The sequence below is a fragment of the Pseudophryne corroboree genome, chromosome 9 (assembly GCF_028390025.1).
Source record: "Pseudophryne corroboree isolate aPseCor3 chromosome 9, aPseCor3.hap2, whole genome shotgun sequence".
NCBI classification, from domain to species: Eukaryota; Metazoa; Chordata; class Amphibia; order Anura; family Myobatrachidae; genus Pseudophryne; species Pseudophryne corroboree.
The window spans coordinates 450453299-450525387 of record NC_086452.1 but is presented as its reverse complement, the minus strand read 5'-3'; the positions used below and the strand labels follow the sequence as shown (position 1 = coordinate 450525387).

The 72089-nt window shown below is 47.7% G+C and overlaps 1 protein-coding gene across 1 annotated transcript; it reads right to left on the bottom strand.

The window, feature by feature from the left end:
• Window positions 1-42945: 42945 nt before the first annotated feature.
• KLF15 (KLF transcription factor 15) lies at window positions 42946-64560 on the bottom strand. The gene is made up of 3 exons (XM_063941196.1): window positions 64395-64560; window positions 51018-52139; window positions 42946-46796 (listed from the first exon to the last, which is right to left on the bottom strand). The coding sequence occupies exons 2-3, from the start codon at window positions 52073-52075 to the stop codon at window positions 46628-46630; spliced, it is 1227 nt and encodes a 408-aa protein (XP_063797266.1). The 5' UTR covers window positions 52076-52139; window positions 64395-64560; the 3' UTR covers window positions 42946-46627.
• Window positions 64561-72089: the final 7529 nt, after the last annotated feature.

The following is a 72089-nucleotide window of genomic DNA, read 5'->3' as shown; positions in this document are numbered from 1 at the left end:
ATAGAGACCCCCCGGGCAGCCGCCCAAGAAGGTCCTACAGAGCGTGTGGAGTGTGCTGAAATGGAAGATGGAGGTTCCCGAGAAGCCGCCAAATAAGCTTGTCTGATGGTCAGTCGAATCCATCGAGACAAGGTTTGCTTAGAGGCCAGCCAACCACGGCGGGCAGCGTCGTACAGAACAAATAAGGAATCAGACTTCCGAATAGCTGAAGTCCTATCCACATAGATCGTGAGCGCTCTTACAACGTCCAATGATCTCGCATCCGGAGAGTCCCCCGAGAGGGCCCGGATGACAAGCGGCTGATTGATGTGAAAATCAGACACCACTTTAGGTAGAAAGGACATACGAGTACGAAGCTCGGCCCTATCCGCATGAAACACCAGGTAAGGAGACCTGCAAGAGAGAGCCCCCAGTTCCGACACCCGTCTAGCTGAAGCCAGCGCCAGGAGAAGAACCACCTTCCAGGTGAGATATTTTATCTCTACTGATTCCAGGGGCTCAAACAATGAAGACTGCAGAAAAGACAGGACAAGACTGAGGTCCCATGGCGCTGTCGGAGGACGGAAGGGAGGCTGTATTCGAAGAACCCCTTGAAAGAAGGTCTGAACCTCAGGCAGCAAGGCTAACCTTTTCTGGAAGTAAACCGAAAGAGCAGAGACCTGCACTTTTAGTGAGCCCAGTCTTAGGCCTGCTGAAAAACCCGCCTGCAAAAAACGGAGAAGACGGGCTAAGCTATACACGGAAGGAGAAAATTCTCGACGTTCACACCATGCTACATAAGCCTTCCAAATGCGGTAGTAGTGAGAAGATGTAACTGACTTTCTAGCCCGAAGCATAGTAGGTATAACTGTACGAGGAATCCCCTTCCTTGTCAAGATGGCTTTCTCAACAGCCACGCCGTCAAACGTAGCCTGCGTAAGTCTGGATAAAGAAAAGGACCCTGTTGTAGAAGGTCGTCTCGTAGTGGTAGGGTCCAAGGCTCGGCCACCGACAACAGATGTAGAGTGGAGTACCAAACCCTGCGTGGCCAATCCGGAGCCACTAGGAGAACCAGAGCGTCTTCCCTCTTGATGCGTTGCAGAACCTTCGGCAACAGCGGGAAAGGAGGAAAGAGGTAGACGAACCGGAAATTCCAAGGAGCCGTGAGGGCATCCACGGCCGCCGCCGAGTCCCTTGTCCGAGAGTAATAAAGAGGCAACTGATGGTTCAGGCGGGATGCCATGAGGTCGATCTGTGGTTTTCCCCACCGACGTACCAGTTGCCAAAACACCTGGGGATGTAGCGACCACTCTCCCGGGTGCATGTCCTGTCGGCTTAGATAGTCGGCTTCCCAATTGTCCACTCCCGGAATGAATATTGCCGAGAAGGACAGAGCATACTTCACCGCCCAGAGAAGGATTTTGGTGACTTCCCTCATCGCTGCGCGGCTGCGAGTGCCGCCCTGACGTTTGATGTACACTACCGCCGTGGCGTTGTCGGACTGAACTCTGACCGCTCGACCTCGCAGGAGGTGATGTGCCTGCAGCAGGGCGTTGTACACCGCCCTTAGTTCGAGAATGTTTATGGGGAGAGCGGATTCGTGGATTGACCAGCGCCCCTGAAACTGATGTCCCAGGGTCACTGCCCCCCAGCCTCGCAGACTGGCGTCCGTGGTGAGGAGAGTCCAATCCCATATGCCGAACCGTCTTCCTTCCAACAGATGGGTCGACTGGAGCCACCAGAGCAGCGATGACCGTGCCTTTGGAGATAGCGTCACCCGCTGATGAAGGAACAGATGAGATCCTGACCACTGATTTAGAAGACACAGCTGAAACGGTCGAGAGTGGAAGCGACCGTACGGAAGAGCTTCGAACGCTGCTACCATCTTTCCCAGCAGGCTAATGCACAGATATACTGACACCCGACGGTGCTGAAGGACCAATCTTACCAGTGTCTGCAGAGACAGTATCTTGTCCCGCGGAAGGAAAACCCTCTGATGGACTGTGTCGAGAATCATTCCCGGAAACAACAGCCATTGTGAGGGGCATAAGTGAGACTTCGGAAAATTCAGGACCCACCCGTGTCGGATCAGAAGGTCCTGTGTCATCCGGATATTCTGAAGTAACCCTTCTGCTGAGCTTGCTTTTATTAGCAGATCGTCCAGATAGGGAACAATTGTCACACCCTGCTTCCGAAGTAGGGCCATCATGACCGCCATGACCTTTGTGAACACTCTGGGAGCAGAAGAGAGACCGAAAGGAAGGGCCTGGAACTGTAAATGAGCGTCCTGTATTGCGAACCGGAGAAAAGCCTGATGAGGAGGCCAAATGGGAACATGTAAGTATGCGTCCTTGATGTCTAAGGATGCCAGAAACTCGTCTTTTTCCAACCCCGCAATAACAGACTGGAGGGACTCCATCTTGAACTTGAATACCTTCAAATACGGATTGAGATCTTTCAAGTTCAGGCTTGGTCTGACTGAGCCGTCCGGCTTCGGTACTAGAAACAGGCTTGAGTAATAGCCCTGTTTCCGATGATGCGAGGGAACAGGGATCACAACCCTTGCAGACAGAAGCTTCTGGACCGCGGCTTGTAAGGCAACTCCCCGGTTGTCGGAAACTGGCAAACCCGTGGTAAAGAACCGCTGGGGTGGTTGTTCCTGAAAAACGAGCTTGTAACCGCAAGTGATGAGATCCCGGATCCAAGCATCTGGGCAGGACTGTATCCAGACCTCCTTGAAATCCCACAAACGAGCTCCCACCCTGTGATCTCCCAGGTGGGAGGGAGGCCCGTCATGCGGTGGCAGTGGTAGAAGACTTAACGTCTGACTGGGCTGAGGCTGCGGAACCTCTACCCCTGCCGCCGCCTCTACCTCTATGGCCACGGAAGGTAGAAGCTCCACCCCTGGCCTGTCCTCGAAACCTGGAAGGGGCACGAAAGGATCGAAAAGAGGGACCCCTATATGGTCTGCGAGTGGCTGGAGCAGCAGAAGGAAGATAAGCCGACCTACCCCCCGTGGCCGTAGAGATCCAGGCATCCAGATCCTTACCAAACAGAAACTCACCCGTAAAGGGCAACGCCTCTGCCGCCCTTTTGGATTCCGTATCCGCATGCCAATGCCGGAGCCATAGCGATCTGCGGGCCGCAATTGTTAAAGCGGAAATTCTAGCTCCGAGAACACCTATGTCCTTGGACGCTTCGCAAAGATAAAGGGCTGATTCACAGATGTGTTCTGCCAACTCTATCAATTGATCCGCCGGTAATTCGTCACGAATTCCAGAGGACAATTGTTCCGCCCAAGCTTCGATCGCCTTGTTGACCCAACAACCTACCTGCGCCGGGCGATGTAAAACCCCTGCCGCAGAGTAAATATTCTTTAAGGTAGACTCCAACTTCCTATCTGACGCCTCCTTAAGTGAAGTTGCCCCCGGAACAGGCAGGACCGTCTTTTTGGACAGATGAGACACCGAAGGATCCACGATCGGAGAGGTCTCATAGCGCGTTCTGCTACCTGCGGGAAAAGGATAGGAAGACAACATTTTTCTTGATACCTGAAATTTCGCGTCTGGATGCTTCCAGGCTGTTGTTATAAGCGCATCCAGCTCCTCCGAAACTGGAAAAGTCACCGGCAGGTATTGGTCGGTGCCAAACCTTGAAGGGCGTAAGGTGTCTTCCGTCTCCTCCACCTGTAAGACTGAGCGAATAGCAGTAATAAGAGCCTCTATACCCTGAGCTACTGGTTCAGAGTCCTCATATACCTGATCGTCAGTATCCTGGATATCCACATCCTGTATATCCTGTACATCTAACCCCGCCTCATCTAATTGAGGCATATCATCATCAAAGTCCTGTAACACAGAGGCTAGCAATCTCTTTTTTGCAGCCTGTTGGGGGGGGCTAAAGGACGGGGCTTGGGAAGGGATTACAGCCCTGGAAAGCCCTTCCACTGACTTTGCCAATGAGACTGCCCATGCAGGTTCTGGCGCCGGTACCAGGACAAGCTGTCGGAACCGGGCCGCCTCTCTATCTTCCCGAGAGGCTTTAAGTTCCCCAGTCAGCAGGGACATCACCTCTGTGAGTTGTGTCGTCCATGTCGGGGCGCTCTGGGGTTCTGAGGAGGGCTGAGCCGATGGCTGTGACTCCTCACCTAAAACCTGACCCTGCTTTTGTGTTGCCTTGGAGCCTTTGGTGGCCATGGCAGCACCTAAACTTGATACCCTTCCCCCACAGGAAAACAGCTATAGGCAGAATGGGAGGGAGGGGAGTGAATCAGGGAAAAGAATGTAGCCACAGCAGCCCGATCTGTCCTGCACGATACTGTGTGCAGTGACAGGCTGCAATAAGCAAATAGTGTACCTGCAGTGCCCCCGAGTGCCCCCCTTCCCCACTGTAACTGCTTGTTGTGTGGTCGCGTGGCCTCCGTCCCGCGCTGTGGCAGACAGGAAAATGACGGGTCCCCAGCGCGCTCTACTTCCAGGCACGCAGAGCGGGACTAAGCCCCGCCCCCCTCCTCGACGGCGCCAAATTCAAAGTTGCCGTGTCTTATGCCGGATCCCTGTATCGGCTCTGTGAGCCGCGCTGGCGGGGATCCGAGCAGGGAGGAGGGCGGGCGGCTGGCGGGCGAGCGAGCGGGAGCGCGGCACCGCTGTTACTTTTACTTTTTTTTTAAAATAAATATTAAATAAAAATGATTAATAATAATTAATAATCCGAGGGGAGGGAGGGGGGGGGGAATTGGGGGGGTTGTTTGGGTGCTGGAGGGGTGTTCTGTCACTGTCCCCCTGTCAGTCAGTCACCAATAATAAAATTAATTCTTCAGAACCCCCCTGTCACCCCTTCATCCCAACAGTCTGGGTGGGGTGGATATACACACCTTTCAGTGGTGGAGGGTGGCCCCGACACACGCCGCACGCAGCGGTGTCCGGCCGCAGATACTCACCGCTGCCGTGCTGCTGGAATCTTCTGCTGGATGGAGTGGTCCCGACACGCGCCGCACGCAGCGGTGTCCGCCAACTCAGGAGAGCTCAGTGTCTCCCTCAGCCGGGGCCCATCCCGAGCCGCACGCAGCTGCGATGGGACCCCGCCGGCAGCTCCCACGGTGCAGACTGGCAGTGGCAGAGCTGCCAGTCTGTGCGTGTGTGTAAAGAAAAAGAAAATAATAAAGAAAAAAGAAAAAAATTTCTTCAGCTAAACCCAAGTGAACCAGCTCACATCGGGCACTAAACTAAGACTGGCTTGGAGGGGAGATAGTAGGGGAGGAGCTAGCCACAGGGTTAGAATTTTTTAAAGTGCCAGCTCCCAATTACTGCCTACTATTCCCCATTGTAACTACGCTCCAGTGGCCCCTAGTGGATGAAGGAGAAATCTTGTAGGTAGGAGTGGGAGGAGGTAATTAGTTGACAGGAGAGACGGCGTGCATTAGCAGAGTGAAGAGGACGGGTGGGAATGTAAAGGGAGATAAGATCAGAGATGTAGATGGGATAAGAGTGGGTGAGGGCTTTGTAGGTGAGTGTGAGAAGCTCGAATTGGATTCTGAATGGGAAGGGAAGCCAGTGAAGGTCCTGCAAGAGAAGGGATGTGGATGTAGTACGTTTGCTGAGGAAGATGAGACAGGCAGCAGCATTGAGGATAGATTGAAGTGGAGAGAGGCATTTTTGAAAGAGGCCAAATAGGAGGAGATTGCAGTAGTCCAGTCTGGAGATGACCAGTGAGTGAATGAGGGCATCCTGGGTGAGAAAGGATCTGATCCTGGAGATGTTTTTGAGGTGGAAATGGCAGGTTTTTGAGAGGTGCTGAATGTGTGGTTTGAAGGAGAGGGATAAGTCAAGGATTACTCCAAGACAGCGCACTTGGGGGCTAGAGGAGATAGTAGTGCCATCAATGGATAATGAGATTTTAGGAGGTGAGGTTAATCGGGAGGGAGGGAAGATGATCAGCTCAGTCTTAAGGCCCGTACACACTGGTTGATATATCGGCCGTTCTACTGAACGGCCGATATATCGCGGGACCGTCGGCCAGTGTGTACGGCCGATACGTCTGTGAACTCCGTCGTTCACAGACGTATCGCGTCGGCTGCGCAGCACAGCCGACGGCCAATATATCTACCGATATATTGGCGCGTCACTGTGTGTGTACGGGGCGGTCGGCCGACCGCCCGTACACATGCTGCGGCGGCCGGCGGTGATTGACAGGTGAACTGGGCGGGCCTGTGTACACGCCCGCCCAGTTCATGACGTCAGTCCCCGACGGATCGAGCAGTGTGTATGCTTAACACACTGCTCGATCCGTCCATAGATATATCTGCAGATCAATTGATCTGCAGATATATCTGTTAGTGTGTACCCACCTTTAGACATGTTAAGTTTAAGAAAGCGCTGGGACATCCAGGAGGAGATAGCAGAGAGACAGTTGGAGATACGAGTGAGGAGAGCAGCGGAGAGGTCAGTGGTGGAAAGGTAGATTTGAGTGTCATCAGCATAGAGATGATATTGTAAGTCAAAAGAGCTAATGAGCTCACCTAGGGCCTAATTCTGAGTTGATCGCAGCAGGAATTTTGTTAGCAGTTGGGCAAAACCATGTGCAGTGCAGGTGGGGCAGATGTAACATGTGCAGAGAGAGATACATTAGGGTGGGGTGTATTCAAACTGAAATCTAAATTGCAGTGTAAAAATAAAGCAGCCAGTATTTACCCTGCACAGAAACAATATAACCCACCCAAATCTAACTCTCTCTGCACATGTTATATCTGCCCCCCCCCCCCTGCTGTGCACATGGTTTTGCCCATTAGCTAACAAACTTGCAAGGTAGCACATCCCATTATAATAAGCTAGGGTGTGCAGTCCAGGCCCCGTTTCCATATAGTCTATATTATGTGTGTGTTTACACACCTGAGGGATAGGCAGAGCCGGCCCTAGCCAATATGATGCCCTAGGCAAGATTTTGGCTGGTGCCCCCTAGCACCACCGCTGGTTCCACCTCTGACCTTGCACCTCTTTCCCAGCACCATCGCCCCTCACCCATAACAGTCCTTATTTTGGTGTTTGTACCCCCTATATTTTAAATAGGAGCAGTTCGCACATTTGGCGCACAGCCCAAAAAGGGTGTGTTTTTGCTGACAAGGGGCATGGCCACACAATAGTAACCCCAATTCAAATTACGCCACACAGTGCTGCAACTTTATTCACATTTGATCATGCAATAGTGTCCATAATTCATATTACATCCCACAGTAGTATCACTTTACCTTATAAACATTACTCCTCACAGTAGAGCTTCTTATTCACATAACATCACACTGAATTGCTCCTTATTTACATTACACCACACCCTATTGCTCTTTATTCACATTAGACGACACAGTAGTGCCCTTTCTATACGCAACGACACATAATAGAGCACCTTATACACATAATGCCACACATTAGTAATGCATTTATACACATAATTCCACACAGTAATGCCCCTTACACGAGACACATCATTAATGTCCTTATAAACATAATGCGTCTTACACATTATGACAACCTTTATTAATGTCCTTTTACACATAATATCCCTTACACATATGCCGCACATTATTAATGCCCTTATACACATAATGACACACATAGTGCCCCTTACACATATGTTGCACATTATTAATGCATTTTTACATGACACACATAATGCTCCATACACATATTCCGAACATTACTGCACAACCAACCCACTCACATGCACACAGCACTCACACTGCCACTAACACTGTGACCTCTGCCTCTGCTTGGATACAGATTTGTCCTCATAAATCTTGCATCAATGCTAACGTCGGGCACTTTTTTTTTATCAAAATGCATCTTATTTGCATTGCTATGTGGCTAGGATGCACAAGCAGCTTCTGCTGATTAAAATGATATGCAACATGCCTATATACTGTGTGAGACTGTTGCTGTATCTGCATATGAAATGCTACACACAGAATATAGGCATGCCGCATATCATTTTAATCAGCAGAAGCTGCTGATGCCCCTAGGCATATCAAATGCCCTAGGCAATTGCCTAGTTTGCCTATGCCTATGGCCGGCTCTGGGGATTGGGACAGCCCTCATCTCTGGATTAGCACCCCACCCACTGCCTCTCAGGCTTTTAAACAGGGAACCAGCACATTCTGACTGCACAAAATACATAGGTATGATCCTTTTAATTATATACAAAGTCAGTTTGGGGGTGAGCTTTTGGGGCGTGGAGCTCCCTATATTGCTCTGGCTGGGCCACCTTGGGGCACCACCACCTTACATTTACTTTTAACACTTATATCACATTGTGTTTGTTTTATATTTATGTAGCTTTTTTCACATATTTTTTACACTTCTAACACTGCTCAGCTAAACTTCACATTCTAACACTTTACTGCTGTCCTCTTCTTTTCTTTTACATTCAGCAGCCTCTTTCATTTGCTTAACACTGATCTTTCACTCCTATCATTTTTTTCTGTGTGATGCCCTGGGGTGGTTTGGCTGGGGCGGTCTGGGGGTGCTCTGCGTCCCGGAGGTGAACCCCTATAGTGTTAGGGACCTGTCCAATGAGGTCACCGTCAAGCAGGTGGGCAGGCTCATATACTGGCCAATATATGCCAAGAACCTCAAATATTATATTATGGTTATAATAATTTTAATGGTGTATGGTGCACATGCACCCTTTGTTCCTATGTTGTAGTATTATAGATTTGAGTGTCATCAGCATAGAGATGATATTGTAAGTCAAAAGAGCTAATGAGCTCACCTACGGCCTAATTCTGAGTTGATCGCAGCAGGAATTTTGTTAGCAGTTGGGCAAAACCATGTGCAGTGCAGGTGGGGCAGATGTAACATGTGCAGAGAGAGTTAGATTTGGGTGGGGTGTATTCAAACTGAAATCTTAATTGCAGTGTAAAAATAAAGCAGCCAGTATTTACCCTGCACAGAAACAATATAACCCACCCAAATCTAACTCTCTCTGCACATGTTATATCTGCCACCCCCCTGCTGTGCACATGGGAGAAGAGAGATGGGTCAGTAGTTGAAGACATTGGTTGGATCAAGGGTAGGTTTTTTAAGAATAGGGGAGACAAGTGCATGCTTGAAGGCAGAGGGGACAGTGCCTGATGAGAGTGAGAGATTGAGTGCAAACGTTTTTAACGCAGAGCGCCTGCAAACATTTTTTGTGTCGTTTCAGAGTAGCTCAAAACCTACTCAGCGCTTGCGATCACTTCATACTATTCAGTTCCGGATTTGACGTCACACACCCGCCCAGCGTTTTCCCTGGCACGCCTGCGTTTTTCCACACACTCCCTGAAAACGGTCAGTTGCCACCCAGAAACGCCCACTTCATGTCAATCACTCTGCGGCAACCAGTGCGACTGAAATGCATCGCTAGACCCTGTGCAAAACTGCATCGTTCGTTGTGCCCGTACGTCGCGCGTGCGCATTGCGCCGCATACGCATGCGCAGAACTGCCGTTTTTTAGCCTGATCGCTGCGCTGCGAACAAATGCAGCTAGCGATCAACTCGGAATGACCACCATAGGGCCTAATTCAGCAGTAGACGCATTTGCAAAGCTGCATGCAGGCAGCTTTGCAAATGCGTCCACTGAAAATGCAAATGTGAACGTCACAGCCTGGGATCCACATCGATGGTCATGATGTTCCCTGCAAACAGCCAAATGGGTTAGCCTCAGCTTACGCAGGCTGGCCGTTGCAGGGGGCCTTGCGAGGCCAAGAAATCTGCGTCTTTAGACGATGATCAGGAAACTGTGCAGGGGATCGCAGTAGTGAGCCTTCCTCAAAAAGCCCCATAGTACATTAAGGGGCAGATTAATTAAAGCTTGGAGAGAGATAAAATACTAACCAAGAAGCTCCTAAATCATTTTTCAAACACAACCTGTGAAATTACAGTTAGGAATTGACTGGCTGGTACTTTATCTCTCTCCAGTTTATCTCTCTTTCCCAGTATTTCTAAAAGCAAGGAAAGAATGGATCCCAAGGGACAAAATACTCAATTTCTAGAAAGGAGGGAAAAGATCTCTGTGCAGGAGCAGGGCCGCCTCCAGACCTACTAGCACCCTGAGCGAAAAATGCCAAAAGTGCCCCCTACCCCTCTAATGCGCTCCTGGGAAAGTGGGCGTGGCTTCGCAACTTTATATTATCAAACTCTATATATTTATTTTCACACACCCCTCTACACACACAATTAGCAGCCTTACGCATATTGCCAACACTAGTGTTCCTTACATATAATGTCCCCAGTATAGTGTCAGATACACAAAATGTTCCCGTAACATTCTACACTTACACCCCCAACAGTGCAGTGCCAGATGCACATATAACCCCCGCAGTGCAATGCTAGATACACATTATATGCCCACAGCAGTGCCATACCAGATACATACCAGATACCAGTCCCCCTTTTTACACATTATGGCAGACTGTGTCCCCGAGAGAGAGAGAGAGAGAGAGAGATACTTACCATCTCCCCGCTGACAGGCTCCTCGTGCAGCTCCCTTGGTGCAGGCAGGTGAGAAGGAGGAGGAGGGAGGGGGACTGGAGCCGCAGCAGCGCTATTTCATTGGTAGTAAGCGCCGCTGCAGCAGTCCCCTCTTCTTCCGTATTGGCTGCCTGGCGCTGCTGTGCATGCTGGGATGGAGGATCTGGTGATCTGTAGCAATACCGGATATCCAGTGCCCGTCGGACTGCCAGTTGCCTGTTCACAGGTTCTAAGCAGAGTCGGATAATTCCCTGAAAATGGCAGCAGCAGATGCAGCAGAAAGTGTGGAAAATGCAACATTAAACCTTCCAGCAATTACAGTATACCGCAGAGAATCACCCATGACCTGATAAACTGGCGAGATGTGCGCCCCGCGGCAGGCTGCTCCAGATATCATTGTCCAAAGCGTTTAATACAATGTTTCATCTCATATAATTGTATATCTGACCTGATGAATGATTTATACTGTAGTTATGATATTTTATATCCATTAAAACAGAACTATCATTAAACATGCTTAAAATTAAATATTTTTGTGTTTATATTCAATGAGCCTTTGCCGGGAGACCTGTCCCACGTGATAAAATCGTGGCACATTCGCCATTTTAAATGGATGAATCGGCGCAAGGCGCCATATACTGCAAATGTTTAGGTAATAATTTGTTTTGACGTGTTATATTTAGTGCTTTATACATGGTTGTAGAATTGCATGTTTAAGTGTATTTTTATGTAAGATGTGTTTAAGTGTATTTTTATGTAAGATGTGTTTAAGTGTATTTTAAAGGTAAAAATGCATTTACTATATATGACTGGATAAGGAATCACTATCTTCTGTGTCTAGGAAAAGGAATGTTAATTGTCCCGGTGAATGACCTGGTAGGACCTGGTGGTGGCAGGAAATTACCAGCCCATTGCGCAGTGGGTGGAGTCACTAATAGGCAGTTACTGATGGTAAGAGGGAATCCCCTGTTGGCCCAGGTTCCATGCAATCAAACAAGTCTGTGATCGCTTGGCACAGGCAGCGGTCACAGAGCCTAAGGTGTAAAGTATATATTTAAGTTTGCACAATGTGATATAGAATGGCACACTGATGTCGGCTTTTTGTGGTCGGCGTGTGTTGACACAACTGCGGACTATGCAATGTTGGTCGTATGCAAACATACATCCGATCTCCAGGCATATCTTTTGCGGTTAATATATGGAGGTGCAAAGGCACAGTGATGATAATGGCGACTAGAAGCAAACCAGACGTACATTTACGTACGCCGGAATCTCAACGTGTGTGCATAAAGGCGAATATATGCATCTTTCTACGTATGATTTCAGGGACCTGATTCATTTCCAGGCCCTGTGTCTTTAAACCAAGAACAACCGTAATAAACTAGGAATTGCACGCTGTAAAGTTTCTAACAATTACAAGAATTTTCTTTCCGCTATCCAGATCTTTATTGTCAGACCGGATAGTCATAAGAATTTATAACTCATGTAACAGAGATATCAATCAATGCTTATTATACAACGGGAATGATTCATTATTCTCAGAGTAGTGGAATGGTGGGTGCAGGGGAGTTTTAACAGAGCCTGTGTGCAGACCTTGAGTGGGCCACCTCCTCTCCACAGCGCAGAAGGCTCCGGTATTGTGCAAAGTCTACTGCGCATGTGCAGGTCTCTGGAAACATGGCGCATGCCATGTTCCGGAGACTGATTTCACTACTGCGCATTCTCGTCGGCCATTTTGACTGCGATTTTTGGCGCCCCTTGGACCCCACACATTGCACCCATGATAGAATCATCAATGGGTAGATGTCTGCTGTTGTGGCCCCTGCTTCTGGGAGCCACATTTTTGTTATGGCTTATTCCCAGACTTCGGATGGCTTCAGGATTTTGAATTTCCAAATTTTGAATTTCAGTGCTGCTGACACTCTCCTGTCAAGAGCAGCTGATTGGTTAGCTGTATCAGCCAACCAATCAGTGTTCTTGATGCAAAAGGCAGTGGCGTAACTACTGGGGGTGCAGCTGCTATGGGCAGGGCCGTAACTACGTGTGTGCCAAGGGGGCTTGGCACACAGCGCAGTTGCCCTGGGGGCGCACGGCCAGCGGCATGTAATGAGTCAAATTGACTCATTACATGCCGCCTCTGAACTGCGCCGTGCGCCGCGCTGGAGGAGAGAAGTTAGGAGCGCCGGGCAGCGGAGGAGGAGGGAGGGGGAGCAGAGAGCCGCAGCAGCGCTATTTGATTGGTAGTAAGCGCTGCTGCAGCATCCCCCTCTCCTTCTGTATTGGCTGCCTGGCGCTGCTGTGGATGCATCCCAGCATCCACAGCAGCGCCGGGCAGCCAATACAGAAGGAGAGGGGGATGCTGCAGCAGCGCTTACTACCAATCAAATAGCGCTGCTGCGGCTCTCTGCTCCTCCTCCTTCTCAACTGACTTCACACTGCACCGAGAGGGAGATGCACGAGGAGCCTGTCAGCGGGGAGAAGGTAAGTATGTCTCTCTCTCTCTCTCTCTCTCTCTCTCCTGCAATGTGTAAAAAGGGGTCCCATCTGCTGCAATGTGTAAAAAGGGGTCCCATCTGCTGCAATGTGTAAAAAGGGGTCCCATCTGCTGCAATGTGTAAAAAGGGGTCCCATCTGCAGCAATGTGTAAAAAGGGGTCCCATCTGCTGCAATGTGTAAAAAGGGGTCCCATCTGCCGCAATGTGTAAAAAGGGGTCCCATCTGCCGCAATGTGTAAAAAGGGGTCCCATCTGCTGCAATGTGTAAAAAGGGGTCCCATCTGCCGCAATGTGTAAAAAGGGGTCCCGTCTGCCGCAATGTGTAAAAAGGGGGACTGGCTGCCGCAATGCGTAAAAAGGGGTCCCGGCTGCCGCAATGCGTAAAAAGGGGTCCCATCTGCCGCAATGTGTAAAAAGGGGTCCCATCTGCCGCAATGTGTAAAAAGGGGTCCCATCTGCCGCAATGTGTAAAAAGGGGTCCCATCTGCCGCAATGTGTAAAAAGGGGTCCCGTCTGCCGCAATGTGTAAAAAGTGGTCCTGGCTGCCGCAATGTGTAAAAAGGGGGACTGGCTGCCGTAATGTGTAAAAAGGGGTCCTGGCTGCCGCAATGTGTAAAAAGGGGGACTGGCTGCCGCAATGTGTAAAAAGGGGGACTGGCTGCCGCAATGTGTAAAAAGGGGGATGCTGTCTGCTGTAATGTATAAAAGGGGCTCTACCTGGTGTAGTGGCACTACTGTGCAGCGTAATTTGAATAATGGAGACTACTGTGCACCGTAGTATGAATTGCTATTATTTTGTTGCCACGCCCCTTCCCGTGAAGCCACGCCCCTATATATTTTTTGCGCGCCTACGGCGCGCACTGCGCCTATCTTGTACGGGGGGGCGCCAATGTCAGTTCTTGCACACAGCGCTAAAATGCCTAGTTACGGCACTGGCTATGGGGCCCGAGCTGCCTTTCAAAGTTCTAGTTACGCCCCTGCCAAAAAGTGTCAAGAGGGTCCCACATTCTCCAGCAATGTTGTGTGAGGAGACGTATTCATTATAGAACCACCTAAGACTAAATTACACCCAAACAGCAGGAGTCCAGCATTCCGATCCCCCCACCCCGCCATGTTCTGCTAGATGGTCGACGGCTAGTTTCCAATTGACTACTAAGAATGAGTCCCTCTTTAAATAGACATTATAGTAAAAGTTAACGTATTTTGAACGGACTGGGGATATTTCCTGATGGGTAATAAAATCTAGTTAATAAATAGGACACGTTCAGATCAACGGCTATTAAAAGGACAAATTGCTATGTATATACCTGAAACAGCCGCTGAAGGAGTCACAGATTTAGAGTAAACCTACATAGACCCAACTCTGAACTTGTTGTGCGAATATGTGAGAGGCAGAGACACAGGAAGACCTCATTTGCTCAGTCCCAGAACAGGTACACCAACACCAAAATAGAAAAACAAGGTATAAACAAGAAAAAAAGAAAACTGAATGGAATTCACAAAACAAGTTGTTTCTCGGCGTGTGATTGGAGGAGAAGAGCTGGATAAATAACTAAAGGAGAAAGTAATCATTAACCGCGGAGCTCTGACGCCAGTAAGATCCTGGGCAGATTCACCTGTTTGTTTGTATGAACCATGACTAGACTGAAATACGCTGGAAAACAGCACAACTCAATAACATGTGTACCTGTGGCTCAGCCGCTAGGACACAGGCCTCTACAAATGATCCAGGTCACAAGCATGTGAGCTTCACCGCTAACACATATAGGTCACAGGACACTTCCCCCGTGCCAGGGACCACATCAAAGCTCAAAATGGCAGTTTCACTGTTCAAAATAATTCTGGGATCAGCTACATAAATGACTAAATCCAGAGGTGTGCGGTCGGGGCTGCTGACTAGGAAGCAAGGCTGAGGGATCGCCATGCTCGCTGACTGTACAGCACCCGTATACAGCATGTGAGGTGCAGCAGCGGCTCCTACCTGGGTGGAGGAGGAGGGCTGCCACTGGCCATGAAGCCGGGACTCCGCCGCCTTGTCCCCATTTCCTGGTCCCCGCCACCGCCCGGGCCCCAGCACCTGTACTATATAGTTCACAGACACCAGGAGTAGCGGCGACGGTACTGCGCATGCGCAAAACCCTGGTTTCTATGGACTAGATCGGCTGCAGTCCATAGAAGCTGGCTAGGGCTGCCTGAAAGGCAGAGAGTGGCTTCCTACAGGAAGCCAGGTCTCTGCTAATCACAGCCCGGTCTGGCAGTCCCGGAGGAAGGAAACACCTCCCAATGGGATTGCCTGTAGTATTTGTGATTGGCAGGTAGGACTTCCAATAGGAAGTCACTGCCAGTCACAGTGAAGCCAGTGCAGTCTCACGGACTGCATCTGGCTCACTGACGTGAGCTGGGTTCTGGATTTTACCTGGGGGGGCTGCAGTCCTGCAGCCCACAGGTCAAAACCCCGACTGGTAGGGTGTATTGGGAGGCACCCTGCTACATAAAAAGTGACAGGACGTGTTATTAGAACAGATTCGGCGCATATCTTCCTGCTATCTCTAAGTGTGTTGTGCGTAGGAAAATGCAAGGGGGGGGGGGTTCTGGTTGCCCAGAAATCCCCTCATGTTGGCCAGCAGCTCAAACTATAACAAAAATAGCATATAATACAATTACTAGAGCTGCTGCCACAACATGCAGTTTAAGGGACAGAGCAGAGCTGTTGCACATGCCCAGTGATAGCAGCTTATTCTACAAATGTTGCTGTGTGTGCGGATCAATGCACTGGACCAGAGAGTAGCTAGCAGGAAGAAGAGACAGGAGCCGTACCATGAGGTGGGAGAATGTGTGCTTAAAAAGTGCAGTTCTGTCTCTACTGGTTCTATCATGTTTGTGTATTTATTTATTCCGGAATGTTTAACCTTATTCTGACCACTTATTTTATTTAGATTAGTTAAATATGTTTGATACGATCTATTCTATAGACCATCTATAGTGTTAATTATTAATACTGTATTCCACTATCTAGTGTTTAAAAAGACCAATGTGCACATATGTTTCAAGGCCGGTACTAGTTTCTTCTACTGCTCCCTCAGACTCTCGCACTTGCTCCAATGTTCTGCAGAGCGGGAGATTGTAGATTGCATTTGGAACCCCTTCTCTAGAAATCTTGCGTTTGCCCCTGTTGTGGGATGTACTGATGTCATGTGCACAGGGGGAGTGATGTGCCAACACAGGATGCCGCTGAGCTCTGTTATGGCACTACACTTCTGTTAAAAGGGAAGACGATGGATGTGTAACCCAGGCGCATATACTACTGTTCTCTCCTGGTGTAACCCAGGCACATATACTACTGTTCTCTCCTGGTGTAACCCAGGCACATATACTACTGTTCTCTCCTAGTGTAACCCTGGCACATACTACTGCTCACTCCTGGTGTAACCCAGGCACATATACTACTGTTATCTACTGTGTGTGCGCCCGCTGTGTGTATTCCGTACACTCAGCGCAGCGTGTGTACACCAAGTGCATACCACGTGCGGGACTCTGTACGCAAATAGCGTATAAAGTGCGTAGCACATGCACATGGTCTAGCGGCCATAGCAGCTCCACGGTAATAGTGTATAGCTTTATGTTTAAAGATAATAATTGACATTATCAATTGGGGAGCTCGTCCGGTTCTCCTCATATCCTCCTAGCAGGACAAGGCAGACTTTTATCTATCAGCAACGGGCGGGAAGGTAGTATCCCCTGTTAGTTGTTTTGTGGTCGGGGATACATTAGTGCTGATTAGATAAGCGTCTGCTCCGCTTGGTTTGAAGGGATGCTGGTGGGATCCGGAAGGTAAGAACGTAAAGCTATTGTTTGTTTGGTTTTAAATCTGTTAAATTTCTGTTTGGTACCAACTGCGCACGCAACACACGTAACACACGCACACACCTGTATTTCATTGGTGTATTTTCGCATATCTACCCTTGTTTGCCATTAGCATTGATCACGTGCTGAGAAATTTGTTGCTATTTTAGTTAAAAGTAAAGAGTAAATATTTAAGGGAGTAAGTGTAAAACACACACGCAGCCTGACCCAGTTATAAAGGTTTATACAGGAGATACTGTGTGGTGTTAGTAAGCGATTATAGTTGAATATCGTTTACATTTATAGAAACGTGTTATTTGTGTTACTGCGGGCGTATCCAGCCTTTGTACACGTGTCTCGGACAAGCGTACGGGACTGCGTACGCAACGCAAAGGCCTACACACGTGGCGTGTTTACGCAACGTGCGTACAGATACGCCCACTAAATACAAATCACACAATAGCATTGTTTTAGTTTAGGCGATACGGTAGCCACGCGATAATAGCACAAAATTTGCTCAGTTTCCCAAATTTTAGTTTAAAAGATCCTTCTCTTATTGCATCACCTCTGGGATTAGCCTGTTTTACCTGAATGAAAGTAATTTTCTGTACAGAAAAAAAATCGAAGTGTATATGAGTGAGCAAGAGTGAGTGTGCAAACAATAAAGGTTTTGGACCCAAGGGAATTCGGGATCCCGTAGGAGACTACACCAGTGGAGTGGACACTTGGTGGCGTGAGATTGGCTTGCTCACGTTAACATTGATAAGAGTACAAAGGAGCAAGGTAGCAAGTTTACCACAGACCAGCAGGTCAGTGAAGCTCTGAATACTGCGGCCTGAGAGGTCAGCAGAGAGATATCGCAGCCCCGGGGGTTGGCGAGATACCCATATAGGCCCATTTTGAGAATACGCTCCGGCTGAGGTTTCGCAGCCTAAACAACCGATTCCGTTGGTCGTGCGGCGGATAAGTAATAGTTACTTATACGGGTGGTCTTCTGTTTGCCGGCGGTCGGGGTCCCGGCGCTCAGTATACCGGCGACGGGAGCCCGACAGCCGGCATACCGACACTTATTTTCCCTCGTGGGGGTCCACGACCCCCATAGAGGGAGAATAAAATAGTGTGGCGCGCGTAGCGCGCCACCGTGCCCGTAGCGTGGCGAGCGCAGCGAGCCCGCAAGGGGCTCATTTGCGCTTGCCAAGCTGTCGGTAAGCCGGCGGTCGGGCTCCCGGCGCCGGGATGCTGGTCGCCGGGAGCCCGACCGCCGGCCAGCCGTAGTGAACCCACTTATACGCAGTGCGACTGTACCGCACGTTACTGTGTGCATTAGTTAGTTCACCTTGATACCCACTCAATTTGCGGGGTCATAGACGCTAATTGTACACTTAACGTGATTTGTGTAACAGGTTTTTTATTTTAAGGGAGTTTCGCTGGTCACTCAGGAAATCTCCAACATCTGATATTTACTGGGAGGGGTAGCATACTCCCACAGGCTCTCAGTAAATAACGGTTACACAGGAGCCCGAGGTTGGGTACAACCGGCACTGGGCACAGTGTTCGGTGTATTGGCCAGCAGGGGCGTGGGTGGGTGAGAGCACTCGGAGAACTTTCACCGTTGCCTTATATTGAGTCATTTGGCTTTTGTAGGAATTCGCTGAAAAGGCAATACCTGCAAAGAATGGGGGCCAGTTGCTCAAGTAAGGGACGATCAACCAGGGTTCAGGTTGATATTCCGCGGCCCAAAGGGTCGGCGAGGTACATAATGTGTGAGAAATATGGATCACACGCAGAGGTCTTATGCAATGAGTGGGAACGTATGACTGTGGACGATAGGGAACCGTTCCCTAGGGTAGGCAGTTTTAATCCTGAGGTGTTGCAAAATCTAAGGAGAAGGATATGTCTGATAAAATCCAAGAAACAAAGGATTAGACATTATGATTATTTACAGTTATGGCAACAGGAGGGTGAGATACAACAGGGATTAGCTCAAGCAGCTGGTTCCAACCCTAGCAGGAAACTGATAGCAACAGCACCACCCAGGGCCGGTGCAAGGTGTCTCAACGCCCTAGGCAAAACTTCTGTATACTGCCCCCCCCCCCCCCCCAAAAAAAAAAAAAAACAACAACCCTCCTTCCACCCAGGAAAGGGGAGAGGGGTGAGTTGTGAGTCAGTGTGTGAGGGGTGGATATAAGGCAGCAGGGGGAGCAGGAGAGAGTGAGAGACAAAGAGGGTTTCAGGGAGAGAGAGAAAAAGAGGGGGGAGCAAGGGAGAGAGAAGGGAGCATGAGCGAGAGAGAGATAGACTGTATCAGGGATATTGAGAGGAGTGACAGTGAAAAAGGGTGTCAGGGAGCGAGAAAGAGACGAGAGAGAGGGTGTCAGGGAAAACGGGGCGGGGGGGGGGGTCAGGGAGAGAGAGGGGGTGTCGATGCGAGAGAGAGGGGGTGTCAACCAAGGAGAAAGGAAGTTTTGGGAAACCGTCAATGAGCACAGCAATTTAAGTCGAAGTAGTTAGAGAAGGGTCATAGAACAGTCCACATCAAAATGACATCAAATAACTAGCGTATATTTAATATAGCAGGCGGAGGTGCGCCCAGAGAGTAAATATAGTATTGACAGAAAAAAAGAGAGAAAGAAACTCTCTAGTTGGGGCACTCTTGTCTATGAAAAAATGGAATTAGTTAAAACTTTACTTTTATTAGTTATAATTATAATAGATATACAATAGCCTGTGAGAAAAATTTCACATGGGGCATAAAACTAGAAATTTCTAGGGTTGGTGAAAAATATCAGAAATAATATTAAGAAGTTTGAGTTCAATGACTCAACTCAAAACATATAGGCAGTCCTATATAAATATATTGACAGTCTGATACGGTTATAAAATTGTCTGAAACCTGAAATATAGATAATTAAAAAAGCAGGATGCTTCAATATAATAAGAATTTACTTACCGATAATTCTATTTCTCGGAGTCCGTAGTGGATGCTGGGGTTCCTGAAAGGACCATGGGGGATAGCGGCTCCGCAGGAGACAGGGCACAAAAAGTAAAGCTTTAGGATCAGGTGGTGTGCACTGGCTCCTCCCCCTATGACCCTCCTCCAAGCCAGTTAGGTACTGTGCCCGGACGAGCGTACACAATAAGGGAGGAATTTTGAATCCCGGGTAAGACTCATACCAGCCACACCAATCACACCGTACAACTTGTGATCTAAACCCAGTTAACAGTATGATAACAGCGGAGCCTCTGAAAAGATGGCTCACAACAATAATAACCCGATTTTTGTAACTATGTACAAGTATTGCAGATAATCCGCACTTGGGATGGGCGCCCAGCATCCACTACGGACTCCGAGAAATAGAATTATCGGTAAGTAAATTCTTATTTTCTCTATCGTCCTAGTGGATGCTGGGGTTCCTGAAAGGACCATGGGGATTATACCAAAGCTCCCAAACGGGCGGGAGAGTGCGGATGACTCTGCAGCACCGAATGAGAGAACTCCAGGTCCTCTTTTGCCAGGATATCAAATTTGTAGAATTTTACAAACGTGTTCTCCCCTGACCACGTATCTGCTCGGCAGAGTTGTAATGCCGAGACCTCTCGGGCAGCCGCCCAAGATGAGCCCACCTTCCTTGTGAAATGGGCCTTAACCGATTTAGACTGTGGCAGGCCTGCCTCAGAATGTGCAAGTTGAATTGTGTTACAAAACCAACGAGCAATCGACTGCTTAGAAGCAGGCGCACCCAACTTGTTGGGTGCATACAGTATAAACAGCGAGTCAGATTTTCTGACTCCAGCTGTCCTGGAACATATTTTCAGGGCCCTGACAACTTCTAGCAACCTGGAGTCCTCCAAGTCCCTAGTAGGTGCAAGGCACCACAATAAGCTGGTTCAGGTGAAACACTGACACCACCTTAGGGAGAGAACTGGGGACGAGTCCGCAGCTCTGCCCTGTCCGAATGGACAAACAGATATGGGCTTTTTTGAGAAAAAACCACCAATTTGACACTCGCCTGGTCCAAGCCAGGGCCAAGAGCATGGTCACTTTTTATGTGAGATGCTTCAAATCCACATATTTGACTGGTTTTAAACCAATGTGATTTGAGGAATCCCAGAACAACGTTGAGATCCCACAGTGCCACTGGAGGCACAAAAAAGGGGTTTGTATATGCAATACTCCCTTGACAAACTTCTGGACTTCAGGAACTGAAGCCAATTCTTTCTGGAAGAAAATTTACAGGGCCGAATTTGAACCTTAATGGACCCCAATTTGAGGCCCATAGACACTCCTGTTTGCAGGAAATGCAGGAAACGACCGAGTTGAAATTTCTTTGTGGGGCCTTCCTGGCCTCACACCACGCAACATATTTTCGCCACACGTGGTGATAATGTTGTGCGGTCACCTCCTTTCTGGCTTTGACCAGGGTAGGAATGACCTCTTCCGGAATGCCTTTTTTCCCTTAGGATCCGGCTTTCCATCGCCATGCCGACAAACGCAGCTGCGGTAAGTCTTGGAACAGACATGGTACTTGCTGAAGCAAGTCCCTTCTTAGCGGCAGAGGCCATAAGACCTCTGTAAGCATCTCTTGAAGTTCCGGGTACCAAGTCCTTCTTGGCCAATCCGGAGCCATGAGTATAGTTCTTACTCCTCTACGTCTTATAATTCTCAGCACCTTAGGTATGAGAAGCAGAGGAGGGAACACATACACCGACTGGTACACCCACGGTGTTACCAGAACGTCCACATCTATTGCCTGAGAGTCTCTTGACCTGGCGCAATACCTGTCCCGTTTTTTGTTCAGACGGGACGCCATCATGTCCACCTTTGGTATTTCCCAACGGTTTACAATCATGTGGAAAAAACTTCTCAATGAAGTTTCCACTCTCCCGGGTGGAGGTCGTGCTGAGGAAGTCTGCTTCCCAGTTTCCATTCCCGGGATGAACAACTGCTGACAGTGTTATCACATGATTTTCCGCCCAGCGAAAAGTCCTTGCAGTTTCTGCCATTGCCCTCCTGCTTCTTGTGTCGCCCTGTCTGTTTACGTGGGCGACTGCCGTGATGTTTTTCCCACTGGATCAATACCGGCTGACCTTGAAGCAGAGGTCTTGCTAAGCTTAGAGCATTATAAATTTACCCTTAGCTCCAGTATATTTATGTGGAGAAAAGTCTCCATACTTGATCACACTCCCTGGAAATTTTTCCCTTGTGTGACTGCTCCCCAGCCTCTCAGGCTGGGCTCCGTGGTTACCAGCATCCAATCCTGAATGCCGAATCTGCGGCCCTCTAGAAGATGAGCACTCTATAACCACCACAGGAGAGACACCCTTGTCCTTGGATATTGGGTTATCCGCTGATGCATCTGAAGATGCGATCCGGACCATTTGTCCAGCAGATCCCACTGAAAAGTTCTTACGTGAAATCTGCCGAATGGAATTGCTTCGTAGGAAGCCACCATTTTTACCAGGACCCTTGTGCAATGATGCACTGTTTTTAGGAGGTTCCTGACTTGCTCGGATAACTCCCTGGCTTTCTCTTCCGGGAGAAACACCTTTTTCTGGACTGTGTCCAGAATCATCCCTAGGCACAGCAGACGTGTCGTCGGGATCAGCTGCGATTTTGGAATATTTAGAATCCACCCGTGCTGATTGTAGCAGTATCCGAGATAGTGCTACTCCGACCTCCAACTGTTCCCTGGACTATGCCCCTATCAGGAGATCGTCCAAGTAAGGGATAATTAAGACGCCTTTTCTTCGAAGAAGAATCATCATTTCGGCCATTACCTTGGTAAAGACCCCGGGGTGCCGTGGACAATCCAAACGGCAGCGTCTGAAACTGATAGTGACAGTTCTGCACCACGAACCTGAGGTACCCTTAGTGAGAAGGGCAAATTTGGGACATAGAGGTAAGCATCCCTGATGTCCCGGGACACTATATAGTCCCCTTCTTCCTGGTTCGTTATCACTGCTCTGAGTGACTTCATCTTAATTTGAACCTTTGTAAGTGTTCAAAAAAAAAATTTTTAGAATAAGTCTCACCTAGCCTTCTGGCTTCAGTACCACAATATAGTGTGGAATAATACCCCTTTTCTGTAGTAGGAGGGGTAATTTAATTATCACCTGCTGGGAATACAGCTTGTGAATTTTTTCCCATACTACCTCCTTGTCGGAGGGAGACTTGGTAAAGCAGACTTCAGGAGCCTGCGAAGGGGAAACGTCTCGACATTCCCATCTGTACCCCCGGGATACTACTTGTAGGATCCAGGGGTCCTGTACGGTCTCAGCGCCATGCTGAGAACTTGTCAGACGCGGTGGAACGCTTCTGTTCCTGGGAATGGGCTGCCTGCTGCAGTCTTCTTCCCTTTCCTCTATCCCTGGGCAGATATGATCTTATAGGGACGAGAGGACTGAGGCTGAAAAGACGGTGTCTTTTTCTGCAGAGATGTGACTTAGGGTAAAAAACGGTGGATTTTCCAGCAGTTGCCGTGACCACCAGGTCCGATGGACCGACCCCAAACAAGTCCTCTTCCTTTATACGGCCATACTGTGCCGTTTGGAATCTGCATCACCTGACCACTGTCGTGTCCATAACATCTTCTGGCAGTTATGGACATCGCGTTTATTCATGATGCCAGAGTGCAAATATCCCTCTGTGCATCTCGCATATATAGAAATGCTCTATAGTCAATAAAATACTGTCCCTGTCAAGGGTATCAATATTTTTAGTCAGGGAATCCGACCAAGCCACCCTAGCTCTGCACATCCAGGCTGAGGCGATCGCTGGCCGCAGTATAACACCAGTATGTGTGTATATACTTTTTATTATATTTTCCAGCCTTGTCAGCTGGTCCTTGAGGACGGCCCTATCTATAGACGGTACCGCCACTTGTTTTGATAAGCGTGTGAGCGCCTTATCCACCTTAAGGGGTGTTTCCCAACGCGCCCTAACTTCTGGCGGGAAAGGGTATACCGCCCATAATTTTCTATCGGGGGGAACCCACGCATCATCACACACTTTATTTAATTTATCTGATTCAGGAAAAACTATGGTAGTTTTTTCACATCCCACATAATACCCTCTTTTGTGGTACTTGTAGTATCAGAAATACGTAACACCTCCTTCATTGCCTTTAACGTGTGGCCCTAATAAGGAATACGTTTGTTTATTCACCGTCGACACTGGATTCAGTGTCCCTGTCTGTGTCTGTGTCGACCGACTAAAGTAAACGGGCGTTTTAAAAAAACCCTTGACGGTGTTTTTGAGACGTCTGGACCGTACTAATTGTTTGTCGGCCGTCTCATGTCGTCAACCGACTTTGCAGCGTGTTGACATTATCACGTAATTTCCTAAATAAGCCATCCATTCCGGTGTCGACTCCCTAGAGAGTGACATCACCATTACAGGCAATTGCTCCGCCTCCACGCCAATATCGTCCTCATACATGTCGACACACACGTACCGACACACAGCAGACACACAGGGAATGCTCTATACGAAGACAGGACCCACTAGCCCTTTGGGGAGACAGAGGGAGAGTCTGCCAGCACACACCAAAAAGCGCTATATATGACAGGGATAGCCTTATGATTAAGTGCTCCCTTATAGCTGCTTTTATATTAATATATATATAGCCATTTATTTTGCCCCCCCTCTCTGTTATACCCTGTTTCTGTAGTGCAGTGCAGGGGAGAGACCTGGGAGCCTTCCTGACCAGCGGAGCTGTGACAGAAAATGGCGCCGTGTGCTGAGGAGATAGGCCCCGCCCCTTTTCCGGCGGGCTCGTCTCCCGCTATTTAGTACATTTAGGCAGGGGTAAATATCTCCATATAGCCTCTGGGGCTATATGTGAGGTATTTTTAGCCTTTTTAAAGGTTTTCATTTGCCTCCCAGGGCGCCCCCCCCCAGCGCCCTGCACCCTCAGTGACTGCCGTGTGAAGTGTGCTGAGAGGAAAATGGCGCACAGCTGCAGTGCTGTGCGCTACCTTAAGAAGACTGCAGGAGTCTTCAGCCGCCGATTCTGGACCTCTTCTTGCTTCAGCATCTGTGAGGGGGCCGGCGGCGTGGCTCCGGTGACCATCCAGGCTGTACCTGTGATCGTCCCTCTGGAGCTTCATGTCCAGTAGCCAAGAAGCCAATCCATCCTGCACGCAGGTGAGTTCACTTCTTCTCCCCTCTGTCCCTCGTTGCAGTGATCCTGTTGCCAGCAGGAATCACTGTAAAATAAAAAACCTAAGCTAAACTCTCTAAGCAGCTCTTTATGAGAGCCACCTAGAATTGCACCCTTCTCGGCCGGGCACAAAATCTAACTGGCTTGGAGGAGGGTCATAGGGGGAGGAGCCAGTGCACACCACCTGATCCTAAAGCTTTACTTTTTGTGCCCTGTCTCCTGCGGAGCCGCTATCCCCCATGGTCCTTTCAGGAACCCCAGCATCCACTAGGACGATAGAGAAAAGGAGTTTCATCAATTGTAGGTCAGACTGACACTATATTAGGCCGAAGTAATTTCCACAGACACAATCAATTAGTAACACGTGCAGTCACAAAATACATGAGTGGCATATGCAGTCCATCTCAATAACCTGGATGTTAATGGTTAACAGATTCCCTCTGTATGGTAACAAACAGTGTTGTTGAACTGTCTAACAATGGGGGCCCGACCCGTTTGCACTCTGCAGTTTGTCGCAATGGTGCGAATGGGTCAGAACTGCGCATGCACGGTGGCCGCATTGGGCACACGCGTTGTTGCCCGGCGACAGCAGTGATGCCGCCAGCGGAAAAAGTGATTGCAGTGGTGATCGCAAGAAGACTGACAGGCGGGAGGCGTTATGGGGCGTCAACTGACCGTTTTCAAGGCATGGTGAGGCGAGCGTAGGCGTGTCCAGGTGTTTAAAGGGCGGATGTCTGACGTCAATCTCTGGACTTTCGTCGCTGGATCCGTCGCACAGGGTAAGTAGGTCTGACCCTGGTCTTGTTTTGCAGGAAACTTTTTTAGCATAGCAGGGCTGCTATGCAGAAATACACTGCCCATAGGCAGGATCTAGTTGATCGCACGAGCAGCAAAAAGTTGCTACGTGCGATCAACTCGGAATTACCCCCACTGTGACAATGTAAAAACGTAGTGTGATACAGTGCAGTTCAAAATAAGTCTGCCGCATAGATGGATACAATGTATAAGTCTGCCGCATAGATGGATACAATGTATAAGTCTGCCGCATAGGTGGATACAATGTATAAGTCTGCCGCATAGGTGGATACAATGTATAAGATAGCTAGCAGTGAAAATATTACTGGTTAGTTTAGATTCAATGATGTATCTACCATAATAAAACCCTGCATGGGCACACTGGGTGTGGATCATAGAGTCGACAGTAACTAGGACGACAGTCACTAGGTCGACCACTATTGGTCAACAGTGACTAGGTCGACACCTGAAAAAGGTTGGCATGGGTTTTTAATGTTTTTTTGTGTCGTTTTCTTCGTAAAGTGACCGGGAACTCCAATTAGTGCACTGTGTCCCCTCGCATGGCTCGCTTTGCTCGCCCTGCTTTGGGCAAAATGCCTCGCACCGCTGCGCTTGGCACAGGTTACCGTTCCCAATCGTACGTGGACGTACAGTCCACGAGGATTGTAAAGAATGAAAAGGTAAAAAAAAAATGTGAAAAACTCATGTCGACCTTGTCCATGTCCACTTAAAGACCGGATACCGGGCACACTCAGGGTGATAGAAAAGAAGGTCTCACGTGTATGAGCTCTGTAGGGCAGCTGCTGCTCTGTCATATGCAAAGGGTCGCAGTGATGAGTGACTATGGGGCTGATTCAGACCTGATCGGTGCTGTGCGTTTTTTTGCACAGCGGGCAATCAGGTCTGAACTGCACATGCCAGACAGCCAACGGCTGTCTCAACCCAGCGATCGCCTCTGCCTGACTGGCAGACAGAGTCGGTCGCTGGGTGGGAGGAGGTGGGCCGGCGGCATTTAGTCGTCGTTTAGGGTGCGTGGTCTGGGCAACGCAAGCGTGCCCGGAACGTTGGGGGGGGGGGCTGCAGCAGCTGTGTGAGGTCACACGCAGCCGCTGCTACCTGAGCAGCAATGAGTAGCTCCATGCCAGCGTGCAGGAGCTGCGCTGGCTGGGAGCTTCTCTTCCAGTACAAAGGCATTGCCGCTGTGCGATGCTTTTGTACTGGTGCGACGGGGCAGGGACTGACATGCGGGGTGGACTAGCCCTGTTCTGGGCGTCTCCCCACATGTCAGGGAAGCTGATCGTAGACGTGCTAAATTTAGCATATCTATGATCAGGTCTGAATCACCCCCTATAGCCGTAGAGCCGGCACTCTAGAGAGGAGACAGGGGGGTATATAGAATGTCTGCTATTGGAAAAATGAAGTCAGATTGTCACTGTTGAATTCAATTAATGAATTAAATTCAGTGCAGGGACACTGCTGACCCATGATTCAATGACAGCACTCTGGAGAGGAGAGGTAGAGAGATGAGAAGAGGTGCAGGCAGAGGAGAGGAATAGAGCTGGAGAGGGGTAGAACAAAGTTCCGGTGAGGTTGTGGAGAGCCGCTGCCGCCTGCTATATGTGATGTATAGTCACAGTATAGTCACAGGTCTTGCCGCAGCTGTGACCAGATAGAAGGAAGAAAGAGTGGGCGGCTGTGGAGAGCGGTCGACTCAGCAGTGTACCCTGTTGCAGTGTCCTGTTTTGAATTGAATCATTGAACTTAAATTTCTTAACATTATTCTTGATATTTTCGCCAACCCTAGAAATTTATTTCTCGAGTTATGCCCCATGTGAAATTTATCTCAGAGACTATCGTATCTCTATTCTAATTAGAACTAATAAAAGTAAAGTTTTAAGTAATTCAATTTTTGCCCCAACAAGAGAGTTTTTTTCTCTCTTTTTTGTCGAGAGAGAGAGAGAGAGAGAAAGAGAGAGGGTGTCAGGGAAAGAAAGGGAATAAGAGAAAGAGAGGAGAGCGAGAGAGGGTGTTAGGGGGAGAGAGAGTGATGGAGAAAAAGAGAGATGAGAGGGGAGAGAGAGTGAGGGGGCAGAAAGGAGGGAGAGAAACCGTGTCAGGGAAAGAGAGCGAATGAGAGAAAAAGAGGAGAGCAAGAGAGAGAGGGTGTTAGGGAGAGAGAGAAGGAAATAAAGGGGGAGAGAGTGATGGAGAAAGAAAGAGATGAGAGGGGAGAGAGAGTGAGGGGGCAGAAAGGAGGGAGAAAGACAGTGTCAGGGAGAGAGGGAAAGCAAGTGAGAGAGCCAGAGGGTGTCAGAGAGAGAGAGACAGAGAGAGGTGGGGGGAGCAAGAGAACATGTCAGCGAGAGAGTGAGAGGTGAGAGCCAGTGAGAGGGAGGGGGATCGAGCTAGAGTGAGAGACAGAGGGTGTCAAGAAGAGAGAGCGAGAGCATATCAGTGAGACAAAGGGGGAGAGAGGGAGGGGGGGCAAGGGGGAGAGAGCGAGGGTGTCAGGAATGGAGAGAGACAGAAAGGGGGATGAAAAAGAGAGGGAGAGAGTGTTGGGGAGAGAAAGAGGACAGATTGAGCGGAGCAAGAGTGAAAGAGAGAGGAAAGACACAGAGGACGGGATGTATTGATACATCGCCGCCCCTCGCCGGTTACCGCAGCGATGTTGATCGCATATGTACTAACATATGCGATCAATATCGCGATGCGGTGATGGAGGCCCCCCGCGATACCTGTGAGGTGGTCTGTGGGGGGTCTCCGTCACCTCCCAGGGGTCCCCACACTGGCTAGATGCCGGGAAGCAGCAGCAGGCTGCCCCCGGCGCCTCCTCCTCCCTCCTGCAGCCGGAAGGACCTCCGGCTGCGTTGCTAGGGGGAGGAGGAGATTACCTTCCGGGTCCAGGGCAGCCTGGAGGAAGGTAAGCCAGGGGGGAGGGGGTAAGCCGTCTGTGGCGGTGTCGGCGGGTTGCGGCGGTCGCCGAAAAGAAGCCCATAGGCTTCTATAGGGTATCGCCATCCAGAGATGGCGATACCCTGGACGGCGAAAACACTGTGGTATGATCTTAGTTAATTTGAAAATGCGGTAAAACCCTCGTTTTCGGGGGTTTTACCACATTTTTGCTTTAGTACATCCCGCCCAGAGAGAGGGAGGGGTAGTGAGTAGGAGAGAGCGCATCAGGGATAGAGAGAGGGGTGGGAGAGAGGGAGGGGGGAGATGGAGAGAGAACTAGAGAGAGAAGGATGGAGAGAAGGGAGAGATAGAGCTAGGGAGAGAGGAGGAGGGAGAGAGGAAGGGGAGAGATGGAGAGAGGGGGGGGGTAGAGAGGGAGATGGAGAGGGGTGAGAGAGCGAGCTAGGGAGAGAGAGGGGGGAGATAGAGGGAGGGGGGAGATAGAGGGGTGGGGAGAAAGAGGGGAAAGAGAGAGTGAGGGAGAGATAGAGAGGGAAGAGGGATGAGGAGAGACACTACCTGTCCCAACCTTGCTAGGCTTCAGCACAGGTCTCTGATGGGGGCGGGCACTTCACGGCATTAGGCCCCGCCCCCTTTCCACCCGCGAATCGCGGCAATGCATTCCCCTGCTGACAGGAGCCGGCCAGGTAGAATGGTCCCGCCGGCCCAGCAATATTTGTTGCATTCTGGAGACCCCTGGATGACCGCCCGCCTGTCCTACAATCCGGCCCTGCACACATACACAGCACGCCGGCACTACGGAGCCTTAGCAGTGCACCCACCAGGCCAGGCTCCAGCTGCAGGGGAAGAAACTCCCGGTGTCCCCAGCGCTGCCATAGTCACACTCACCATATGTCCTCCAGTTGGTGCCCCTGCTCAGTGCTGCCCGGGATCCATCAGCAAAGTCATCATGCAGGGGGGGGGGGGGGGGGGGTTCCTGGCGGAAGTGGCTGTCCAGCCTGTCCTCAGAACAGGAGCGAAGGAACACCAGGTATTAGGGGGGGGTGGGGCGGCATCAGGTCACGGTGTATGAAGCACATGGGGGGACCACCTGACCTATGCACGCTGACCCACTGATGTCCCCTCTGGCAAAATAGAAAAGAGATGGGCAGGCGCACAGACTACAGCATGCGAGAGATCAGTGCCTGCCAATCGTTTGCTTCATCTTTACCCCAGGCAACCTCAGCGGGCCACCCTTCAGGTCCCTGCGCCCATAAGCAGCTGCCTAATGGAAGCGCCGGTCCTGGCACCACCACCACCATACATAACAGGAGAGAAAATGGCTACAGAGAAAGGCATACTGGTATACGATAAAAGTGCACTTAATAAATGTATTAATGGTGATAAGAGTAAAGTAGATAAATGTATTGATGCTAATGCTAACCCGTGCAAGTTGTATCCCATCTTAAACTTCCCTCAGGACTGCGACCAGGAAGATGAGCCCACCACGATATCGGCACTCTCTCTAGCAGCCACCATACAAGATACTACAGTGGGCACGGCCCAACCAGTAAGAGCAGTAGCGAAGGCCCCTAGTGGAGGGACAGGTGAGGTCGTGTCCACAGGTAAGTACGGAACTGTACATTATGCAGAAACAATCACACCTCACATTGTAGAATCAACCCAGAGTGATGTAATTGAACTTAATCCTGTCAGGGTGATCGCAGTCCCCTATGGAAAGACTGACGCACAGGGAGTCACTCCCGTCAGGAACATTGCAATGCATTGTCCCTGGTCTCGATCAGAATGAAGGACAATTATGTCTGAATTTCCCGATCCAGGAAAGATTTAGCCAAAGGTTTATTAAAGAACTAGGTAACGCCGCCGAACCCAATAACAAAGATTGGCGGACAGTGCTGCGGGCATGTTTTCCCTCTACCATTGACCCTGTGAAATTCATTACTGATTGTAAATTAGATGAAGAGGTACCTCTCACTGATGAATACAATCAGGAAAATGTTAAACAGATCAATCTGCAGTTAGGAGTATATTTCCCAACTGTTGTCAAGTGGAACAAAATTTTCTCCATTAGACAAAAAGAAGGTGAAACTGCTTCTGACTATTTCCACCGGGCACTAGAGGAAATGGCTAAATACACTGGGGTCGTGGACATTGAAGAAAATATGCATCATAGGGAGGTAGCGGTGTCCGTATTAATGGACGGTTTAAAGGAAGTGTTGAGAACAAGGGTACAGACCACTCAACTCAACTGGAGAGGTATCTCGGTGGCTGCATTAAGAGAGTCCGCTGTTGGGCATGATCGGAACATCGTTAGACACAGGAAGTCAAAGGGGGATAAGCTGATGGCAGTAAGTATACAGGCCCTTACTACAAGGCCACCTCAGCCCTCAGCCTAAGCCCCAGACCCCTGATGGTAAGTCGTATGTGGTAAAATGTTATAACTGCCATAAGGAAGGACATATTGCACGGAATTGCATATTTAGAGACCCACATAAGGTATATTGACCCCCTAGACCAGAACATGACACACAGTATGGCGCACGCAAATGGGATCAGGGACCGCAGAGGAGGAGTTATGAGCCACATGCAGGGGAAACAAAGAGGTACCCACCAAAGAGAGACTGGCAGGTCTCTGAAAATTCTCAGTTACCCCCCTCACATATCGTAGCTGCCAACGCGCTGCGGGAGGGTCACAACTTACAATAGGGGTCAGGCCACACCTGTAGTCTGCAGCCAGTGAAATTAATTGCGAGCCTTGGAAGTGAACCTGAGGTCACAATTGATGTAGCTGGTAGATCACTACCTTTCCTTGTAGATACGGGGGCGGCCAAGTCAGTGTTAAATTCAACGGTGGGTATGAAAACCACGGGTAAAACAATTCCAGCAATGGGAGTAACAGGAGTAGTACAACACTACTCTTTAAGTAAACCAGCAGAGATTACGATAGGGCCTTTGCAGACCAAGCACTCCTTTTTGCTAGCTGCATCGGCTCCGACTAATCTACTTGGGAGAGATTTACTGTGTAAGATGGGGTGTGTCATATATTGTACTCCTGAAGGTGTTTTCTTAGATATACCCGAGAATCACTCTCAGGAAGTGCAGGATATGCTAGACTCCCCACAAAGGTTGATGTCACACACTGCTGTTACAGACAGGTGTCCATCCAAGGTAGAGGAAATGATCTCCCAGATACCGGAGTCACTTTGGACCAAAGATGGACAAGACACTGGATTGATGGCAAATGTAGCTCCTGTAGTAGTTCAAGTAAAAGATGGTAGGATAGCTCCAAAAATCCCATAGTATCCTCTGAAGCCAGAGGTGGAGTTAGGAGTGTACCCAGTCATAGAGCGCTTGCTGCAACAGGGCATCCTAGTTAGGACGTCCAGTACTGCAAATAGTCCCATCTTCCCTGTGAAAAAGAGTGGGGGGAGGGGTTACAGGCTAGTGCAGGATCTAAGGGGGATCAACAAAATAGTCGAGAGCCAATTCCCTGTAGTGCCAAATCCAGCTGTCATCCTTATGCAAATCCCTCCCACTGCGAAATTTTTCACTGTTATTGACCTCTGCTCCGCCTTCTTCTTGGTACCTCTGCACCCTGACAGCCAATACTTGTTTGCATTCACATACAGAGGAGTACAGTACACCTGGACTCGCTTACCACAAGGTTTCATTGACAGCCCAAGTATTTTCTCACAGGCTTTGCACGACTGTTTACAATCCTTTCAACCTGAGAGCGGATCAGTATTAATACAGTATGTAGATGACTTACTGCTGTGTTCTGATTCACTCGAATCGTCCTTGAGAGACACGAAACAGCTTCTGTTTCATCTTTCTGATAAGGGACACAAGGTTTCAAAGGATAAGCTGCAGTTATGCCAGACCAAGGTAAAATATTTGGGACATTGCTTGACACAAGGACTGAGACACCTCACCGCTGATAGAATACAGGCGATTCGCGACATGACTCTGCCACAAACCCAGCAACAGATCCGCACTTTCCTAGGAATGTGTGGATATTGCCGCAACTGGATCCCAGGGTTTTCCATGCTAGCCCTTCCTTTGCAAGAGATGCTCTCATCAAACAAACCAGATCGGATTTCGCACACAGACGAGTCCGAACTGGCATTTGAGAGACTCAAACAGTGCCTATCGCAGGCACCAGCATTAGGTATGCCAGATTATAGGAAACCCTTTGAATTGTACGGTACGGAGAGTGCTGGGTGTGCGGCAGGTGTTGTAACCCAGAAACATGGTGATGCCAGCAGGCCGGTAGCCTACTACAGCGCTCAGCTAGACACCGTAGCACGATCCCTCCCCACATGCTTGCGAAGTGTTGCAGCGATAGCATTGCTAGTGAGTAAAAGCAAAGATGTAGTGTTAGGTCACAACCTGACCATCCATACACCTCATGCAGTGTCAGCCTTACTGAATTTGGCCCAAACCAGACACGTCTCATCTGCACGGTTTACAAGGTGGGAATTAGCACTAATGGCCCCTGTAAACATCACCATAAGGAGATGCAGCACACTAAATCCTGCAACGTATCTCCCAGGTGTGCCTGGACAGGCACAAAGGGTGGGGGATGAGAGTGATGGTGAAGGAGGATTTAGTACAGACACTGACACACATGATTGTATGGAATATTTGACCCAAAATTTCACTGCAAGGCCTGACATCAGTGACAACCCACTGGAAGGTGTAGATTTTACTTTTTACACTGACGGTAGTTGCCACAGACAGACGGACTCTGGAGACTTGTGTACTGGATACGCAGTCGTAGATGACAAAGGTACCATAGAAGCAGAACCCCTGGGTCCACCACACTCAGCACAAGTTGCTGAGCTGGTCGCCCTAACCAGAGCGTGTGAATTGGCTAAGGGTAAGTCAGCCAATATCTACACGGATTCTAGGTATGCCTTTGGAGTAGTGTATGATTTAGGGGCCCTATGGCGCCTCAGAAATTTCATGACGGCAGCTGGCACACCCGTGGCGCATGCGACCCACATCAAAAGACTTCTAGCAGCGATACAGAAACCTGACAGAGTGGCTGTTATCAAGTGTAAAGCCCACACGTACAGCCAAGACCCAGTGTCACTTGGTAACAGCCGGGCAGACGAAGCTGCTAAATCAGCAGCCAGCACCCCCATACAGACAGACATCACACAACTGATGGTATTCAATACTGTCAACACACAGAAATTGAGTGAAATGCAAAATTTGTGTTCCCCACAGGAAAAGGCAGTCTGGAGGTCAAAAGGATGTGGCCAGGAGTCCTCAGGACTCTGGACAGATGGACAGGGTAAGCCAGTGGCACCCAGAGCATACCTTCCAAGTTTAGCTGAGGCGGCACATGGTCTGACTCATCTGGGCAAAGAAGGTATGTGCAAGTTGGTAAGAGCCTACTGGTGCGCACCAGGATTCTCTTCTCATGCGGGTAAGAGAGCAATGACATGCCTCACCTGCTTGAGGAAGAATATTGGAAAGGCAATACCAACAGAACCATCCCATATCCCGCCAACAGACGGCCCTTTTCAGGTGATACAAATTTATTTCATACAATTGCCACCTTGTAGAAACTTAAAGTATGTATTGGTTTGTATTGATGTGTTTTCAAATTGGGTAGAAGCGTTCCCCGCTGCCACAAATACTGCTGTGTTTACTGCAAAAAAAATTGTGCAGGAATTTGTGTGCAGGTATGGTATCCCTAGGATAATTGAAAGTGATAGGGGTACCCATCTTACAGGTGAAGTCTTTCAGGTAATGTGCAAATTAATGGGAATTAATAGTAAGCTGCATACTCCGTACCGCCCACAGGCGAGTGCGAAAGTGGAAAGAGTAAACAGCACTATTAAGAACAAGTTGAGCAAAGTGATGGCTGAAACTGGATTGTTGTGGCCAGAAGCTTTGCCACTTGTATTGTACAGCATCAGAACCACTCCCAGGTCCCCTCTTAACTTGTCACCCTTTGAGATTCTTTTTGGTCGACAACCCCATGTAATGATTGACCCCCAGGATGATTTGAAATACAACAATGAAGTAACTGTAAAGTATTTGGTAAAGATGAGCAAGCAGTTGAGGAATCAAAACAGCAATCTAAAGCTAGTGATTCCTGATCTGCCAGACAGTAATTGTCATGACATTGAACCTGGGGATTATGTAATGATTCGAAATTTTCTACGCTCAGGTTGCCTGAGTGACCGGTGGGAAGGACCATACCAAGTCTTACTGACCAGCACGACAGCATTGAAGGTTGCCGAAAGAGAGACTTGGGTCCACTCGTCCCACTGTAAGAAGGTCGTTGACCCAGAGAAAGCCCGTGACAAAGAGCAGAGTATAGAGGAAACGATATCACTGGAGTGCCTGTTCCGGGAAAGTTGAGAGGCAGGACTGTTGTCACGGCACCTGAGCACAAACAACTACAGGCAGAGCCGGCCCTAGGTATAGGCAAACTAGGCAATTGCCTAGGGCATCTGGTATGCCTAGGGGCATCAGCAGCTTCTGCTGATTAAAATGATATGCGGCATGCCTATATTCTGTGTGTAGCATTTCGTATGCAGATACAGCCACAGTCGCACACAGTATATAGGCATGCCACATATCATTTTAATCAGCAGAAGCTGCTTGTGTATCCTAGCCACATAGCAATGCAAATAAGATGCATTTTCATAAAAAATAGGCACCCGACGTTAGCAGAGCTGCCAGTTGACTCACGCTGGGAACTACATGTGTCATTATGTGTATAAGGGCATTAATAATCTGTAACATATGTGTAAGGGGCACTATGTGTGTCATTATGTGTATAAGGGCACTAATAATGTGCGGCATATGTATAAGGCCAAATGTGCACACTGTTCTTATTTAAATTACAGGGGGTAGGAAAACAAAAAAAAGGACTGCTATGGGTGGGGGGTGATGGTGCTGGGAAAGGGGTGCAGGGTCAGAGGCGGAACTAGCGGTGGTGCTAGGGGGCACCAGCCAAAATCTTGCCTAGGGCATCATATTGGTTAGGGCCGGCTCTGACTACAGGATCAGAGGCGGTTGTCGCGCCAGTTCTCTTTCCCTTCTATTATTTTCTTTACCTCCCATTACCACTCTTTCTTTCTCCTCCTGCAAGATGGACTTACCCCAAGAGACTGCGTTCCGGGTTTTCCTGTTGACCCTGTTGTTGACCAGAACAGCCTGTTTCGGTGAGAGTACCAGAGAGGTCGAGAGAGGATCTGGAATGGGTTCTGATGACAAGGACGGATTCGTAGAATTCCAAGAGCAACACAATCACCGAGCAAAGGCGAGTATCAGAAAACGATCTGGTAGTCATGACACTAAGAGACATTGTAAAGGATTGTTAGCTGAAGAGAATTGTATCTGTAGGAATTTTGAAAACATGGTTGAGGACGGGTGCATCCAGAGATGTCAGTCCAGCCTTAATATCAACATGGACCGTCATCCATTGAGTGACTATCACTCATTGGTGGGTAAGGTTTTAAACCAAACAGAATGCTGGGTGTGCTCACAAGTACCTCAAGGTCATAGCAAGTCAGGACTAGTGCCATACTCTTTAACAATAGGTGAGGTACTTGAATTAAGGGGTGGGAGACTGGTGGACAAGAAATTTAATATTTCTAGGCCTCCTAGTTTGAAGCTCCACCAATATCATGTGGATAGGTCCTTAGTATGTTTTAACATTTCCAATCCCCGAAAGCCGGGAAATTGGGAAGTGACATGGAACAACCAAACCATGGCATTTTCACACAGAGCCGATAGAATGCCCGTAGACTCAGAACTTATACGCCAAATAGCCAACGGTGGGAGATATTTTCAGCATAGGTACACTCTAGGAAGTAGGACCATGCGGGTTGTAGCAGTATCTCCAGGATACTGTGCGCATATCATACAGCCTGATACATGTACTGAACAGATGAGAAAGTTAGGGACAGGATTTTTCACCTGGAAGGTTTGCAATATGGTGATGTCATATTCTGTCCCATATGTCCTCCCCGATGATGCATATTTCATATGTGGGAGGAAGGCGTATAAGTGGCTTGCCCCAAACTCAGAGGGATTGTGTTACATTGGAAGAGTGTTGCCAGAAGTAATGACCATTACCCATAATAAGATGAAAGACATTCACCGCAATGCTCAAGCTCCTTACACTCACACTCACTACGAACACATTGTTAAGAGATACCTTATAGATAGGACAGAGCACGCAGCCTCTGAATTGATCCACAAATCCACGGGGATTCAATTCCTACTTGCGTTAGATATCACCCGTACCGCCAGAGGAATTATAAATTTTAGGTATATTACTGCGCTAGCGAACCTGATAGACAATATCACCGAGATGTATGATGACACCTTAAGGTATACTGGGAGGGAATTGCAAGCTTACAAAACGGAACTGATCCAGCACAGGATGGTTCTCAATTACCTCACAGCGGTGACAGGCGGGTATTGTGTCACCCTAGCAACTCAGTATGGTGTGAAGTGCTGTACGTATATCACAAACAGCACTGATGACCCAACCGAGGTCATAGATCAAAAGATGGACGATATCTTGCAATTGAAGTGGGAGTTCCGAAGGAGACACAACCTTACCCTTACTGCTGTGAGTAATGAACTGACCGGCTGGGTTTCATGGTTGAACCCACGCAATTGGTTCTCAGGTTTAGGAGAATGGGCTCAAAATGTTAACGTGAATGTAGGGAAATTTCTCCTTTGTATCCTGGGAGCTGTCATAATGATTGGATTGATATTTAGATGTGTTCGGATTTTAATGCATTGCAAGCGCAGTACCCAATTGATGAGTTTAAGGAGCGAGGGCATTGTTACAACAACTGGTTTAATTTATGACCCATCAATCGAGACAATGTTGTGATAAGACGTGATTCCACGGTCCGTTTCTTTCACCCGTTTCTCCTTTGTTTTTCTCCAAGGTAAAAAGACATCCACTCGGAAGAAGATTTTGATGAACAGTTCTACAGACCTTTGATGAACTTTTTCACAGACTTTGCGAGACACTTTAGAGACTTTAACTTTCTATGGACACTTGAAAAAAACTTTGCTTACCACCCACAGCAAAGATACACCTATCCGGACAAGACTTCAACAAGACATCTAAGGACAATTACACACATTATCATATGAATGTATTTATAACACATGTTTCTTATCTTCATCTCTACGATCTTCAGGTAGTGACACACATAGTCGACAGGTGATATAGGTACATATATTAGCACTCACATATTTTCCTCCTCCATGTATCATCAACTAATGTGCACCCCATTTGTTGGAACGAAAAGCCAAAAAGAGCTCGGTAGTGTTTGTTAGCCCACTTACAGACTCTTAATACGGGATAAGAAGAATTTAATGTATACTTCGCAATACCTCGAAGCTTATCTAGAACATGTACGGCACGATGATACATGACCCCACAGACATGAATTTCATACATACATGCTTTTACTATCCCACTAGGTCATACATTTCCCACCTTCTCCTCTCCTCCCTCCACCCAATCATTTATAGGTATTTCATTGTATTGTATATTTTTCTGCTTAATTGTTTAGATAGTCGCAGTTATTGTTGACTGCCAAAGGGTGGACTGTCAAAGTCGAAAAATATCATGATGCATACCCCTTGTACTAACCCCTCATGAACATGCACGCTGCTCGTGCACCTGTTCCCCCATGCGTGCACATACCCGCAAGTTGCGTAGGATCGCTCCGGCGATCGTGCGCATGAGATGTGTATTTACGGCGGAGTTTGTGAGTGTGTAGCGTGCGACTCGATCGTAGTATATTTAACCCAAATAGTGCATTTTGTAGTTATTATTCCCCTAGACCATGTCAGCGAGTATGATTAGTTTAAACTGTTCCTGGACAGAGAGATTCCTCTTTGCATGATAGGAAGGGTCAGATAAAGGTTGAAAGGTGGTGTCTAGCATCCAGCTGTAGGGTATTTTAAGAGTAACATTCCGATGTTAGTTAGGAAAGGATCGCTCGCTCCTGCGTATAGTTATGTACAGAAGTAGATTATAAACATTAACTGGATTTGCTGTAAATTACACATGCGGCGGGAATCCTGAGGATACCTCCCACCAGAGCAGTTGGGGAAAGACACAGCCCACCTGTTCAAATCCACCTATGACCTTTCTTGTAATGTAGAGACACATCCCTGTGTCCAATGGACAATGAGATTACAGGTACCATTGTATTGTGAATGTATGTTGTGTATATAAAGACCACTGTTGCCTGGCCAGCCTCATGTCTCTGAAGGCTTTCTACCTGATAGCTGAGGACTGGATTCCAGGTCGCGCATGCGAAAGATTCCCCACGTATGTATATTCTCTGTAGCCATTGTTCGCCATTGTTCGTCTTATTCTCTGTTATTCTGTTAGATTTCTGTGTTAGCTTGTAGTGTATAACTTGTATTGTTTTCCCCTTTTTCTCTGAATAATCCACGGCAGTGTTAGAGCTGCTGTGGTTTTAACCAAACCCGGTGTTGTGTTTTCACTTTCCTGCAAAGGGCTCTCTTAGCGTCTCAATCGCTCAAACAGCATACACATTGTTAAGGTTTTCAAGCGTTACATCATTACAGTATTTGACTACTAAGGTTTAGAGTATAAGTATATTCTTACTGTGTTTTATTAACAAGGTTTAAAGGTTATCTACTGTGTGTGCGCCCGCAGTGTGTATTCCGTACACTCAGCGCAGCGTGTGTACGCCAAGTGCGTACCACGTGCGGGACTCTGTACGCAAATAGCGTATAAAGTGCGTAGCACGTGCACGTGGTCTAGTGGCCATAGCAGCTCCACGGTAATAGTGTATAGCTTTATGTTTAAAGATAATAATTGACATTATCATAACTCAGGCACATACACTACTCTACTCTGCTGGTGTAACCCAGGCGCATATACTACTGTTCTTTCCTGGTGTAACCCAGGCCATGGCCGTAACTAGGGGGGGGGGGGCTAGGGGGGCACGTGACCTGGGCGCAGGATTCTGAGGGGCGCAGAGAGAGCACAGAGAACAGGTGGCAGATCCGGCAGCAGCAGCAGCGGTATACATAACTTGGAGCTCGCGGCTGCGAGAGGTGGACCCGCGATGGAGCTGTGACACAGACGCTGGCTTCTCCTTGGAGCACTAGTGAAGCTGCGCCTCCCGATTCTGCCTCTCACAGCCGTGGCTGTCACTCACCACAAGTCCTACCGCATGGTTCAGGCACGCTGCGATGTCCCAGCTGTCTGGCAGCCTGCTCAAGTCACTAGCAGGCGGCCCGGCCAGAGAAGAGGAGGCGGCCAGCAGAGTGTCAGTGTGTGCATGCAATCTCTGCTACGCCCTGCCTCCTCTGCAAGTGACCTTTATTATATGGCGGCTGGTCCCTGCTCCAGGATCAGCCGCCCGTGACTGCTGCTGCTGTGAACCAGGTGGCCCGCCCCCCCTTCATCCACCGAGCCCACTCCATGCTGCCCTAATTTAAACTATGGATCTCCATAGTAGCACAGAGGAGCAATGAATTAAAGACACACCTTACTCAAGGTAAGCTTATGTGAAGTCAGTAAGATGTTGTAATGTTATTGTAGGGAATGGGGGCTGTAGTATAGTTATGTAGTGTAGTATATATGGTATGTAGTGCAGTGTATAGGAACATGTGGTGTAGTAATGTAGTGCAGCGTATAGGGGATTATAGTGTAGTAATGTAGTGCAGTGTATATGGGTATGTAGTGTAGTGATGTAGTGCAGTGTGGCATACAGGAGGATGTTTAGTGATGTAGTATAGTGATGTAGTGTAATGATGCAGTGCAGTTACGTCGTGCAATGTATGGGGACAAACGGGGCATGTAGTGGAAGACGCTGTTGGGGAGGCCATGTGACAGAAGTTAAGCACATCTGGGGCACACAGTGGACATGTGGGGAACACGCTGCTGTGTGCCATATGACAGATGCTTAGGACATTTGGGGCACACGGGGGGGCATTATAGTCTAATAGTATCCACTTTTTTCTAAATATATGGTAATATAGTGTGATTGTGTGTGTGTGTGTGTGTGTGTGTGTGTGTGTGTGTGTGTGTGTGTGTGTGTGTGTGTGTGTGTGTGTGTGTGGTGCGTTGGGGGGGGGATTGGGGCGCCAAATTGCAGCCTTGCCCCAGGTGCCGAAAATCTTAGTTTCGGCCCTGCCCAGGTGCATATTCTACTGTTCTCTCCTGGTGTAACCCAGGCACATATACTACTGTTCTCTCCTGGTGTAACCCGGGCACATATACTACTGTTCACTCCTGGTGTAACTCAGGCACATATACTACTGTTCTCTCCTGGTGTAACCCAGGTGCATATACTACTGTTCTCTCCTGGTGTAACCCAGGCACATATACTACTGTTCACTCCTGGTGTAACCCAGGCGCATATACTACTGTTCACTCCTGGTGTAACCCAGGCACATATACTACTGTTCTCTCCTGGTGTAACCCAGGCACATATACTACTGTTCTCTCCTGGTGTAACCCAGGCACATATACTACTGTACTCTCCTGGTGTAACCCAGGTGCATATACTACTGTTCTCTCCCGGTGTAACCCAGGCACATATACTACTGTTCACTCCTGGTGTAACCCAGGCGCATATACTACTGTTCACTCCTGGTATAACCCAGGCACATATACTACTGCTCTATCCTGGTGTAACCCAGGCACATATACTACTGCTCACTCCTGGTGTAACCCAGGCACATATACTACTGCTCACTCCTGGTATAACCCAGGCACATATACTACTGCTCACTCCTGGTATAACCCAGGCACATATACTACTGCTCACTCCTGGTATAACCCAGGCACATATACTACTGCTCACTCCTGGTATAACCCAGGCACATATACTACTGTTCTCTGCTGGTGTAACCCAAGCACATGTACTACTGTTCTCTCCTGGTGTAACTACTGTTCTCTACCGCTTGCGACCACTTCAGCCGATTCGTGTCTGGATTTGACGTCATACACCCGCCCAGCGAACGCCCAGCCACGCCTGCGGTTTTTCAGACACGCCTGCGGTTTTCCAAACACTCCCTGAAAACGGTCAGTTGACACCCAGAAACGCCCCCTTCCTGTCAATCTGCTTGCGGCCATCAGTGCGAAGAAAAACTTCGCTAGAACCTGAGCACAACCACAAAGGGCTTTGTAGCCGTACGTCACGCGTGAGCATTGCGGGGCATACGCATGCGCATAAATGATGTTTTTTCACCTGATCGCTGCGCTGCGAAAATCGGCAGCGAGCGATCAACTCGGAATGACCCCCAAAGTACCAACCAATCAGCTCCTAACTGCCATGTTACCGGCTGGGTTTGAAAAATGACAGTTATGAGCTGGTTGGCTGGTACTTTATCTCCGTCTACTTTAGATGTGGGAACTCAGCTTATCTCCTTAAACTGAACTGATTCATGCCATCTAAAACATAACCAGCTCACAAGTAGGTAGGTTAGAAAAGTTAAACACATTCTTATTTTTCCACTAATGCTGCTTTCACATCGCAAATGCCGCATCCTACCAGGTAAGAAAAACGTATACTTACCGGGTGGGATCCGGCATTTGCGCTCCGTTGCTGGCTTTCCGACCCGGCAATATACCGGGTCGGTTGCCATAGCAGCGGAGGGCGCAGCAGCAGGCGGCGTCGGGAGATGAGCTCATCTCCTGCGCCGCCTCGGCCTATACTGTGAATGGGAGCCGTGTCGCATCGGAACGGCTCCCATTCACACTGCGCCTGACCCGGTAATCAACCCGGTAATAACCCTTCTTTTTTACCGGGTTGAATTACCGGGTCAGACGACCCGCTAATTCACCAAAGGACCTTTCACATTGCACACGGACCCGTTTCGACACGGCAATATGCCGTGTCGATACCGGGTTTTTAGTGCGATGTGAAACGGGTATTAAAAATATGTTAATGATTAGCCAATTATCATAGAGCAAATCAGGGATAAATAATACAGCTAGTCCATATCCCCACAGGGCCCCTACAACAGGCCAGGGTAATAAGTACCCTCTTCTTCCCCCAACCAATGGTGCCCCTGCCTTACAGCACTAAGGTCTTGTGTTCTATTCCCACCACAGCCCCATCTTTTAGGAGGTTGGATATTCTCTCCGAGTGGCTTTTCTTCTGCACTCCAAAAACAAATTGAATTGTGCAATCCTGTCGCTTGCACGCAAATACTTACTTTAAAGCCCGATAAAACAAAGCCGAATAAAACCACACAAAAACCAAATTGCATTTTTTCTGTTTATTGTCAAAGTAAATATACTTTATGAAGAACGTAGGAGAAAATACAGTATTTTTTTATATACAGGGTATCATAGAGATATTTTAATTTTGATTTAATTTACATACATTTCTGATACATTACTAAAAAGGTCTTTTATATGGAGCTTTCTATATACACCCTATTTACATACATTCAGAGAAGAGTAAACAGTTTGGTCAGAGAAACAAAATATTTGTGGGCTGAACAAATACCCCAGACACCTGTATGGTGGAACTTCCATGGGAGAATACTTGTCACCCACAAACCCCAGATATTAAGTGCAGTTGGTGCATTATAGCCAATCAATTTTGTTTCATCCCTGTGATTTCTAAATTTATGATGACTTTTCTTCAATGGCTGATATCATATTGGCTATGGGGCTTCACAGTTCTCAAAAAATCTGATTTAAACAATATTCTACTTTACAATTCACTAGGAGATAGTGACATCACTGAGGCACGAATCAGTGCAAGATGTCACTAATTCATAATGAATTCATCAGGTGGATTTTTATGAATTTTTGTTTTGCCCATGTATTCGGTGTCTAAAGTGTTTTAACACGAGTGCACTTTAATTTATTTTTAGGTACAATAATTGACCAACATGGAACAAATTATTTTGATATACATGACTTTCTACATATATAAGGAATGCACAACTCATTATCCTCATTAAAGCCTGAGGGACCTGCTACCTATAATAATGAAGCACTATCTGTATCCGTCTGGTAACAAATGGCTTAACACAGTTTACAAATTATTTCCAGCTTAGATGATCTTTGAACTGAATCGAGGTTGAATTGAAGTCTATGGTCACAAAACTTTATAGAGAAGTAGCAACAGATATATTTAGAACAGAAAACAAGTAGTTTTCCGTTTTAAACCGTTGTATTAGTGTTAATTAAAAGGGAATAAATTATATAGACAATCTAAAAGTTTTTAAAGTATTTGTGATTTTTGATATACTATTTTTTTTTTACAAAAAGGAAGCAACAACCCCGATATAGCCCATTTATTTGTTCTGTAGGACATCAAGTCAACATGTCCTGGTAAGAGCATGTTAAACATTAAACTCTGTGTATTTCCATGCCATATAATAAACCCATAATACCTGACATATTTAGAGCTAGCTAAATCTGTTGAGCATTTCATATGCTCAATTAATTGCTAATAGCAGAGCCCCCTTGTCTGCTTCACTGTGGGCAGTGCAGGAAGACGAATCCCAGTAATAACTTGTGGTCTTCTAGGTAACACACATGCTTGCAATTTGCTATTTACACATTGCAATTTAATTGGAAGGGATATTTGAACTCAATTTACTTTGTAACAAAGCAAAGGAATTAGTATTACATTATATATTATCTTTTGTGGTTCAGTTGTGATCATTTATCATTTATTCATTTACGTTTATGCATTTAATAGTTCATTAAAAAAAATCAAAAAGGATTGTGATGTAAAAATATAGAACTGTTTCATAACTAGTTGTGAATGTCACAAGATTATTTTTCACATTAACACAATTTCTAATTTAAGCTATTATATTTTTTTCCTTTAATTTTTTTTGTTTTTTAGATTTTTTTATTATTATTTATTTATTTTTTAGAAAAATAAAGTAATTAAGTGCTCTACACCAAGTAAAGATGGCGGGAGAGACTGGTTCACACTTGTTTTGAAATATATTGTAGATTCCAGCATTTGAGATATGACAGCAAATGAACCAATATTGAGTATCCACTCAAAAACAATAAAACAAAAAGGGTAACTACCTCATCTGAAGCTTAGCAAGGAGAGTTTTATGGCATTCCGTAAAGAAGGTCATGTGAGGTTAGGCGTCTTACAGCATTCCATAAGAGAGAGAGATTACATTCTATATGCATAGGGTTCACTTGAAAAGTAAATAAGCCAATATGAAGGGTGGAAAAAAAGAAAACAAAAGACATAGGTACAGTATAAATATGTCTACATTGCTGATCTTTAAAACTAAATTTCTTCTTCGGACTAATAAATACTGATATGGTTTTGGTTTTTTTGTCCCTAGAAGAATTTTCGCATTCAGAGATTGATCAGAGATAAATATGTTGACTCAAAAAGACTCAAAAAGACATAAAATAACAGTATGATGACTTTTCTTATTATTATTTGTTTGAGGGTTTTTGTTTTTTTTACTATCTCATATACACTCGCAGTGAATGGGCTTATTAGGAGAATTGCACATTTATTGTCATGGTATTGTCATGGTATTGTCAATTATAAAGTTGAATCAGAAATGTGCTCTTACTCAATCATACATTACACTTTGCCTAACCCATACCATGTTATTCAATAAGGCTTGCTTTCTGGGTGCCTAAAATAGGCACTTTTGGGAGGTATGTGTTACGCAGAGCTGTCTTCTAGTCAGACAGGTCATCTTATATTACCTTTTACACCACCAAGAAGCCTGATACGAGCCAATACAAACTTTGCTCCTGCCACCATAATCATGTCTGACTGTCTGTTTTGTGATCCAGATCATAAAACACTCGCCACTTCAATGTGTTAAACTAGTTCCTTGGAACATTTTTGTAAAGGAATGCCATCTACAGTATATATGATACTGTAGATACTTGGTGGGAAGTAGAATCACAGGAAATACTCAAACTTGCCAAATTTCCTAGGACAGCCCCAATTGCTGGCAGTCAGATTAAGTGTGGGAAGACAAAAAAATAAAATAAAAAAATAAAAGGCATGGTCTCCAACAAAATGGCAGAATAGTAGGGGGATCAGGGCATGGTTATGAGAGGTCAGTATAATATGTTAGTACATGTGTATAGAGTACAAATACTTCCAATAATATATATTACTATGGAAAGTACAAACCTTCAGTGATGGCGACCAGCTAGCTAACCTGAAATGTTCCTTCTCGTTGTCCTATTGGACAAAGATGGAAGATTCTAAGATGGATGTTCCAGTTCAGGGACATATTGTAATACATCCTATCACCTCTATTCTTTCTGTAGAAGTGAAAGTGCTATTTTGCTAAAACCTTCTCTCTATTGCATGCAACCACCCTCCAGCGGAGCTCCTTGGTGGCAAGGCATACTCGGAATTAGAGTTTCATGACAGCTTGAGGAACACAGGTTGACCAAGCCTGATGTCAAAATATAGAATATTCCTGAGACACAACAAGATTTTAAAATGACAAAAAAAATCTCTCCAAAACAGTGACTTAGCCTTCCAATGACATGGTCCATTCCTTACTTTATAAGACTGCCAATGCCCTATTAAGTGTCACAAAGGTCAGGATTCTGGCCCAATGAGATGAGTAACTGGAAGATGTTAAATATTTTGGTTGAACCATTTCAAATCTATATGAGTCAATGAAGCTCCCCACCCAGAACCCACTGTTGGACTATGTTGAAAGCTTACATAGCATACCGTAATGGAATTAAAGTTAATTTGAAAAGCTTCCCAACCCTCGTTAACCCTTCACTGTCAGGACAATATGTGATAAGCACCAAATCCCTCTTTCATTCACACCCAAGTTAAATACGAGCAGAGTATCAATGTCCATTCAAACTGAGGGTGTATTCCACACCAATAAGTTATGATAGGAAGACGGACAAAGTGCTTGGGATTCATTAGATTCTCAGCAAATCGCTAAAGTTAGTTCAGTTTGATAAACGCGTGGAGCGGCTGTTCCGTGGGAACCGGTGCACTTTGATGTGTTTGGACAGGTGGTCGCTGCGAGCAAACTTCTTTTCACATACAGCGCACTGGTATGGCTTCACCCCAGAATGTGATCGGCGGTGTCGAGATAGCTCATCAGACCGGGAAAACCTGGGGAACAAGGAAAAAATAATAAATATCTAAATTTGATGTTATATAATTCATGGGTCTCAGAAAGCAGATACCATTAATCTACATAATATATTGCAACATTTCTACATTCACATTGAGGTTAACACACTACAGAGTTTTTGCACAACATAGGACAGCAAAATGCGTCAGCTGACAACTGCTGGAAGCCATTTTATGAAAATAATGTGCTCATTGGTGAGAGATGCAAACTTTGTACTGTACTAATACTGGTGCATTAATACTATGTTAAACTATCTGATTCTACAAACATCTGCATCCGTTTAAATAAAAATACAGATCAGATACATCGATGACGTTCTGAGAAGCTGAATTTGCATAATCATGCTTAATAGCCAATTCCCTCAACTTGGCCAGCGCTCTGTGGCCATTTACATTAAGTCCAAATATATGGAGAGTTTAAAAATCAGTTATTGTTTCAAGAGACATATCAGTCATTCTCTAAAGTGCCAAATGCACACTAAAATCTCCTGAGCGTTTGTGGTCCTGCGCCCAGTGAAGAGGCTCATGCTCCTTTGAGAGCAGAGTGGGGGGTGGGGCACAGAGCGGAGCGTGGACTTCAGAAGGGGAGCTAACTCTATTGTACCCCCTGTCCCTGCAAAAGTTGAGCCCTTAGTTGAATCTGAGCATAAAATAAATTGAAAGAAAAAGCAATGTACCTATTAAAAACTGCAAGAGGACATGTGCAGGCCAGCAATCCACACCCACTTTAAAATGATTGACAATACCTATTACTAGGTGCAAAAAAATAAACACATACAAGCAAATGATTGATACAACCATGACTGAGCGTGGGGGATTACCATGTTTGGGAAACTATATGTCATTATTTGTTTGGATTACCAGGGTTAACGGGGGCTTAGCGAGCTATCAGAGCGAGCAGCCCTGAATGCCTGATTTCAATGCCTGCATGTATGAACTACAAAGGGCTGTTACATTGTATACATAGGATTTCCGGCAACTTATTCAGTGTCAAGACATGTGATCTTCCTACGCCAGCTCTGCTCCATCCCTGACCTCTGAATCAAAGCAGAAGATTTGCCTGGTGTCAAATCAGTGTTCTGCCTTCTTTCCAAACTTCTGCTTATGAAATAGTAGAATGTTACAGGAAAGGAGGGAGAGTGCGGTTTCCATTCTATGTGTTGCTGATCATGTGCTGCTAACGGGTCAGTAAGGGGGAAGTGTATCAAACCTTCTATAGAGGATACGTGTAGAAGGTTGCCCATATATAAAACTTCCAGGTATTATTTATCAAGCACAGTCTATAAAATGATATCTAGGAGCTGATTGGTTTTTATTGGCACCTGCCCACTTTACAAGATTTGATACATCTCCCCTTAAGTTCCTCCAGCAGGTTACGTTATCTACTGATCCAAAGCAAATACCGATACTGAAATGTACTGTACGTGACAAGGGTGGAAAGTTATTTACACTTAGAAAGGGTATCTGTGACAAAATCAGGCTAGGAACATACAGTTGGCAGGAAAATTTCAGGAGCAACCCTGAAGCTCCTGCTGACAGCTTGTCATTACAGTTTTATATGCAGCTCTGTGAGTTGTGGTACACATACATGTCAGTATAAAAGCACAAAAACCATTTTTATTACTGAGAGGTAGCTTTCCCTTATTTTCTAAGCTTGCAGACAGTGGAGAGTTAGGCCAGGAAGCTCTGCGGGAACTGTGTTGTGGTGTCCAAGGGACAGGGACTAAGTTTCTCTTTATGGGGAAGATGTCTCAACCCTTGGAAGAGGTAAAGTACCAACCAATCAGCTCCTAACTGTCATTTTCCCAGGCTGTGCCTCTCCCCGTTTTATCTCTCACCAAGACTTAATACATCTCCCCTTAAAATCTCCTGCTTTACCACTGATGACCATGCTAAGCTTGAAACTGTATAATGTCAAATCAAGCATGCTACAGTCATCCACTTTACAGGATCGCAGAAGCTGCTCCAATGTGGATCCAGATGACAATACCGGGCCTCAAAGACGCAGCTGCAATAACATGCAACTTAAATAAAAGATAGTGATATTATCCTATAACAGGACAAATGTATAATGTGCCATGAAACGGTCCTGTGGTCACTGAGGGGGCTGGATAACTGTAAACGGTTTTTATGTGTGTTTTTGTTTTTTTGTCGTTTAAAACTTATGGGGTCAGCCTGGAGCCCCGTGGGGGCTCAATCAGGCCCCAGAGACCCCCTTTATTAACAGACGTCACACAACCTCAGGCCATCCTGATTTCCCTGACGCGTAAAATCTTGTCATCTCACAAATTTCAAATAAATCACACCCAAGTGGTATACAACAACAACGACACACCAAAAAAATAAAAACTCATGCTTACACGGGCAAATAAAGAACACTGGAACATTAAAAGGCATAAACTTAGACGACTTTGCATTCCTGGCTGACCTTGCAGAATAACCAACCAACAAACCAGTAAGGGGAGCCGTACAGTACAAATAGCGCATGAGAATTTATTATATTCCTCCCGTGTCTACAGTAAGATCCACACAGTAGCCACGCTCAGGTTACATGTCACAAGGCTCCTATTTTTGGTGAGCGTGTAGTGTGGTCACTTTAGGGCTGAATACCGAAGGACACATCTTCATGGATGACCCAAGAATGTTTCTTGAGAAATCCGCTGTCTGCTTAGGGGTTAAATAAACATTACTCAGAGGAACATGTTGTTCCTAACACACAAACTTAGGTCAGGTCACATGTTACAACAGGTTGCAGAGATACATGATGAATCAGGTGTGGTCTCCCCGTGTTAATACACAACAAACAGGGTTTACTACAGGTTACACACAAAGGATTTACTGAACCAGTGTAACACACCCAGAGCAAATATCTGATTTCTTTATTATGTATGGAATTTATCGGCAGTGCTAGCGTACAACCAGTGACAGGATACAGGTCCTGTCCACGTATTGATTGCACACTCCGTACACAGCAGAGTCCGGAGGCTAAAGCTGGGCCGACACACACTTTACAATCCAATCATTCCATCCAATCGTTTCTGATTGAATTGATAAAGAACGGTCAAGTGTGGGCGACAAACTATCCAATGCAATCCAATATAGATCGCCAAATTGATTTGTGATTTTGTGTGTTTGTGTGTGCGCGTGTGTGTGTTTCGGCCCTGTCGCATGAAAGTTGGAGTGAAGTGATTGCTCGTTTTTTTTAACAAACAATCTGATTGTATATGATTAAATAGAAAACAGATCAGATTGTACAGCGTGTACCCCAATTGTATATTGTATAGGAACACAATCAATTGGTTCAAAACCAAAAACACTGTACGGCTGGCTTAAGTGGATAAATACTGGCAGATTAATGCCTACACTGCAATTTAGATTTCAGTTTGAACACTCCCCACCCAAATCTAACTCTCTCTGCACATGTTACACCTGCCCCACCTGCAGTGCAACTTGGTTTTACCCAATTGCTAACTTTGTTGTTTGCTAACAAGCCTGAATAACCCCCATGGTCCTCATCACACACCAACATATCAGGCAGTGTTAGAGATCCACTTAAGCCAGCCGTACAGTACGGGGGGGGGGGGGCTGTTTGGGGAACTGAGAATAAGTAGAAATAATAGTAAAGTATTCCCTAAAATGCAATAAATGATCACACAACTAAAATGTAACTGCACTCAAAAAATAAACTGTGATATGATTTTACTTTGCCGCAGTCTCCTAAAGTCTAAATACAAGGCTGCAGGCAGCGGCCATTTTGTTTTGCTGCAGACCTGGCACTGAGGTAGAGCATTATTTGCAGTGTTGATTCAGGAGGAATGGCTGATATCATCTACAGTATGTTCTACATTCACAGCAAGCAGTACTATCACAATGCAATAACAGCCAGTGCCGGCTCCAGAGGCGGGGCTGCAGCACAGTCCAAAATTCAAGTAGAGGAGCCGCACCAACTGCCACCCCGAACACTGCCAAACATTGCCGGCCGGGACTCACTGGAGGAGGGTGTGGCTCCTCTATTTGAATTTTGGACTGCGCGGCAGCCCCACCTATGGAGCCCCACCTATGGAGCCCCCACTGATAACAACTATCCACTGTCATCATTTTTTCCCACAGTTCAAATAACTGCCCATGCCCTAGGCTCTGGGGTAAGTCATGATTGCCCAAACGTACAGGTAGCAAGAAAAAAAAATCCTGAGTACTGACCTCCATCCACACCCTGGCCACGTGCAAGCAAAGGGTTTCTCGCCGGTGTGCCTCCGCAGGTGAGCCTTAAGGTGGCTGCTCTTGGTGTACATTTTGGTGCATCCGGGGAAAGTACATTTGTGCATTTTTATGAGTTCTGTGGATGGATTCTTTTGGAACTTCTGGCCCACCATAATTCCAGATTGTCCCTGAATGCCATTTCCAGGGCCCATGGGTTTAGCAGCGATGGGCACTGGGGCTATGCGGACAAACTTTGAGGACAAGTTTGATGACTGGACAAGTTGTGGGACCAGGGCGAAGGTCTGGCCTTGAATGTTGACCAGCAGTTGTGCTACCTTAATGTTATCTGGGAACTGTGCCTGTGAGGCTGGACTGGCATTAGACTCTTGTTTGATCTCTAAGGGCTGAATCTGAAGTATAACAGGAATGCCACCCTCAACGGCAAGAGTGCCTGGACTCTCACTGCCAGATTCTCCTTGTGATGAACAGTTTGACTGCTCATTTGTATCCGCTTTTATGTCATTGGCCACCACAGGGGCTTGTTTGAGTTGCTCAGACAGTAAATGACAGTTCCTTAGTTCTTTGGCTTCATGTTGGGATTCAGCTTTAAAGTCGGTTTTCATGTTTTCCTCGAGAAACTCCTCGATTTCGTCCAGGGTGGGATGAAAGAACGATGACTCCTCTAAGTCCACCCTGAACTCAGGGACATTGAAGTACTCCTCCTTGACCATTGATTGTTGCTTTCTTTTGTCCCACCAAGATAAAGTGGTGTTGCCCAATGATGTTTGGGACAAAAGGAAATCTAGAATACTGTCCTGACTTTCTGCAAGAATGCTGTCCTGACTCTCGGCGCTACATGTGCTGCCATAGCTGGAGCTCAGGACTTGGGAGTCGGGGCTGGAGCAGGAGCGGAAGCTGGAAGAGTCACTGTCATCCTCCGAAGTGGGGGAGGGCAACATCTGATAGCCCCTTCCGCCCATCAGCATCTCAGCTTTATAGCCAATGGCAGACTGGAAGATCGAGAAGTATTCATCTGTCAGAAGCAAGTGATCCACCATTCCTGGATTAGGTTCTGAGGAGATCCCAGCAGCATAAGCAATAACAGCCTTCACCGAATGGGCTCTGAAAACAAAGAAGAGACAAAATCCATGAAATTAAGTGTTGGGTCATCAAGTCAGATCTAAGCTAGCCAAGGAGCCATTCCACAAGATTGGAGGTATCTGATGGAGAGGAACCTAGACAATGTCCACACCAAATATAATTTCTCTTATGTTAGTGGTTGGTGAGGTTATATGGATTTTTGGCAGGGTATAAGAACATATCCAGATCACCAAAACCTGTAGGCTATCTCTATTCTTTCATTCTACCTGCTCCGCGCTTACTTACTCTACCTCAAGGCAATTAATTGAAGGGGTAGGGGGGTATAAAAATTGTTGCCGAACCCAAAGTCTACAGATAATTACTGTTACACGCTTGTACCCCCCTCCCCCCACCCTAGCACTTACTGTTGCTGTAAGCCATCTTTGTTACACGTATCAGCCGAAGCCATTGAGTTTGTGTTGTATAATTTCTCAATTGGCACCGAAACTGTGAATTTGGAGCGGAACGGTTTGTTAATGAGATGTTTTTAATGCAGGGACATTCGAAGACTGCTGGTTCTGGCTATCAGTTCCGCACAGAGGGCAAGATTACTGACTCCAGAGGGCAGCAGGATAAAGGGCCCTTTCTAAGAGAATGTGAGTAAATTACAAGGGTAACAGTCATCCCCCCCATCATATGAGGGCTCTGACTGTGCATGTATGAAAACTTCAGTCATGTTCCCTCCAGCACACCACTCCTGTCCGCATGCTACACTGCCGCTCTGTGCAAGCTCTTTAAAATGAATAGTCAATGGAGGATTATGTGATGCCTTAACCCCTGTGCTTCCAGGGGTTAAGTCAATGTGTTCCTAGTCAGACCACATGTATCAGTAATAAGCTGCAATGATCACTTATACCAGATCTCACACACACTGGTGATAGTTTCCCCGCGGTATTAACGACAAATGCTCGGGGAAAGGTAAGTTGCTTAATACTTGTGATTAAAAGAAACCCAATTCAGTGATATCATGTGGACAATTCACCAAGCATCTCATGAAAACACCTTTACCTTATTGGCAAATGCCTAAAGACTTTCTTCGGATTGCCACGGTCAAACATAAAGGAACATACAACCGATTTAGCATCAGAATTTACTAACACATTGTTAAGTAGCGTAGGGGCAGATTTCTCAAAGATTGGAGAGAGATAAAGCGTAGAGAGATAAAGTACACACCAATAGGCTGCTGTCATTTTTCAAACACAGCCTGAGACAGGGCCGTCGGGCGTAATCCCCTGCTGTATTGTTCTCTCTGTATTGTATTGCAGCTGAGAACAATAGATGAAAGACGTATGCTAATAAGCCTTGGTGCACCTAGGCGCAGCAGAGAAGCCTAGATGACCAAGGCTCCATCTGTACTTTATCTCTCTCCACTTTCTCTCTCCAAGCTTTGATAACTCTCCCCCAAAGTCTTTATGAGTTTCATGTGAAATAATTAAAGGTAACGTTTATTAAAATTAAAGGGAAATATCACTTGCAGAAACATTTTTGGGGTTGTGCTACGAATAACTCGTCAGTCAGACACTGAGTGGGCGTACTGGACTTGTCTTTGCTCTGGTGTTCCGTAAAGTATTTAAACATAAAGGTCCTTAGTCGGACGCATCGGCGAAGGCGGGTGCAGTGGAGTAATGATTTTCCTCCGCGCATGCGCCCAAGCGGCCCCGCACATGTGTCCCCATTCTGTATGGACTGAGTCGCAGAACAGATTTTAGATGCACGGTATGAGAAGTGTATTGAGAATGTATAGAGAGTTCCTGGAGGTGACTGGGAGGTAATGGGGGGTTGGCCAATCAGTCACAAGGAGATGTCGCAACTTATGGGAGCGTCAGGGGTATGTGGGAGCCATGTTGCGTGCACAGATGCAGAATCATGCACATAGTAGGTCATATTCAGATGGATAATCTGGCCTGATGGAAGCGTCATTGGTGTGTCTTTAGCCGCCATGATTGCGGCTCAAAGTAGGCACTCAGTCCTTGCGCATTCAGATGCACTATACACCAGGGTAGGGATTTGAAGCGGCAGTGACTGTTACATAGCATACTCTTAGGCTGTGCTGGGACTTGTAGTCCCACCCCAGCTGAAAAGCCACTTGTCGTGTGACATTGCTCTGTTCAACGACATCATTGTATTTCCAAATGGTACGGCTTATATTTTGCAATGGGAAGTAGTCCATGATAAACAGAGGACATATGTGAGGGCTGGGAAAGTTGGGCCATTGTGCTACTACTGTGCATTATTACTGATTCCACAGGGTTAGTCCATAATCCCAAGACTAGAAATAGGTGGACACTGCCATTAGGTTGACACGAAAAAAAAGGTCGACGTGGGTTTTTCCTGTTTTTTTGGTGTTGTTTTCTTCGTAAAGTGACGGGAACCCCAATTAGTGCACCGTGTCCCCTAGCATGGCGAACGAACTTCGGGCAAGGTGCCTGGCTCCGCCACCGCTGCGCTCGGCACAGGTTACCGTTCCCAATTGTAGTCCACGTGGATCGTAAAGTATGAAAAAGTAAAAAAAGAAAAGAAAATCTAATGTCAACCTATTTCTAGTGTCGACCTATTCACTGTCGACCAATGGGTGTCGACCTAAGTGGTGTCGACCCAGAGTCAGGATACCATTAGGGACATATTAGTGAGTTTTACTATAGAAGGACAGTCTTTTTTTTTTTTTCCTAATTCATAGAAGTATAGACAGGAAGCAGCGACTATTCTAAGCCACTAGTTCTTGGCAGGGGTGGTCTTCTGTATGCCGAATGTCGGGATCCCGGCGCACAGTATACCGGCGCCGGAATCCCAACACCCGGCATACCGACAACTATTCTTCCTTGTGGGGGTCCACGACCCCCCTGGAGGGAGAATAAAATAGTGTGGCGCGCGTAGCGCGCCACCGTGCCCGCAGCATGGCGAGCGCAGCGAGCCCGCAAGGGGCTCCTTTGCGCTCGCCACGCTGTCGGTATGCCGGCGGTCGGGCTCCCGGCGCCGGTATGCTGGTCGCCGGGAGCCCAAGCGCCAGCATACCGTACTAGACCCCTTGGCAGGTTTGACATCAAAATTTAACATATTGCTAAAATTAAGTGCAAAACACACCGGGTTTAAGAGCTTAAATATTCTCTTCCATCCCCGCAGCCCAACCCTAACCTCTCCCCAGCAGCCTAACCCTAACCCAGCCAGCGACGACAGCTCAGATGTCAAGATTGTGAACATGTTGACATGGTGCATGCCGACATTTTGATGTGTCGACATTTTGATGATGACATTGTGGTGTCGACATTATGGTTGCTGACACAGTTACTGTGGACCGTCTGGCCAGATACCTTCGTAAAATATTTCCCATAGTTTCCAACTGAATAGATGGCTAGAAACAAGATTTAAACGCGTCAATCTTTCTGCAGTGCTGCATTATGGGATCATGTTGCAGAGCGCTGCGAAAATTGTTGCGAGAACGCAAGAGTTCTATGGTAGCAAAGAGTTCAGGCTACTCTCTTTTGCACGCTGGATCGCAGAAATGTGGTGTGAAATCTCAAGCTCACAAGTAGATAGGTTAGAAACTATGGGGGTCATTCCGAGTTGATCACTAGCTGCATTTGTTCGCAGCGCAGTGATCAGGCTAAAAAACAGCAGTTCTGCGCATGCGTATGTGGCGCAATGCGCACACGCGACGTACGGGCACAACGAATGATGTGGTTTTGCACAAGGTCTAGCGATGCATTTCAGTCGCACTGCTGGCCGCAGAGTGATTGACATGAAGTGGGCGTTTCTGGGTGGCAACTGACCGTTTTCAGGGAGTGTGCGGAAAAACGCAGGCGTGCCAGGAAAAACGCAGGCGTGGCTGGGCGGGTTTGTGACATCAAATCCGGAACTGAATAGTCTGAAGTGATCGCAAGCGCTGAGTCTTCTGCTAAGCTATAATACACTCCCAGTGGGTGGCGGCATAGCGTTTGCACGGCTGCTAAAAACTGCTAGCGAGCGATCAACTCGGAATGACCCCCTATGTTACTATGCGCATGCGCGTCGATTTAACAAAGAATCCATTCGCACAGCCGATCGCAAGGTGATTGAAAGGAGGAAGGCGTTCTGACTGCTTTCTGGGAGTGGTAGGAAAAACGCAGGCGTGTCCAAGCGTTTGCAGGGCGGGTGTCTGACGTCAATTCCGGACACGAACAGGCTGAAGTGATTGCAGCGGCTGAATAAGTTGAAACTGCACAGAACTTTTTTGTACCGCTCGGCTACACAAGGGTTCGCACACTTGCAAAGAGAAAATACACTCAGCTATAGGCGGCGACTATCTGAATGCAGCGATGCAAAAAGTAGCTAGCGAGCGATCAACTCGGAATGACCCCCTATAATATGTCATTTGCCTACCAGCTTGTTTATCAAATGAAAGAAATTCATGTCAGGGACTTGAGGGAGTTTGGTATGTTAATACACCTACTATGACTGAATGGGATTTACAGGGGTGTCGTGTGATACTACTTGTGAGCTGGTAACCACTGCACCTGTTCTGTTAATTTCTCACAAGCCTGATATATATCTCCCAGCCTTAAAACTTGACAAACAAGACAATCAGCTGAGAAAGTGCGCAGCCCCTATTGCGCTATGCGTAGTGGCTGCTGCTGCTGCATTTAGAGCCCTGTTAAACCAGAGTGGAAAGATTGTTAAAATCTTATCAGTGACTTTGAAGAGTAACATATTAATCAGGGACATGACACGACAAGTCCGGCAACATGTGATGGTTTCTCAGCCAATCCGGTCCCTGCGTGTAATATGACAGGCAGAGAGGTAAGGCCACATCCCCTGACAAGAGAAAAATATATTTGTGTTTTGCACAAGCATAAGGACGGATCTGGAAATGATTCTGGAAGCATCTTGCAAACACCAAGCAATGTTTCCTCCCGGGTTATAGTTCTGCAGGCGCCTCCAGACAATTCTGTAACGTTGCACGCTGGCGATTTATTAGGCTTCATTTATAATGCGTCAACATTTTGCGTAGCGCTGCGTATTGAGGAGGCCACGGTACAAACAGACGACAGATGAGTGGATGATTACTCGTTGCAAGTGCAACACCCCAAAACTGCCACTTACTGGCGGGGGCGCCCTAGCAGCTGCATGGTCTGCCATGGCGGTATTTACACCGCTGCCAGAATTTAGTGCATGCGCTGTTTACTGCTGGTTTGGTCTGGCTAGTGTGTTATATTATTATTATTATTACTAGGTGCTTCATCGCGCCCTACGGGCGCTCTTCACACCGTCGCAAGGGGCTACGCCCCCTTAACCCTTGCATGCCTTTCTGGGGTTTAATATTTGTATTATATGGAGTATTACCTGCATTCCTTTGTTAGTGGTTAAATATTGCACAATGAAAGGGCGTGCGATGGTGAAGGAGGCGCACCCCCTTGCGACGGCGTGAACAGCACCTGCAGGGCACGATGTACAGAATGTAGCGGGTGCGGGGGGGACTGCGGATGGTGTCTGTAGATGCTGCGGGTGGAGGGGAGGCAGAAGTGGGGGTGGGGCCCGGATGGGGAAGGTTCGGGAGGTGCTGCGTGTGGGGGAGGGGCAGAGGAGTGGGAGATGCAGATGGGGGAGGGGTCCGGAGGCACTGCAGGTGGGGGAGGGGCAGGGGTGCCACGGGTGGGAGAGGGGCAGGTGTGGGGATGTTGTGGATGGGTGAAGGGTTCCGGAGGTGCTGTGGGATGGGTGTGCCGGGGGTTGGGTAGGGGACCGCAGGCACCATGGGTAGGGTAGGGGCAGGTACGGGTGTTGCGGCGGATGGGAAAGGAGGTCCGGAGGTGCTGCAGGTGGTGGAGGGGCAGGTGCGGGGGTGCCATTGGTGGGGGAGGGGTGGGGGAGGGGGTGACCGCTGATGGAGGAGGGTGTCTGCAGATGCTGCGGGTGGAGGGGGGCAGGTGTGGGGGGAGACGTATAAGGGGGGTGAATGGTGGAAGGGGCCTGGAGGAGCTGTGGGTGGTGAAGGGGTGGAGGAGTGGGAACCACGGGTGGTGTATGGGGTCTGGCGGCACAGCATGTGGGGGAGGGGTGGAGTGCCGCATGTGGTGGAGGGGAAGGTGCGGAGGTGTAGTGCATTGGGGAGAGTTCTGGAGGCGCTGCGGGTACTGTACATGCCATAAAAGGTAGTTGGAGGGTATGCAGTAACAGGGCCAGGGCAGGGGTGACAGGGTCAGTACAGGGTTGACGGGGCCAGGACAGGGGTGACGGTGCCAGGACAGGGGTGACGGGGCCAGGACAGGGGTGACGGGGCCAGGACAGGGGTGACAGGGCCAGGACAGAAATGATAGGGACAGGATAGGGGTGACAGGGCCAGGGTAGGGGCGGCAGGACCAGGACAGGGGTGACGGGGCCAGTATAGGGTTGACAGGGCAAGCACAGGGGTGACAGGGCCAGGATAGGGGTAACAGGGCCAGCATAAGGGTGACAGGGCCAGGATAAGGGTGAAAGGGCCAGGATAAGGGTGAAAGGGCCAGAATAAGGGTGGCAGGGCAAGGCCAGGGGTGACAGGGACATGACAGAACACAGGGCACGGGAGAGATTGGTATTAGGGACAAAACAGTGGTGACAGACAGATGTGTCTTACCGGAGTCACTGCTGCTGGCTGCTGCTGTTCCATTCCAACCTTTTTGGATCTGCTGCTGCTGGAGACTTGGCATGGCTGACTCTCTCAGGCTGGAGTCCTGCTTTCTCTGCCAGTCCGCATCCCTCCCCCCCTCCTCAGTCACACACCGCAGACCTCGCGCAGCTGCCGGGCACTGTGGTAAGGTGAGACTGGAAATGACTGGTTAGCCCCCAGGAGATGCTGCGGCTGGAGGGAGGAGGGGGTCATAGCATGCACGTGGCGCGGACCTCACGGCTTCCGGGCACTGTGGTAAAGGGAGACTGGGAGTGACTGGTTAGCTCCCAGGAGACGCTGCGGCTGGAGGGAGGAGTGGGTCAGAGCCTGCAAGCAGCTCGGATTTCTGCAGCGCTACCCGCCAGCTAAAGTGTGTGAATGAGCTGGGCGCACTCCACTGCGGGTGGCAGCGCTGCAGCTAGCGGTGGGGTTGCCGGGGCTGGAGATAACAGAGGCAGTATGGAACCTGCACAGCGGCAGGTGCCCCACTAAACTGCAGCTAAGAAGCGTGGAGTGTGTCAGAAAGTGACGCTCCTCCGCACCAGAGAGACCCTGCTGAGTATGCCGATGTGGGGGGTCAAGCACACAGTGAGCCGGTGCCCGTCTGTCTGTATGACATACCCCTCACACACCCCCATACCTCCCAAATGTCCCGATTTTCGCGGGACAGTCCCATTTTTTGGGGTCTGTCCCGCTGTCCCACCCGCGGGTCGCAGTGTCCGGCGGTGGGGGGGGGGCAGTTGGAAAGCTCCTGTACTCGCTGTTCTGCTTAGCAGAGCAGCGGTGAATAGTGGAGACAGAGGGAGAGGGGGCATCAGGGGGTACGGATTACGGGGGGGGTTCCAGCAGCAGAGCCGGATTAAGGGGGGGGGGGGGGGTGGCCAGGGGATACGTACCGTTGGCCCCACAGTTTTAGGGGGCCCCCCGGCTGGAGTAGCTCTGTCCCAGCTCAGAAGCTCCCCCCGTCCTGCCAGCAACAGCGGCAGCATTGTGCTACAGTCAGCACACGCTGCTGCATATTGGCAGGTCTGTGGTGTTGCAGGGAGGCAGCAGTCTCCCTGCTTTCTTCTCCCTGTGCGGGTGTGTAGGGGGAGCGACCACCTCCTCTGGATTTAGCCCTAGCTGAGGGGCCAAAATCCCATAAAAAAAATAAAAATAAAAATCGGAATTTGCATAAGGGGGCGTGGCCGCGCGGGCCGCGATTAGGCCACGCCCCCAACCCCCAGCAGGCACAGCAATGAGATAGGGCTCCCCTGTCTCAAGTGCCCTGGGCCCCCCGGACTCATAATCAGCCCCTGGGGGCATGCCAGCAGCTCACAGAGCGCTGGGCATGCCCCCTCACTGACGAAAACGGGGGCCCTCCCGTGAAGCCATGCCCCCTTTTCGCCGAGTGTGTTTCCCTCCTTCTGCCTGGAGAAAGCTCCTGCAGAAAGCTGGGAGGTATGCAGCCCTGTCTGTGACATGCCCAATGTCCATGCTATCTGCTTCTGCTCCTAGTCTCCTGTAGATTTGGCCAGATCTCTGTGACTCATTTGAATAACTCCGCCCACTGTTGTGACTCCGCCCAGCGTTAGCAAATGAATCACAAGGTCACAGAATAGGGCTATTATATAGGAGATAATTATTATTATCTTGTCTTTACAGGGCCACACAAGGTATCCACAACACGGTACTGACCAACAAAACATTTCAAGCGCTATACTGCTGTTGCTCTTGAAATCCAGACTGCAAACGGTTCTGCCCCCCTTACCCCCTGCCATATAGTAAATTGGGGGTTCACTCCCATTACATTAGACAATGGTCCCAAAGTTGGGGGGGGAGGGTCAAAAACTGGACAAGCCCTTTATATCTGTAATGAAACGTCTCTGTTAATGACTGCATTGAGAATCCGATGTTCAGTGTAACTCTGCATGATGGCGTGGCACAGATTCAATCATTAACACTACAACTTCCAGATTCCTCATCTTGGAGAGAACGCCGAGATGCTTGCAATTGCAACTGGCTGCGTCTTGGAAATATTTTGCTAGGAAAAACATCAAATGGCTGCGAGCGTACACGCCATAAGCAGTGGCGCACAAACGGTTAAACCCAGTTGTTGTTGTTGTTGTTTTTATATACTCTATAAATCAGAAGACATGCAGAGTATTTTCAGTACACGCTGTACAATATGGCCTGAATCTGCGGAGGAGCTTGCGAGAGTCAGCTGAAACTTTGGAAGGAGAATTATTCCAGATAAGATATAACAAAAACTCTACAGTCCAAACTGCAAAACAGGAACAGCAGACGCACAGCTGCAAACCTGCAATTTTCTTTTTAAATCATCCCAAATGTTTGTTGTTTTTTCTTCTTCTTGCATTCTGGATGCAATTAAAATATTTCTTTTTTTGGCAGGACTCCCTACAAGGAGACAGAAAATCTTTTCATCTGAAATTCCACGCTTCGTCCGAATGTGGATCAGCTGCTGTATAAAGGATAACACAACGTATGTATGGGGCACTGAGGAAGATCTATACTTTATCTATCTATATCCTATGACTCTCCAAACCCTCCTGGCAGCGCATCCAGAGACTTGGGGTTTAGCAGAAGTTATTACATGACATGTTGCCCTAGCTTGTTTCCGCACGTATGCATGCATTACCCTTACATGTTCCACCTAAGCCCCCGGTTGTGGCAAACCTGAGTTCATCCAAAACCGCCGGTGCAAAAGGAGTAGACTGTTGGCTTTTGCCACAGCCATTGTGTTCTATGGTGCCAGTTTGGCAGCAATGCCAATATGTAAAGCGTGGGCTGGCATACTGATTTGCAATGAAGAGGTTCATTATTGCTAGCAAGTGTCATCCGTATCATACAGTACAGTGCCACATCCCTCTCCCGTCCCGCATCTCCAGGCCTGGGCAGGTGTACGCGCCAGAATCACGCAAGTGGGCATAATCATGCGTTCACTTTCCTCGGCACACATCTCATGCACGGCCCCGCTACGCTAGCAGGGGCCCCAGTGACGCTTCTTGGCTGTGTCTCTGACCCATGCTGGCACGGCTGTTATATTAGTATACAGAGGGACGATAGCACGCTGTGTGGACACAGGGATTCTATGCAGCAAGGGGATTCAAACCCAAATGTCTGCAGGAGTGTCATCTGGAGAAACAAACGGGGGGGGGGGGGGGTCTATGTACTAAGCCTTGGAGAGACATAAAGTACAAACCAACCAGCTCCTAACTATCATTTTTCAAACATAGCCTGTAACATAGCAGATAGGCCCTGATTAGCTAGTACTTCGGGATCTATGTACAAAGTCTTGGAAAGAGATAAAGTGGAGAGAGATAAAGGGGGACATTTACTAAGCAGTGATAAGAGCGGAGAAGTGAGCCATCAACCAATCAGCTACTCTGTATAATTTTATAGTATGCAAATGATAGATGTTACTTCAGTGCTGATTGGTTGCCATGGGCAACTTCTCCACTGGCTCACTTCTCCGCTCTTATCACTGCTTAGTAAATGTCCCCCAAAGTACCAGCCAATCAGCTCCTAAATGTCATATTTCAAACACAGCTAGACGGCTTGGAGATTATTGGCTGGTACTTTATCTCTAAGGCTTAGTACATAGACCCCATAGTCTGTCGTTATCTCCTGTGTACTGTATGGATGGGACGCTCTCTCTTACAACAGAAGATCAGAGGCCCTGGGCAGACACTCGCATTCCTCTTATTAGAATTAGACACACAAGGAGGTGTGTGCGTTTTCTTTTCCTTGTCACTTTTCAGCACAAGTTATTGTCAGGGAAGGGTTAATGAATGCGTTAAAGAGACAGAAGACTCCTGATTGTGAATGGCTCATTGTGAGGCTTGTTGTTGAGCTGCGCTGTGCTCCACTCCCCTTTCCCTGGCCCCTGGTGCTGAGTGTGACCGCTAGTAACCCCCCCCTCCTGGCTCCCAGCTCATACTGTCAACATGCACTTCTCCATAACAGCCCAAGAATAGCTCTGCCAACAGGTCGCATCTGAGCCCTGCGATGGGGAGCGGAGCACCGGATCCTGTCCCGGTACACCCCCCAACCGGCGGTGCACCCCGTAATGTGAGAAAATGTCATTCCGGAGTATTGCAAAATAATGCACTGTACATCACACAGCTATTACTGCTGCAATCTATCTATCTATCTTTCTATCTATCTATTATTCCATTATATTATTTTAGTAACATTTAAATTTACCTGAGCCAGCAAAGTCAGCAGCAAATTAAACATTTAGACAGGTAGGTAAGTAGGTATTATTATAATTATTAACCTTTATTTATATGGCGCCACAAGGGATCCGCAGCATCTAATTACAGAGTACATAGACAAGTAAGCAAAACAATAAACATGGTAGATAGATAGATAGATAGATAGATAGATAGATAGATAGATAGATAGATAGATAGATAGATAGATAGATATGAGATAGATAGACAGATAGATAGATAGATAGATATGAGATAGATAGACAGATATATAGATATGAGATAGATATATAGTTATGAGATAGATAGATAGATAGATAGATAGATAGATAGATAGATAGATAGATATGAGATAGATAGATATATAGATATGAGATAGATAGATAGATAGATAGATAGATAGATAGATAGATAGATAGATAGATAGATAGATATGAGATAGATAGATATATAGATATGAGATAGATAGATAGATAGATAGATAGATAGATAGATAGATAGATAGATAGATAGATAGATAGATAGATAGATATGAGATAGATAGATATATAGATATGAGATAGATAGATAGATAGATAGATAGATAGATAGATAGATAGATAGATAGATAGATAGATAGATATGAGATAGATAGATAGATAGATAGATAGATAGATAGATAGATAGATAACTACATAATATGGGCAGTGGCTGTGGCACATGTAGAAACTGTATAAACCACCCGCATGTTCTGAGTTCGGCAAATACATTATATTATTTAAATACCAGATTTAAATGACCATAAACAACACATTCTGCAAAAGGCCTGACAGAGGGGAGAATTATATTTCATGCATGTTCCAGGGTTTGCCTTTCGGAGAAGTTTATTTCCATACTGTTCCCAGTGAGCATTGCCTGAAAGTCTCGTTACGGACCCCCACATACGGGGAAAGCAGGTCACATTACAGAGAGACACCTCGCCCCTACCCTGACAACCTATAGGACGTACCGCCAGGCATATGCCCGAGGTACAACAACCACACGTGTGCACCACACACACCATGGCGCTGCAGCAACAAGCGCTCACGGCACGGGGCATCCTAGGTACATTACTATTGGGTGACCCTGTACCCTGCAACTGCTGCCACTCTTACTCACTGACATCCCTAATGTAGCTTGCAAAGCGATGCTATGCCCTGCAGCTGTTGTCCCGCTACACGGCGGGGCGTGCTGGGACTTGTAGTTCCACAACAGCTGGAGATCCCACATGTTTCGCCCCCGGCAGGGCACGCTAGGACTTGTAGTTCCACAACAGCAGAAGAGACGCAGTGTCAAGAAATAAATCAGGTGCTGAACATGCAAACAGCATGCCACCATATGCTAGAGATACCGTCTGCGCCACGGACAACAGGAGCACCGTCCTACCTGCAACTCCAGAAATGCAGCCGATCCCTGGGAATTAGGGAGAAAGCTTTGCCCTTGCTCCTGGGTTCCCCTTGGATTCACTGACAGCACTGGCTCCACTCGCTCGCCCTGTCTGCCTGCAGCCCAGCAATAATACTAGGGAGCCTCACATGACTGTGTGTGGATCAAGGGAAGGCTTGGAGAAGGCTCGACCACATCTCGCTAGCTGATTGGCTCGTGTCCTGGAGGGGGGGTGGCCTGGTCATTTGTCGTCAATGGGAGTTTCTGAAGGCCCTCCCCTCCTTCAGTTCTTCAAGCAGCCAAGTTCTATGCAGGAATTTTCCCTTACTCTATGCACCCAGCATGTGATGTCCTATCACCTGCGTTAATACTTTCTGCACAACCTCACCACATACCAGTCCTAATTACGGGCTGTCCACATCAATGACGACGCTCTGCGAAGCACTGCGGAATATGTGTGCGCTATATAAATAAATACTAATAAATAAATACGGGTTCCTCGTATTCCAGGTCGCATTGTTTAATGTTGCAGAAGATGTGTTACAGCCATTCATTAATAATGCATGTGTGATCTATATAAATATAAACGCGCTTTTTTATATCAGTGATTTTTGTAAAAAATTTTTAAAGAGACAGGTCACTGTTCTGCCGGGCAATCGTTGTAACGTTAGTGCTTACTGTAGATCGTTAACCCCTCGGCTCCAGTGCTAACAGAAGGCTGTAACGCAAATATCAAGAGGCAAGGCTTATGCTTCAGTATAAAGGGGGTCATTCCGAGTTGATCGTAGCTGTGCTAAATTTAGCACAGCTACGATCATCTTCCCTGACATGTGGGGGGACGCCCAGCACAGGGCTAGCCCGCCCCGCATGTCAGTCCCCCCCCCCCCCCCGCGCACAAATACAAAAGCATCAGCGGCGTTGCTTTTTTATTTCTGGAGTAACTCCCGGCCAGCGCAGCTCCTGCGACTAGCCGGGAGTTGTTTGTCGCTGCAGCGGCTGCATGAGACGTCACGAAGCCCCCGCGGCCAGCCCCCCCAACGGTCCGGCCACGCCTGCGTTGGCCGGACCGCTCCCCCTAAACGGCGGCTTAATGCCGCCGTCCATCCCCCTCCCGCCCAGCGACCGCCTCTGTCTCAGAGGCGATCGCTAGGAAACGATGACTGCCATGTGCTGGCACACTGCGGCGCATGCGCAGTTCCGACCCGATCGCTGCGCTGCGACAAACTGCAGCGAGCGATCGGGTCAGAATGACCCCCAATGTGCTAATAACAAACAGCTAAACAAATATTAAAGTTCAGCACGGTTGCCCACTCACTTTAATGAGGGGCGTTAATTCTGTAGCTCTGCTTCACACTCTGTATTAAAGTAGTTTAATTAAAAAACACAAAGGATGGACTTTATTGCAAGGAGGGGGGATGTTAGGTTGCACTGAACAGCAGATTTTCAATATAGTCACCAAGAGCTGATCTACTTATTAACATATAGGGCAGAATGTATTAAGCTACATCGCCGCCCCTCGCCGCTTACCGCAGCGATGTTGATCGCATATGTACTAACATATGCGATCAATATCGCAATGCGGTGACGGAGGCCCCCCCGCGATACCTGTGAGGTGGTGTCTAGCCAGTGTGGGGACGCCTGGGAAGTGATGGAGACCCCCCGTCTCCATCACTTCCCAGGCGTCCCCACACTGGTTAGACGCCGGGAAGCAGCAGCAGGCTGCCCCCGGCGCCTCCTCCTCCCCCCTGCAGCCGGAAGGACCTGCGGCTGCGTTGCTAGGGGGAGGAGGAGTTTACCTTCCGGGTCCAGGGCAGCCTGGAGGAAGGTAAGACGGGGGGAGGGGGGGCGGCGGTGTCGGCGGGTTGCGGCGGTCGGCGATAAGAAGCCCATAGGCTTCTATAGGGTATCGCCATCCAGAGATGGCGATACCCTGGACGGCGAAAATGCGGTGGTAGGGTCTTAGTAAATTTAAAAATGCGGTAAAACCCCCGTTTTCGGGGGTTTTACCGCATTTTTCCTTTAGTACATCCCGCCCTTAGTGATATAGCGCTAACTTAGCGGGTGATTCAGTAGGAATGGCTGATGCAATCCTTACTGCATTTCTCAGATGGCGAGGTCCTGTGCATGTCACGAGACACAGTTTCCTTGGCCTCGGAAGTCGCACTGCGACGGCAAGGCTTAGAAACCTTAAGCTTACTCATCTGCCATCGCAGATGAACATCGCAACCAATTAGCTCTGATGCGATAGCCTCGCAAATGCAGGGAGGAGGTGGTATACAGGGAGGAGGTGGTTTACAGGGAGAAGGTGGTTTACAGGGAGAAGGTGGTATACAGGGAGGAGGTGGTATACAGGGAGGAGGTGGTATACAGGGAGGAGGTGGTTTACAGGGAGAAGGTGGTATACAGGGAGGAGGTGGTATACAGGGAGAAGGTGGTATACAGGGAGAAGGTGGTATACACCTCCTGCATTTGCATTGCTAAGGATTGTAATTGCAAAGCAGCTTTGCATCCTTAGTGAATTAGGCCCTTACTCCGTTGCGCTTTACAAGTGGTTACACATTTGCTAGCCGGCTGCATTGTGCAAGAGTACAAGACCTACTGTACATTTCAAAATCCACTTCGATTTCAGCAAATAATGTAGAGCAGGCTCTCCATTTACTTAGCATTAACTAGATAATGACTGTACAAAGGGAAATCCGGACAGCAGGGCTGCAAAACTGCGACATGGTATACTACAGGGATCGGGTCTCTAGGTCGGCAAAACTTAGGTCAACAATATCTAGTCGACAGTAAGTCGACATGATTTCTAGGTTGACAGGGACTCTAGTTGACATGTTCTAGGTCGACATGACAAAAGGTCGACACTGATCTCTAAAGGAATGAATTGGATTGTGCTATATTTTACCTGTCCCTCTCAATGGCCAATTTATCCCAGTGGCCTATTCATTTCAATAGAGTTGTGCACAGCATGTAAAATCTCCACTGAAATGAATGGGCCATTGACATAAATGGAGCACCACAGAATTGCAAATTAGTTTATTCCCCACTTCAACAGAGAGTTCATTTTATTTCTATTGATGTATGACCAAAGCAGGGAATTCCTGGGATTGTCCTTTTTGCCGGCTGATCACGGCTAGCATGAGAAACCACTTTCCAGATGAGCAGCTGAGAAGTCTCTGTCAATTAATTCACTGTAGTGGGGCTATGGGGGTCATTCAGACTTGATTGCACGCTAGGTTTTTTCGCTGCGATGCGATCAGGTCAGAACTGCGCATGCGTGTCGTACAAGTACAAAGCGGATTGCCCAGCCGATCGCAAGGAGATTGACAGGAAGAAGGCTTTTGTGGGTGGCAACTGACCGTTTCCAGGGTGTGTCTGGAAAAACGTAGGCGTGTCCAAGCGTTTGCAGGGCGGGTGTCTGACGTCAATTCCGGGACCAGACAAGCTGAAGTGATTGCAGCGGCTGAGTAAGTTCTGAGCTACTCAGAAACTGCACAAAACTTTTTTCTACACATGCGTTCGCACACTTGCAAAGCGAATATACACTCCCTTATGGGCGGCGACTATCTGCTCGCAGCATTGCAAAAAAACCCTAGCGAGCGATCAGATCTGAATGACCCCCTATGAGCGGAGCAATCTGTTTTATTGTTTTTTTTACAATGTGCTCTCCTGATTACAAATTAAAGACATTTCACGTGGGGTTTCAAGGAGGGGGCATTTCCAATTAACCGCAAAGGGGCCTAGTTGCCATTGCAATGGTGTGTAAACAGTGGCAACAACACAGCGATTCGTCCCCCTTGTGGCCTGAACTCACCTCGGACGTGCAGATTTTTGCAAACAGCCCTATGGGCTGCAAACAGAAATCTGTGAGTTTGGCGGCACCATAAGTGCGGCATACAGTTGCACTTACTCGTGTCATGATGAGCTCACGGGTGATTGGACTGACCCTGAACAGTTTCCCAATATCTCCCAGGGTATCGGTCATTACGTCGACCACACTTAAGTCGACAGTCATTAGGTCAACCACTATTGGTCAACATGCATTAGGTAGACATGTACTAGGTCGACATGGAAATAGGTCAACGTGAGTTTTTTTACTTTTTTGGTGTGTATGAAAAAGTAAAAAACTCATGTCGACCTTTTTCCAAGTCGACCTAGTACAGGTCGACCTATAGACCATGTTGTCATAGTGACCATATCCCATATAGGGGGACATTTACTAAGCAGTGATAAGAGTGGAGAAGTGAGCCAGTGGAGAAGTTGCCCCATCAACCAATCAGCAGCTCTGTATCATTTTATAGTATGCAAATTATAGATGTTACTTTAGTGCTGATTGGTTGTCATGGGCAACTACTCCACTGGCTCACTTCTCCGCTCTTATCACTGCTTAGTAAATGTCCCCCTTAAATTACCAGATGTTGTTCTCCTTCGACAACAAGAAGAATGTATTTACCGTATTTATGTTTATGACACAGTCTTGTGTGCGTTTGTTTACAATTAGTTGACTAGTATTTAAGTATAATGTAAGGAGGTTGTGGACCTCTCCGTACTATACTGGGACCATCGGGAAATCCCTGATATGGGTAAGAGCTACAGAACTTAACAGCATTGGATGGAAGTCTTATTATTTTCTTTTGGAGGTGAAGGGGGGGCTGCATTGTCAGGTGATCGTTACTGAGGCGGGGGCAAGTGGTTTTGGAGCTGACCAGGAACAGGAAACTCTTCTTCACCCTCCATTGGCTGCAGCTTTACGTCACCCAGGATTCCTATACCTGGTGCTGGCCGGAGCTCTCTTCAGAAGAATATAGATGTTGCCTACGATAGCCAAATACTGTGCCCTCTGCCTGGTTAGTTCCGGCTTAGCTAATGGCTGTCCAACTCTCCTCAGCTTCCCTCACAAATGTTATTCTCTATTGCAATGGCCAGGCATTTTAAACTCTATTGCTGCTGATGAACAAGAAGTCCCAGAATGCCATTGTTATATATGAGCTGTTAGAAATGACAAAAATGAAGCCTATACAGTGGCAACGTCCTGGAGCAGCTACGCACAAGGGGTCTGATTCGTGTTTGCAAAGAAAGAATTGCACACCCACAAGGAAGTGCAGGGAAGCGGCAATTCTGTGTCATTAATATTCTGATGCGGCATTAGCGAGGATCCAAGTGTTGTGTCTGAGGACGCAGCCACAGATCAATTCTCAGTGGGTTTAGGCGCCGGGCAACCTGTAAGTTGAAGCTTACTCAGGCTGGCCGTCGGATGTGAACATCCAGATCCAGGAAGTCTGTGTCCGCCTTCAAAATGGGGGCAATACGCCCCCGTTTTGAAGAACGGCGCTGGGTGCCGCCCCCCAAATTTATGTCAATCATGCTGAGAGCAATATGGCAAAATCCATTCTATACATGTGCAGAACCCCATACCATCGTATGTGTACGTAAACCATGAATTTGCCGGAATGTACAATCCCTGAGACGCCCACTTTCTGCGCCTGTGTGCGCTGTAACGCCGCTAGTTCTACACAGTCCGCCACCAGCGCACCATTAACACTCGTACCAGTCCTATAGCAGCTGCAGTGTCTCTGCCTATACATGGCTCCTGTGTCAGCGGCTGTGCAGCTGAGAACGCCGCCGCTGTCACTGACGCCCATGACCCGCCCACCAGCGGGATGATTTTTGAGTTTACATCCACCCACCGCCCAGGAACACCCATCGCTTTGCTTCTCCATCACTGAGACCATCGGCCACATATGTAGTAGTGCCTTTATGTGTATATCTTCTTCTTCCTCTTCTTCTTCCTCTTCTTCCTCTTCTTCTTCTTCTTCTTCTTCTTCCTCTTCCTCTTCTTCCTCTATTTCTTCTTCTTCCTCTTCTTCTTCTTCTTCCTCTTCCTCTTCTTCTTCCTCTTCCTCTTCTTCTTCTTCTTCTTATTCCTCTTCTTCTTCCTCTTCTTCCTCTTCTTCTTCCTCTTCCTCTTCTTCTTCCTCTTCCTCTTCTTCTTCTTCTTCTTATTCCTCTTCTTCTTCCTCTTCTTCTTCCTCTTCTTCTTCCTCTTCTTCTTCTTCCTCTTCCTCTTCTTCTTCTTCTTCTTCTTCTTCCTCTTCCTCTTCCTCTTCCTCTTCTTCTTCTTCTTCTCATGCAAAATCAGCATTTTTACCCTGCATACAAAAAATACATGTATTTGCATCCCCTGGCATTGCAGCATGGTTTGTTGAAATGCACAGTTACACAATACTAGGCCCATTGTACCCAACCCATGGATGTATTATAATGGGTAAAGGATGTGGGATACAGGGGGCCCCCTTTACCACACACCCTACACCCAGAGTAGTCTTACCTTGTGCCAGGGGATGGGGGGGACCCACTTGTCGGTATAAGATAAGGTGAGGGGTATCCAGATATTAGATCATGTGTATTACGTCGACACGGTAATGGTCGACACAGGAAAAGTTTGACATGTTTTTTACAATTTTTTAAAAAATTTCAACTTTTTCATACTTTACCCTCCGCAACCTGTGCCGAACGCAGCAGTAGCCGAGTGAAGCACCTTGTGAGCCATGCCAGTCATGTTAGGGAGAAGACGATACCACAAACATTAAAAAAATACTCATGTTCACCTTTTCACGCATCGACCTTTCATGTGTCAACCTTTTTACTGTGTCAACTTTTTCCCCATGTCATCCTTGTCCAAGTTGACTTATTGACCTTATCTATTGATCCATAACCAGATGCGGTGGGGCTGGGGGGGCCTTCTGCACATGGGCCACCCGGGGTGTTAATGCAACCCTGCTAATAACGGTGAATAAGTCACATTTAGTACAGATGAGGCTGGGTAAGCAGGACACAATTCTGTGGAATATGAATGTCCTGTAGATCTCCAGAAAGTAACAAAGGAATTAGTATGAATACAGCACGGATGCTAATCCTGGATAGGAAATAGAAATGTTTTGCAGGTTGTCAGAAATGGGACGTTTTGGACAATCCTACCGTATAAACTATGGGGGTCATTCCGAGTTGTTCGCTCGTTATTTTTTTCGCTACGGAGCGATTAGTCGCAAACTGCGCATGCGCAATGTTCGCAGCGCGCCTGTGCCAAGTAAATCAGCACAAAAGTTTGGTATTTTACTCACGGCGTAACAAAGTTTTTTCATCGTTCTGCTGATCGTAGTGTGATTGACAGGAAGTGGGTGTTTCTGGGCGGAAACTGGCCGTTTTCTGGGAGTGTGCGGAAAAACGCAGGCATTTCAGGGAAAAACGCGGGAGTATCTGAAGAAACGGGGGAGTGGCTGGCCAGAACGCTGGGTGTGTTTGTGACGTCAAACCAGGAACGAAACTGATTGCTAATTGTGAGTAAGTCTGGAGCTACTCAGAAACTGCTAAGAAATTTCTATTCGCAAATCTGCTACTCTTTCGTTCGCAATTCTGCTAAGCTAAGATTCACTCCCAGAGGGCGGCGGCTTAGCGTGTGCAATGCTGCTAAAAGCAGCTAGCGAGCGAACAACTCGGAATCACCCCCTATTAGCACAATACTTTGGGCCTAATTCAAACCTGATCGCTAGCAGGTGATGTTTGCACTGCTACAATCATATAGTCACCACCTACAGGGTGAGTGTATTTTAGCTGTGCAAGTGTGCGAACGCATGTGTAGCAGAGCTGAACAAACAGATCTTGTGCAGTCTCTGCACAGCCCAGGACTTACTCAGC

Coding starts and splice junctions, on each gene's coding strand:
- KLF15 (XM_063941196.1), bottom strand. CDS start 52,075: ATGGTGGATCACTTGCTTCTGACAGATGAATACTTCTCGATCTTCCAG. Junction 46,797..51,017: donor TGGCCAGGGTGTGGATGGAG/GTCAGTACTCAG, acceptor CTTGTTCCCCAG/GTTTTCCCGGTCTGATGAGC.